At 36.0% G+C, this 72,089-nt stretch overlaps 3 protein-coding genes and 1 long non-coding RNA gene across 5 annotated transcripts in view; 1 reads left to right on the top strand and 3 right to left on the bottom strand.

Annotated features, from left to right (window-relative positions):
- Positions 1 to 3,298, top strand: part of LOC115929241 — a 6,384-nt gene extending 3,086 nt beyond the window's left edge. The window contains exons 2-5 of one of the 2 annotated variants that reach the window (XR_004066396.1): positions 596 to 688; positions 1,158 to 1,294; positions 2,115 to 2,231; positions 2,724 to 3,298. This is a non-coding gene — a long non-coding RNA (uncharacterized LOC115929241). Of the gene's footprint in view, positions 1 to 595; positions 689 to 1,157; positions 1,295 to 2,114; positions 2,232 to 2,701 lie in introns of both variants that reach the window. The other variant, XR_004066397.1, reaches the window with a different exon arrangement.
- A 12,724-nt stretch (positions 3,299 to 16,022) lies between these two features.
- Positions 16,023 to 52,280, bottom strand: LOC583267 (histone-lysine N-methyltransferase SMYD3-like). The gene is made up of 9 exons (XM_030997190.1): positions 52,247 to 52,280; positions 31,086 to 31,146; positions 26,937 to 27,316; positions 23,582 to 23,684; positions 21,623 to 21,733; positions 21,023 to 21,119; positions 20,456 to 20,624; positions 19,233 to 19,344; positions 16,023 to 16,636 (listed from the first exon to the last, which is right to left on the bottom strand). Exons 3-9 carry the CDS (start codon positions 27,254 to 27,256, stop codon positions 16,493 to 16,495), a joined length of 1,056 nt encoding a protein of 351 aa, XP_030853050.1. The 5' UTR covers positions 27,257 to 27,316; positions 31,086 to 31,146; positions 52,247 to 52,280; the 3' UTR covers positions 16,023 to 16,492.
- On the bottom strand, positions 42,280 to 46,406 carry LOC105440426 (histone-lysine N-methyltransferase SMYD3-like). The gene is made up of 4 exons (XM_030998154.1): positions 46,054 to 46,406; positions 44,301 to 44,403; positions 43,909 to 44,019; positions 42,280 to 42,411 (listed from the first exon to the last, which is right to left on the bottom strand). Exons 1-4 carry the CDS (start codon positions 46,131 to 46,133, stop codon positions 42,295 to 42,297), a joined length of 411 nt encoding a protein of 136 aa, XP_030854014.1. The 5' UTR covers positions 46,134 to 46,406; the 3' UTR covers positions 42,280 to 42,294.
- An 11,309-nt stretch (positions 52,281 to 63,589) lies between the features above and the next one.
- On the bottom strand, positions 63,590 to 68,784 carry LOC105440422 (histone-lysine N-methyltransferase SMYD3-like). Its single transcript, XM_030997189.1, has 7 exons — positions 68,519 to 68,784; positions 67,584 to 67,644; positions 66,655 to 67,037; positions 66,170 to 66,272; positions 64,836 to 64,949; positions 64,240 to 64,339; positions 63,590 to 63,759 (listed from the first exon to the last, which is right to left on the bottom strand). Exons 1-7 carry the CDS (start codon positions 68,698 to 68,700, stop codon positions 63,590 to 63,592), a joined length of 1,113 nt encoding a protein of 370 aa, XP_030853049.1. The 5' UTR covers positions 68,701 to 68,784.
- Between the last annotated feature and the right edge of the window lie 3,305 nt (positions 68,785 to 72,089).

The raw sequence follows: 72,089 nt of genomic DNA, 5'->3' as shown, positions 1-72,089 counted from the left end.
TTGGGTTCGAATCGCACCCAGGCGGATGACTGAAGCAAGCGTTGTGTGTTAACGTGCCCCTCCCCTTGTTGTTTCATAGACGCAGGCTATGTTACATGGAAAACAATCCGTCTCGGATAGGATGTTAAAAGGAGACCCCGTGTACAGGATAATCACTACCCTTGCACGTTAAGAACCCACGGCACTATTCGTATAAGAATAGGGGAAAAACCTGATGTAGTGGTCTACCTGCACACCCCACTCAGGCCGAATATATATATATATACATGAATAAACGGCATCTGCAAGAATCTTCAGTACCGGTATTGAAGGATAGGAGGCAGATTATCTTCAAGAAGGAGAAGAAGTATACTGCACTCTGCAGTGTAGTGTAGTCTAGTGCCTAGTCATGCTAGTGGTTTCTAAATTTACTCTAGAGTATTGATCTTTTTTTGGCGCAGTCTTGACTCTATGTCTCTTAGTTTACGTCAAGACTCTGTCTCTACTCTCAGTCTTTAGACTGCAAACATTGTAGCAGTGACTGTTGTTTTCAGTCACTGAGTCTGAATGTGAACCTAGCTATTTTAAGAATAAATTTTCCCCCTCTCTTTTACAGGAAATATACAGAGTGTATTACCATATGCTTGCTTCTTTGAGTATGTGCCTGAAACAAGAATGTCCTGGAGAAAACGGACCACAACAAGAAAAGGTAATTTTTTTTTATTTTTTTTTTTAACTTGGACTTTTTAAAACTTCACCTGTTTAGTTAGTCAAGTAAAAGGAAATTTTTAAATGGGTGAGGGCATTAAATAAGGCCAAGTTGGAGGGGTATGCAAAGGGCTGGTATGAGAAGTATCGATTCAGGGGTGGCTACATGGTATGTGTGCAACAAGATGTCTACTAACAAGTTGCTGTAGTGTTTATTTATAGTGTATTTTAACTTCCAATATATATATTTTTTATAATTAACATTTGAAGGCCTTGAAGAAGGGATGGGGGGGGGGGAGTCCTATACACGAAACAGAATGACAAGCAAAAAGAAAATAATTGACCTTCATATTTTGCTGAAAAAGAAAGTAAACATTGAAGACAATTGAAGAAAAAAAAATAATGCAATTTTTGTGTATTCTTACATATTTGGTTAATATTTATTAAATATTTTTATAATTCTGTTCCAGAGATGGAGAGGAAGGGCTTGCTGTTGAGAGATCATGGGGTGCCTTGAGGTTCCACTTCCAGTCTTGATGTTCTGCCCCTTACCTCTAAGCGATGGCCTCTTGTGCCTGGCAATATATGAGCGAAGCACAATGGACTGGTAATTCATAATGCATATTACAATGTTTTTTTAACAAATCAGGGAAAGAAACAGAGATAAATTCATAGCATATGAGTCTGTCATGGCATTTTTAGTAACTCAACATTTGCTCCTGCAACGACTACTCTAGGCTTTATTTTGTCAAAGGTGTAGGGTTAGACTGAGGGTTGGAATTGTGATTAAGGTGGTTTAGGTTTAGGGTTAGGCCTAGGGATGAAGTTTAATAGTGTAGAAAAATTATGTGAAGCAATTGTCTCAGGAGAAGGTGTTGTACAACTTGATTTTCCAGGTGCTGGTGGAGCTGCATGCATCTTTTACTCATCAATGGTAGTTTTAAAATCTTCCTCTGTATTGTGAAAGCAGAAACATGATGTAGAGGGGAAGAGAAAAAAGTATGTAACACAGTATCATTTAAAATAGATTTTATAAAGTAAAAACACACTGGCCTGCAGTTTGTGAAACATGTAGCACTGTATTACCAATTAAAAGAATTCAGCGATTTTTACAACGTGCTCTATTGGCATTTATGTACTGGTTATGTTGTAACACAAAATGAATTCTTAACTTTAATCCTGGATCCATTGCTAAACATAATGTCAACCCTAAATGTATTAAACATTGCCAGACCCAATTTCAAGCTACCCTAAATCCCTTTCTACATACCAGTATTGTTCAAAGTTTATATTTATTACACCCTTACTGCGAGTTCTAGAAATTCTGCAAGAACCCTACCCTGCTGTTCACTTTATAATTAGTACTTCACATTGCTTTCATGAACATGCCGTAAAAGTGAATTTATTTTATGTCTCTATACAAACAGGTGCCTGTACATGTAATGTATTTCATGCAAATGAAGGGTAGAATGAGAAGCTCACAATGATATGGTAGACAAGGACCTTGCTGTCTAAAGCTCGGAGGCCAGATGACAGTGTCTGAAGTAAGTCGCCCCATAGAAGAGCGAGAACTTTCTGTTGCAATTGTTAACATGCAACACATCCTTACCACATGCAACCCATCCCACTTTCACAATTTATTTTCTTAACAACAGTAACCCAAGTTCAACGTTTGGATTGGTGATTTTAAACATAAAAACAATGGTCTGAATGTTTAATTAGATCTTTTACGCAAACGTAGTATATTAGTAATGAAAGGCATGTTTGGTAATACAGTAATTTCATTTCAGACCATGAAGACCATGTATTATTATAATTATCTGGGATCTGTCGTTGGGCTGATAAGCATGGAAAATAAGGAATGTACTCCTGTCGAACGAACAATATGTTTTTATAAAACGAATAACTCTTTGAAGATTACTTACTAGAAGAAGTAGAACAAGAAGAAAAAGAAGAAGAAATACACTGATGATGTCAGCTTGACTTCCTAAAGTTGTATACTATTTGAAAATAGTTTATATTTTATTCATGAACAGCCGGCTTGTCGGAATTGCGTACAAGGATGCCATTGGACTTTTCTGTACTAGTAGCTGAAGGGGGGAGCAGTCACCAGAAGGAGCATGCAACTCCAAAACAATGTGGATACTTCTACCGAGTTCATCTCAAGAATCAAGATGTGACAGTGGATGTACATGTAGAGGGGTTTGTGACCCTCCTGACTGTGGACTACATGCAATACACATCAATGGATTGTAGAGGAGTAATGGTGGGTCCGGTGAGCTCAACTCTGGAGGTTAAGTTCGCAAAATTAATAAATTTCCTTTTAATATGGGTGTATATGGTTCCAGGGATTAATTTGACGCAATGCCTCGTAGTGACACGCCCTATTAAGGGGCAACACACGTGTCAGAAGGTATAAAATGGGAAGCAGTTCCTGAATTGGCACGAGCTTTTACTTTTCGGATGACTTCCTCATTTTGTTTCATACCTCATTTCCTTTGCCGCCATGAGGTGCTAAAGTTTTAGCAGAGTTGGGGGCTTCCAGCCCATAGATGTGACTTTTCATGATTATATGTAATAAATTGTAATAAAGTTACTATCCACTTCAACACTTGACTCTTGTCGAGAATTTTATTTCTTTGTGTGGACTTTGTTCTTCTCTGGAACGCGATTTGGGCAGTGTGATAGGCGGCCACCGGCCACTCAGTTGCCGGGGCTGTTTCATATATAAAGAATGTGTGAAGACAAGCGACTGCATTATAAGCTCAGCATGATCAGTAACATTGATTCCTTTTATGAAGAAATTTAAATTTTTGTTCCTCCCAACCATGAGTTGTACATATTCTTTGATTCGGGGAGAGGTTGGTGAAGAGGGATAGGTGCCCCATATTTTGTATTGTAACAGGTTTTGTTTTCTACATAAGGAGACAAGGATAATATAGTAATATATCACCTATATCAACACGATGAGCAAGACGGCGAATGAGGCGATAGAATGAGTTTAGAGAGGGTGGGGAAGGAGGATCGAGAGAATAGAAGGGGACGAGGTGAGAAGGAGAGTGAGTGTGGAAAACAGAATTGGAGGGGTAAAGGAGGGCGGGAGCAGGAGGTAGAAGAGAGAGGTATATAGAGTAGAATAAGGAAGAAGGGAGATGGATTGAGTGAGGAAAAAGAGGATGAAATGGGGAAGAAAATGGAGGAAGGGCTAGAAATGAGTGGGACAATAATAATGATATATGCCCGATATATGATGTTAGGCTGAAAGAGGAGGAAGGCCAAGAAATGGGAGGTGATATAATATACAATGAGGAGACTCTGTGAAAGCAGGGGAAAAAGAGGAATTAATTGGGGGGGGGGGGTTAAAGGGAGAACAGAAAGTAGAGGAAACAGAGAGGAATGGTGGAGCTGAGACAGCGAGGTGAGGAGGGGGGGGGGGCCGTCCCTTCAAAAATAAAACGTGTAAAAACACGTCGATTTAACCTTTTGGGGGAGATGCCCCGCCCCCCCCCCCCTTGAGCACCAAGGGGGGGGGGGGAATTAAGAGGGCCCCCCCCAAAAAAAAAAAATGTGCTCACTACCCCACTAAGGGGAGGTTAAAGGGGGAACAAAAAGTAGAGGAAAGCGAGAGGAACGGTGGAGCTGAGAGAGCGAGGTAAGAGAGGGGCAGTGGCGGATCTGGGTGGGGGGGGGGGGCCCCCTTCGAAAATAAAAATGTAAAAACACGTTAATTTTACCCCACCCCCCCCCCCCCACGCCCCCCCTGCCGCTCAAGGGGGGGGGGGGCAAAATTTAGAGGGCCCCCCCCAAAAAAAAATGTGCTCACTACCCCACTAAGGGGAGGTTAAAGGGGGAACAATAAGTAGAGGAAAGTGAGAGGAACGGTGGAGCTGAGAGAGCGAGGTAAGAGAGGGGCAGTGGCGGATCTGGGTGGGGGGGGGCCCCCTTCGAAAATAAAAATGTAAAAACACGTTAATTTTACCCTACCCCCCCCCCTGCCGCTCAAGGGGGGGGGGGGCAAAATTTAGAGGGCCCCCCCAAAAACAAAAATGTGCTCACTACCCCACTAAGGGGAGGTTAAAGGGGGAACAATAAGTAGAGGAAAGCGAGAGGAACGGTGGAGCTGAGAGAGCGAGGTAAGAGAGGGGCAGTGGCGGATCTGGGTGGGGGGGGGGGGGCCCCCTTCGAAAATAAAAATGTAAAAACACGTTAATTTTACCCTACCCACGCCCCCCCCCCCCTCCTGCCGCTCAATGGGGGGGGGGCAAAATTTAGAGGGCCCTCCCCCCCAAAAAAAATGTGCTCACTACCCCACTAAGGGGAGGTTAAAGGGGGAACAAAAAGTAGAGGAAACAGAGAGGAACGGTGGAGCTGAGAGAGCGATGTAAGAGAGGGGCAGTGGCGGATCGGGGGGGGGGCGTCCCCCCCCCCTTCAAAAATAAAACGTGTAAAAACACGTTAATTTTACCTTTTTGGGGAGATTCTCCCCCCCCCCCCCCTGGCGCTCAAGGGGGAGGGGGGGATGCAAATTTTAGAGGGCTTCCCCCCAAAAAAAATGTGCTCACTACTACCCGCCACCCCCCCCCAACCCCCCACTGAGCGCATTTTTGGCTGGCGCGATTTTCAAATTTCCGGGAGCAAAAAGAAAAAAAATTGGGCCCCCACCCCTAAGAAATCCTGGATCCGCGCCTTGAGAGGGGAAGCAGGGAGAAAGGGGGATCGAGAGAGGGACCAACATTAATAAGACGCGGAGAAAAGGGAGCGGAGGTGGGGAGAAGGCGAAAGGGGGCATTCTTTTGGATTTAAGAGGGCGGCCGGCCGGGTAAGGGAATAAGGGCGTATACTCCGTGGAGCGTTTAGGAAATGAGGGGAAATAAGAAGAGCTAGCGCAGGATAGTGAAGGGAAATAGAGAGGGAGAAAGAGCGCGTGCGGGGTGAAGGGAAGGAAGATTGAGGAGGGGGGGGGGTGGCGGAATAAGCAGGCCGACTGGAGAATGAGTTGATGAAGGTTTGGGAAAAGGGAGTGAAGGAACCTAGGGGAAAGGATTGGATAAACTGGGATTAACGGATAAGAGCGAATTAAAGGTAGAAGACGAAAGTTGGAGGAGAATGAGGAAGGAGAGAATGAAAGGGGAGAGAAGAAAGAAGGAGAGAGTGGTAAACAGAGAGCTAGAGAAGGGAAGCGGTAAGGCAAGGGGAGGAGGGGAGGGATGAGCAAGCAAACCGGCGGAAGAACGAGTTTAGAGAGGATGGGGGAAAGATGATTGGGTTTACGGCGAAGAGAGGGAAATGGCTGAAGGGGTGCATGGGGGGTGGGGGGGGGGGGGCAGGGGAAAATCAAAGGAGAATGGGGATGAGGGATCGAGAGAATAGAAGGGGACGAGGAAAGAAGGAGAGACACTATAATACTCAGGTGATAAAGAGGAACAGTGCGTTACTGTGGCTACCGTAATCTGGATAACATTTAAGTAAGAGGTAAAAGTCTACTCACAAGACGATTTTATGTTAATCGAGGGTCTATAAATAGGGGTAATATCAATGTATAGCTCTTTTAAAATGTTATACAATCGGCCTATGAACAAATGAAACTCCTAACTTCACTACAACCTTTGTTTTGGTGATCAATTGGTACTCTTTACCGCTAGGTTCTTTTAAAGCTATGATCTTGCTTAATTCGTTGTTTATGCATGCATGAAGCATTGCCCCTACCCCCCTAAAAATATTTTAAAAAGTGAATTAAAAAAAGTTATGTCAGTGCCAACAAAATCTAAATCAATAAGTGAACATTAAACAACATGAACAACTTACACAGAGGAGCATGCACGCGTTTTATTTTATATCATTTATATTTTCATTGCCCATGCGATTAAAAATAGGTAAAGTCTGGAGTAAAGAAAACTCATCAGACCAGTGTACTATCAGGGCGCACAAATTACTCAATCCTACAGTTCACTACTGTTCTATAAATCTAACCTAGGTGACAATAGTTCCAGTTCATTACCAGATCAACTTTGTCACCTGGGTTTCAGATTACATATTCTGCTCTGATATTACTGAGCAACTTTGGGTAATCTGCTTCGATACTTTACTGTAACTGTATTGGTATCGGGTGTTTAAGCGGTTTAGGAGGAAAATAGTTGATAAGTAAAGGAAACAGAATTCGCATTACAAATTACATCAAAGCAACATTAAGAATTTGCAAAATGAGAATAAAAACATGAACATAATTTTTAAACACTTACAACTTAAATACAAAAAGTTCATAAATAAATAGTATCCTACGTATAATCTACACAATATAAAAAGAAAAAAGTCAGAGGGCTATTCAGGAACAAGACTTTAAAAGATGTGTTTTTAGCATTGTTTAAAATGTATTTAAAGAACTAGCATTGCGAAGGGGGTGATTGTTCAAAAGTGTGTATAGCTGCATAAAGGAAAGAACGTTGACCGTATTGTTTGTAACAAATAGTGTGAGACCGGGAGGGATTGAGAAGCAGGTCGCAAAATCCGGATAGGAGCGTATCGAGGAAGGAGTTCAAAAAGAACCGAAGGAGCGAAACCATGATAAGTCTTGACAGTAAGGATGAGAATTGTGTAAGTGATGAGAGAAGTGATAGGAAGCCAGTAAAGTTTTTGAAGAACAGGGGTAATGCGAATTGAACTAGGAACACAAGAAACATCGCGAGCTGCTGTGTTTTGGATATGCCGGAGCTTTGAGGTTAATTTTGCAGGAATATCAAAGAGAAAAGAATAACAAAAATCTAGCCTAGATCAAAGGTACTATGTCCCATTTGCAGGCCAAAAATAAAAAGAAAGATCGGATTCCAATGGCATTTGAAAAATAACACTATATATAGAACTTCCTTCAAAGGGAAAGGGCTTGAAAATGTCTTTTTGTGAGAAAATAATGACCGTTAGTTGTCAAATCGACTTTAGTGATTGCAATCACTTTAGTCAATAGTCTGATTTTCAGACCCTTGTACCGAATGGTTGTATGTGTTGTGCTGCGCAAAGATTCAATCAGTTTAATTTTGGCCATTACAAGAAGTGGGTTATTGATGTAGACAAATGCTCATGTACCCTTTACAGCTCATGTTATGTACGGTATTACCAAAGAAAAAAAGAAGTCAGTCAGTCTCTCCAAAGTGTCTACCAGTGATGTCAAGAAAGTAAACGGGTTTCCTTGCATAATTTGAATACTAGGACACCGCTAATGTTTAAATTTCACAGATAGGACATACGTGACATATTCATAACTCATGCAACGTACTACGGAATTTGATGTTGGCTGCAAAAAAGGGATGCAGTACCTTAAACTATACTAAAAGTTTCAATTTTTAAACAATTCATGTAGACCTCTTTTGAGCATTGACGAAGTAATGCTTACTTTAATTTCAAAATTTAGCATAATAATGCTCAATTTAATCATTATTACCCTTATACAAATGTACTATAGTAAGCATGGTACAAACACGGTACATCCATGGTAAATATGGTACATATGGTACTCGTGGCTTTGATTCGTGTTACCATGTTAGTACCATGATAGTACTATGTTTGCGAGAGAAGAGGCTGAGCCTCGCGAAAATAGTTAATTCTGTTGAAAGGGAACTTCATGCCAGCTCCTTTCTTGTATGTGTCTACTTTGCAGAGAAGAATGCTCTTTCAAAGTTTTAAAAAACAAGGGCTGGTCTATTTTGTGAGGTAGTAGAATTTCAACTGATCAACAAATTGCAATCATGCAATTTAACCAATACAATTCTTTTTTAGCTACATGCAGAATGAAGGCGGCTGTGGTGCAGTACCATTGTAGCACAAGTACCTTGGTAACCAAGATACGGGAGAACCGTGGTAACCGTGGTACGGGAGAACCCTGCAACCGTGGTACAGGAAAGCCTTTATAACAGTGGTACGGGAGAACCACGATAACCGTGGTACCAAGAACCATGGTACTGAGAACCATGATAACCATGGTTCTTATGGTGGATGGTACTTCGGACGAAGAACCATGGTTACCATGGTTACCATACTTCAGTGTACCATGGATACCATGGTCTTTTGTCCAAATTACTATTCACCATAAGAACAGTTGTAACCACGGTTTCGAACCGTGGTACCATGGTAATTCCATGTAGTTGTTTTTATAAGGGTAAACTTATACTATACTATTATCATGATCATAATTACGATGTTTAATTTAATAGACATAGCATGCAATAAATATTATTTATTCTTATCATCATATTATCATTCAAGTTAAATGAATGATATTCTTCTCTCAAAGGAACATAATTCAGTAATTGGCCAAGAAAACAAAGATATATAAAAAGAAATCACATTGGTTTCAATATGTAGGACCCCTATATTAAGCCATAAAAGCCCATCACTTCTTAAAATCAATATCACATTTTAACAAACAATTAAAAATCAATACCATTTTTTGAGGCAAAAATCACAGAAGCACCCCCTTTTTTTGTTCTTCAATGTATATACATATGGCAATTCTTCAAGGATACATTGTCCCCTCGCAAAATTTGAAGTGAAGACCAAACCTCGCCCACAATTAGCCGATTTTACGACACGCACACATTGCATAGGCAAAGCAGACTCCGCCATCATATGTGTAAACTTATGAAATTGATCTTCTCAGCTCAAACAGGCACGGGGCTACACTTTCAATGAGAGGCGAATGATAACGTTTCATTAAGCTATGCAGTTGTTTGAGTTTTTTTATTTTTTATTATCCAGTGGGAATTTCCATTGACATTCATAACAGGAAGTATTATGTTAACCTTTCCACTACGGTGATCCTTCCGCTATAACCAAACCGTTCCGTTTACCCACGCGCATCTCAGCAATCACTCTCGTTATAACAAGTTATATGAGTATGTTATTAAATCGAGTGGGACCTTCAACTGACATTCATAACAGGAAGTATTATGTTTAACCTTAATTGTACATTGTGATCCGGGATTGTGATTCTTCCGCTGTCACTGAACTGTTCACCCACATCTCAGCAATCCATCTCGTTATAACAAGTTAAATGAGTATGATTTTTTCCGCCTAGGGGTGGGAATTCCTACTCATAAATAATTATTGGATAACATAACACTGATACTATCTGGTACTGGTACTGTTTGGTACGGTCATATGTAAATGTATTTGTATAATTCACTAATTATTCCATATACTCGAGTTATGTGTACCTAGCTAGTATGTGTTATTCATTGTGGGATCTGAACATTGACACTCAACTTGGTGAAATATCTAAGTAGATTGCAAGGAAGGTCATAATGCTGTATTACAGTGGCGTAATGAGCACAAACGTTTGGGAGGGCTGACAAAAAAATCCTCACCACTCCTCTGACATGCAGGCCCCGCTGAACGTTTTTCAAAGAAGGGTCTAGGGGGGAAATCCCTAGGCGGGGGTCAAGGGGCGGAGCCCCCGAAGCTCAAGGGGTATGGGCATCAGTGGTGGATCCTTGAATTTCTTATATACCGGGGAGACAAAATAGCATGGGGTGAAATATATGTAAAACGATGAAGCGATAGAGCGAGGCTTTAGCGGCGAGGGAGCGGAGAGACCAAGCGTGGTGGGTCTGGGAGGGGGTTCTGACCCCCTCCCAGAGTAGAAAGCATTTGCAAATGTAGAACCACATTAGGTACATTTTCAGGCACTTCCTGGAGTAATATGACGTAAAATTGCTTTCTCCTACCCCCTCCAAGATTAGGGATCTTTTTCAATTTGAGAACCACATTTGGCGCGTTAATGTCCACCGGCACTTCCTGGAGAAAAAAAAACGAGGCCTTCTGATTGGTTAGAAGTTAGAGAAAAGAGATCTGTCACGTCGTGAGACGTTGTATATGCTTCGTTTTATTTTTAAGATATGAATGTGTTAGCAAAGAAAATAATACTAAGCTGGAAGAATTGTTGAAAATGTTATTTTTCACTCAATCATTGAGTTATTAATGTTAATATGTATTACTATTATGGAAATAAAAACCTCGCTTGAGGATAAGAGAAGAAGAAAAAATTACTGAAGCTTAGTTTTAATTAAGACATAATACAGACTTTTACAGGAAACATTGTTGAGGTGTAATGTAGACACATATTATGGTAGATAATTAGTCAGAACTTACAATTCTTTGAGATGTATCCAGTGGGTAAAAACTTCACAAGTACAACAAAATATGATTTTCCGGGTCTACTTTATGTCAAATTATATTGAGTGATTGTTATGGAGCTGTTACAAGAACATGATGATTCTAGTTTATCCTCTTGAACTCTCTATCTGAAAGCACACCAGTACATGGATGAGATTCTTCAATCTGATACTTGTAACAACTCCACTAATTCCTGTCTGGAACAATGTGTTCATGTACTTGATAAGTTGAGGGGGGGGGGGTGTATTATCCTAATATTTGTAATGTTATTAGGTTTAATAGGAAAGAGACATGTTATGGATACTTGGTCATAAATAATAATAACAGTGCCTTATTGCTTCGCAGTTTAATTTGTCTTTTGAAATATAAAAACACTTTATGAATCCTTCATCACGGGGGATATACAATAGACCAAGATATTTAAAAATATATAAAATCTAGCTATTTAAAAAAAAATTACTCAATACTTGCTTGAAAGGTGTGATTAGAATAATGGCCAGCTTCAAGAAAAGATGTTAGTTTCTCACTGTTTTCTGTATTTTTCTAACCTATCATTGCTGCAGGATTGGAATGATTCCATCTGGATACTTCATTATCAATAAACCGAGCATCAGTCTAGAAGGTTGCTGAAATCTTAAAGCTCAGTTTTAGAGAGGCTGCTATATACTTGGTCGACCAGGAAACGGAAACCTCACCAAATTCCTTTGTTTTTAGATATCACATTGGAACATTGATAATAAGATTGGAAGTTGTCACTGCTGACGAATAGGGTGATCTGCAGGACGAAGAAATGATGGTCAGATGGCATCTCAAGAATGTTCAAAAGGCCTCTCAGCTCATATAGCTCAGCTCAGTGGTCACACTGAGAGGGGGTGGTTTTCTATTCCCGTCCAAGGGGAACTCGGATCACGGTGATTGGATGATGCATTTTTAGAAAATCTTACCACAAAAAAACGTACTAAAATATTTTGACGAACTCAAGGTAATCTGCTAGATCTGCTGCAGATGACCTTATTATATGAAAATTGGAAATTTAATATTTATATTTATAAAGAGAAAAAGACAAAATGATCAAGAATAAATTTCAGAAGTCTTTCAGTTTTGAATTTATATTCATTAATTGATTTCATTATAAGCTTGTGAATGTACTGAAAGTCTTGAAACTGGGGCAAAAGGATGAGATTAGAATGTAGCACAAATAGTGAGTGAAAGAAAGTGTCTTTTGATTGTACTGTCGGGGTAACACCCTCACATAGCATCAAGCTCCGGCTATCTTAGAGCCCTGGCGATTCTGTTTGAAATAAGTTTATATTTCCCCATGTACATTTATATCTATAGTACAATGATTTTATTATGTATTCAGAACTGAAGGAAATAAAAATGAAATGAAAGAAGAGTGATCAAAATCAGAAAAACAATATGAAGAGTGAAGAATAGTATTGGAAAAGTTAGACAAGTTGAGACAATGATGGCGAGAAATAGTAAACAATTAAGAGTGAATGAGAAAAGGTCAAAATCATTGAGAAAGAATAGCAGGGGAGGATAAACCAAATAAAGAAAATGAAAGTGAGAAAGGACTATTAAAAGTGAAAATAAAAGAACATGAGGAAAATGTTCAAAAAGGTAAGAAGTGATGTAAAAGAGAATTTCAATGATCAGAACATTTAAATTCATGAAAAGAAAATGGGATGAGAACTTGACAACCCTTGATGCAAGATTAGTGGGTTAAATTGGCACGATGGAATATATTGTAAGAAACTACATCTGCAGTCAGTTTGACTTGTTAGTGTGTCCATCAACTTTCATCTTCACTCTTGATCATTTTCCCTTTCACTGTACATGTATTAATGTGGTAAAATTGTCCTATCACACTTCTCTCATACTTGGATTCTTCTACTCTTCCTTCCCCAGTCTCCACTTCCTATAATTCTTCATCTCTACTTCCTTTCTTACAAGTATGACTAACATTGTATATTTCTCTGATACCAAACTTGCATCTGAATATCTCTTGCTCTCAATTCCTTATTAAATCTCTCTCCCCATCCCCCCATCTCTCTCTCTAAAATAAATTAAAAACCAACACGACAGTTCAAGTTGGCTGTTTATTTATTAAGGCATGAGAATACAGCGTGTTTGTGTACAAGTAAAATGTTCTTTACATAAAAGACACTAAGTCGAATCTTGATTATTGTGTATTATAACTAAGTGCTGTCTAATTTTTTTTCTCCATTTTGTATACGTTTCTAGCTCAAGTCGCATTAACATTTATTTTAAAATATTCCTGCAAAAAGGATACAAATACATGTACAATGTATTTCGAAGTCAGACTTTGGACCAATTATCTCTTCAGTTAGAGGAAAGCATGTAGGCCTACATGACACTACATGTAAGTGTATTTTCTTTTCGACTTCTCGACAAAATATTATACCATTTCTCAAACTTATTTATTTAAACATATTCATACATGATAACAATGTTTGACAAAGCTGTTTTCACATCGGTCACATACAACATATAAATGAAATGAGGCAAACATAACAATTTATTACAGGGATATTAAATAGACTTTGGACCAATTATCTCTTCAGTTAGAGGAAGGCATGTACATGTCACGACATGTAAATGTATTTTCTCTTCGATTTCCCGACATATATTATACCATTTCTCAACGTATTTGTTTAAAAATATTTATACAGGATGCAGGGACGGATCCAGGATTTTCTTCCTGGGGGGGGGGGGGCACACGGGGGAAAGAGAACATATATAAACGACTCAGCCAGCTGCTGTGGGAGGGGGAGGGGGGGAGGGACATTTTTGTTTTGGTCCCCAAAAATCGAAACGACTCAGCCAGCCGCTGAATAAGCGGGTGGGTGGGGGGGGGGGGGGGAGATAAGAGGACACTTTTTTTTGGGGGGGGGGGGGGGGTCACGAAATTTGTAAATTTGAAATTTTGCTCCGTTTGGGGGGGGGGAAGGGGTAAGGTCATCTTTTTAGGTCAGCCATTTGTATATATTTTTATTTTTTATTTTAATAACAAAAAAACAAAAAATTGGCCGGGGGCGAGGAAACGTGCCCCCTGTGCCCCCCCCCCCCTTTTGGATCCGTCCCTGAGATGACAATGTTGGCCAACGCCGTTTTTCACATTGGTCCTGTATATACATGGTAACATACGAAATATCAATAAAATGAGGCAAACACGACAATTTATTTCTCGGACATTAAATAGACTTTGGACCAATTATCTCTTCAGTTGCATGTACATGACACTACATGTAAATGTATTTCTCTCTTCGACTTCTCGACAAAATATTATACCATTTCCCAAATTTATTTGTTTAAAAATATGTATACAGGATGACATTGTTGGCCAAAGCTGTTTTTCACATTGGTCCTGTATATACATGGTAACATACAAAATATCAATGAAGTGAGGCAAACATAACAATATGTTACAGGGATATTAAATAGACTGGACCATTTATCTCTTCAGTTAGAGGAAGCATGTACATGACACTACATGTATTTGTATTTTCTCTTCGACTTCTCGACAAAATATTATACCATTTCTCAAACTTATTTATTTAAAAATATTTATACAGGATGACAACATATAACAGGGATATTAAATAAAATGATATGAAATAACCAGCGAATAGAGACATGGATATAAATTTTTAGATTTACAAAATGAGGTTATCCAACGATTTGAAGAATAGTATTAACAAAAATTTAAACTTCACCGGAAATGTAATTAATTATTTCACAATAGAATCAGAATCTTACCCAGCACACTCGTAGGAAACGAGACACAACACACCATTCCGGTGATGTAGTATTATTAGGTATAGCGCACCAAAAATAAGTACAACAAACACATGTTATTTGATGATTGCAAATGATCAAGCTTCATGAAAGCTTCAACGAACAAAAAACAGAATTGAAATCGGTCAATGCGTTGTGATTTTATACCATTTGTTGGATATCGCAAAATTACCGAAAAACCTGCCAGAAATAGTCAAATTGGCAAAAATGGCAAAATTCGACAAAGTTGACAACTTAATTCATCATTTTCTTGGACTTTTCTTAATAAATTAAATTATCAGACACTAAACTATCATCTTTGAGGTAAAAAATACAAAAAAGAAAATTCATATATCTCGTTTTGAAAACAGAAGCCAACAAAATAAGTCATTTTTGCCATTTTTGCGAATCTGCAGATATGAAAAAGTTGTGAATATAACTAAGTCCACCTAATTAATATGCGCATATGAAATCAAATCAAAACCGAAATTGATACATCAGTGAAACCTATGTAAATCAGACAGGTATGGAAATATATTTTTTTGAAGAAAAAAAAAATTATGAATATTCATCAAATATGCAAATTAGGTCATTTCAGCTAATTATATAATTTATATATATATATATATATATATATATATAGGAAAGTAAAACTGTTCATTTTGTTGGCATTTTTTAAAGCATATATGTATAGATCATATTTACACCAAATATTAACATTAAATTCCAAATATTTTTGCAATGCCAATAAAATATGGCGATGGAAATTACTTGGATCACCGTTACAGCTATTTCCTCATATGTTTCATAATTATTCAGAAAAACCGATCAATTGATACAAATTTGCAGACTTTCAGCTACATCAAAGTATATGTTTCTTTTAAAAAAAAAGTCAGATTTGAGGATTTATGACGATTTTCCGAGAAACAATTCAACAGGCCATAACATTCTACAGGGACTGAATTTTAGAGAAAAACTAAATTTAATGACCCCATGCAGTACAGTTGCGGCTACCTTGAGTGTAAACAACAAATTGATTTAATGAGTGAAACACATGCGAATATTACATTTTTGTAGGGGAGTTTTATACATTGAGGTGCATTTTCACCACGCAGAATAACAGTCAATGGACGATCAGCGGGCCATGTCACACATGGCTGAAAAGACAATATTCTAATTAATAATTTTACATATTTCCCACATGCCTATAACAATAAAACTACACAGAATTGTAGTCAAAGGTATGCTTGAAAGATATGTGAAAAATATTGTTCAGTTTTGTTTAAAATAAATTTACGAAAATTGCTATTTCTACCAACTGACTGCTGTTGTGTGTGTGTGTGTGTGTGTATTTGCGCGTGCGTGTGTGTGTGTGCATGGGGCAGACTGTGTGTACAGGTAGTGTGATCACCCTAGTATTATACTTAGGGCACACAAAAGTAAATTTTATTCAAATGGGTAGAAAATAAACACAACACATATACATCCATATGGCGTCACTGGTGATTTAGTACATTAATGAAAATGCAATTGTTTATAAAGGTGTTTAAATGAAAGAAATAGACGTTGAAATCTGCAAAGTACTAGGTAATGAGTTCCATATATCACCTCCTTTAATAGAAGTGGGCCCTGTTTTACCAAACTTGTTATCAATAACAACTGCCACATATGTATGGTAAATCTGCTCACAGTCAATCAAATGCAAGTATTTAAGAAGCTTAGTATCACAATGATCGTAACATGTTGATGAACAAAAAGTTTTATGAAACAGGGTGTTCAAATTTCTAGATTTACAAACTACGATGACTACATTTCGGATGGATTGTATGCCAGCTTCTCAAACTTATGTCTCTTGTTGTTTCATTTCGATCTTTCTCTCTGTTGCTCTGTCCTTATGTCTTAGTATTTCCAGGAACAAGAACAGTTCTTGCACTTCTAACATCAGTGAATGCTTTGGGCCATGCGTTACCTCCAAAACACTCTTTGTCTGAAAAAACAAAATAATTAATATTTATTTAAAAAAAAATAACAGACATATTTGGCACCATCCTAGATCAGAAGCAGAAAAATTCAGGAAAAGTTCAACGAGGGTTTAAAGAGTGAGAAAGAGAGAGAGAGATAGCGAGAGAACGAGCAGGAACGAGTCAATCAAAAATATGAGAGAAAAACAATTTTTCAATCAAATGGATGACATAAAGGGATACGTTTATTGGTTCGATGCGATGAAAAGAAAATACACCTGTATTGATCTACTTTATCATACATGCTCCTAGCATGCCAGCAAGGTCACTTCCTCTGTCTTTATGGATTAAAGTAGATCAAATTCATTCCTTATTGATTGATAAATTATTCATCTTTTGTCCTTGCTAAATTATATTAAAGGTAAAGACCAGTATTGGAAACGCCCCAATTTCAAAAAATGAAATGAAAGCTCTCATTACCAATCATGTAAAAGAATATGTTTTGACTAATACATGATGATAAAAAATTTGCCGGGAAACCGCCTACTAATTCATATATTTGGTAAATTTGTTTCTCTCATGGTCTGTGAGAGATATAGGGTAGTCCCATATACATCTTTCTGTGTATAGTGCTTGTAACTTTACGAAGAATGGGCCAAATTTGATGATTCCAGAACCTTGCAGATGCTAGATGCTAGATGATCAACCTTTTCTGATCGATTCCACAACGTTTCTTTCACAATGCAATCGCATGACCATAATCGGTCTTTACCTTTAAGGCGAATGACTCGGTCAGAATCTGAATACGAATGTCCAGTTAGCAACACACTTGCTTTTGATGTATATACTGGGGGTTATGATACTTTTTCAGCCCAAACAACTACATGTATAGGTATAACATATTGCTCCGATTGTCTCATTTTCGCTCGCTGGATCACTGCAGCACAAACATAGCTCATTCGACGTCACTACCAAACTAGCCAATCAGCTGTCAATGACGTCATATTGAATGCGGCGGCAAATATATTTTGTGAAATTATCGAGAAATGGACTATTTCTAATTGCAAACTAGTTTCATTTTTGGATGGAAACGCAGCCATTGTTATCTTGAAATTCATTGAAGTCATCAGAAAAGGCCAATTTACGTCTCAGATGATTCAAGAGGTCTATTTTGTAGATAAATTTTCAATTTCTTAGAATGTTCCACTGTGTTGCAGGGTACCGGGTGTATGCCATTGGGTGTGATGTGTTCGCGCGCAATGGTGCGAATTATAAATTATTCTTCTTCTTCGCTATAAGTACAGGCCACCGCGCCGTCGGGTGTGAACATTTCTTTCCTTCTCAATACAATAACTTTCACCTGCCTAAGTTATTCAAACCATACGGAATTGTGGCGTCTCGCCACTTCCATTACGTAATCATTAAAAGGATCTGCATATACAACATTTTCCTGCTATACGTTGTACCGCAGGAAAATACAAATCTCCCTCGTATACCTTACAGTCCAAACGATAAATATGTGCCTTAAACGAAGCAGGCGACAATCGGCGTAGCAGACGACACTTGATAGTAATTTTGTACGTGAGATTGCTTTGCTAAATATAAATTACTTTGTTAATAAATATCAACTAAAATTTCTTTTACATATCTTTAAACCATCATTGATATTTAATAATTAATGAGTGAGTAAAAGAAACATACCAAACTATATAATGATATGAAATACTTGGTGGCAATGAGGGGAGTTTGACGTGATGACTGATGGCACCCCTCTGTTAATAACCGAATAGTCCATGGTGTGTCATGAATATTCATGTTTTTGCTTACCTCGGCTAAATGTTTGCTTTTACTAAATGGAAAAATTACGGTGGGGGGGGGGGGGGGGTAGATGAAATGGAAATAATGAACAAAGCAGAAGTGATAATTGATAATTCATGCTTCTTATCCTTCGTGTGCTTGATATATAATCTTAAAATCGCTTGGCAGACTGAGTCCAAAGTTCGACTTGTTTCACGTGTGTATTATAGGCAATGGCGAGCTTGCAACCTATTTTGAAAAATTACGGTGGGTGAACTTTCAAAAGTCAATGAGACATGTGGGCTCCAATGAAAGAGCTAGTGATAACGTACGTCGGGGTGAATGTGCCTTTCGTTTAAACAAAAAATGGATTTTTAACGATTTAAAAAAAAAAAACGTCCATAGGCTAACATGTTAGGCTGCTGACTCTGACGATAGGGGGCGTTGTGAAATGAGACTAAACGGAGCAATATGAAGCTTTTTCACTAATGAAACAGAGTGGTCGAACGGGATTGGGTGAGGTTACGTACCTCAGATGATTCTGGATTTCACTGTGTATCGTATAGTCGCATTTAATTACCATCGTCTCCCCCCCCCCCCCCACCCCCAATCCATGCACCATCCTTGAAGATGGAATAATGCCCGCACTTATTAAAGGTAAACTTTAATAAGCGCACAATTCTACAGTTCTACTCAGATACTAATGTCAAATGTTGTCAAAAGAGCAGAATTAAAAATAAATTGATAAAAGTTCAGTAAATTTTTTTAAACACCCACTATTGTAGTCTATATAACGTCCCATCAATTCATAAAAAAGATAGTTACCTCTGTGAGATATTTTTTAGCATCTTCAAGTCTCCCCAGCTCAAGTAGTATTCTAGTCATTCTCAGGAGGTAAATCCCTAGAGAGGCACTGTACGGTCCTTTATAGAGATATCTAAATCAAATAACAGTCAAATTCAGGCATAAAACTACGGTTTTGCAAAATGTACAGTGGGTCCTATGACAATTAACCCCTGGACAATTACCCCTCAAGAACAACAACCCCCTTGCACATGCAATTATAAATTTATGCATGGCATCCACCCATATCTTAATCCTTAGTATTCTTGCAAGATTACCCCCCAAAACGCCAAGCGCCATGTGCTAACAAGCCATATTAGGGGGAAGATCTGCTGATAATATCACACTTCCTCAGCCTGATCAGTGTTTATAACGGCTTAATCAATATACCATTTAAGGTCTGTTCATTATCTTAAAGGTATTACAAAGTTTTGGTATGAAGTCATGAATTTGGTTCAAATGGACATATTGGAAGCATATATGCGATCTTACATTATTCAGCGATCGTTGTCGCGGTTGAAATCGAGTCTGAAGTTATGAAACTAACATAATAAACACTTTATATTGTAAAGCTCCCTCTCAAGGTCAAGATATTAATTAAGCTATAAAACAATTTTTCTCGACTAAAATCGACCGATTAGCTATTCCCGTTTGGAAATTATATACCACAACTACATATTATGAGATTTTCATGGTCGCAGCTACCATTTGTACGGCTGTAGGCGCTTTTTGATATTCATCAAAATTTACCGGGAGCACCGGTAAATTTTTATATTCAATTTATCTCGAAAGCAGAAGTATTTTAGGGGCTAAATTTTTTAGTGCTTATAATACATCCAAAGGGGCATCCAAATATATCAACATTGTATAGAATGACTATCCACCCAATTTTCACAAATTCCCAAAACTTTGTATTACCTTTAAAAAAAAAAAAAAGATAATTCATATATCTGAATGTCACTAATCACTAATTGTTCTATAAATGTGATGGTTATTTTACCTGACCGCTAAGAAAGCATAAATACTTGTAAGTGAGCAACCAGACGGCCGACGGTTTTAGGTCCCTCTCCGAGGGGACCTAGTAGTGAAAATTAATGGTTTCGAACGCGGATCACCGGATTACGAGACCACTGCTCTACCAACTGAGCTATCGCGCCCCCTGTTCTGTGTAATGTGTATAATGAGTATAATGAACATAGTCTTACCTGTTAGGCTCTATGTTCAGCTGTCCAGTCTCAACAGCTTTCTGCCATGCTTGTGAGTCGATGCATGCTAGAAATGCCGCATTTCTGACCTGGTACAGGAGATGATGATTGGCTGGAATATTGCTAGAGTAGTCCATCGGCTTCAAGTAGGGTGCACACAGCTGCAACACTTTCGCCCAATGTAAATATCACAATTAAGAAAGAATAAACCCATACAATGAACATTGATCGAGATGGGGACAAAAAGCTAAGAAACTGAGAGGACTAACATGGGGTCAGTGAGTTTGGAGCATAGAGGAAACTAAAGGGTAAATGAGAGAGAGAGAGAGATAGACAGAGATGAGTAGAAAAGGGGGAAAAGGAGAGCAAAAGAGAAAAATAGATTACAACGCAATGTATTTGTAGAATGTGAATTGTGCAAATAAAAAAGCGTCCTAATAACTCTATGATAACGACAAATGAACCAAACACAAAAGGTAAAAACAATTATTGACTTCATTCCTAGTATTTCAACTTATTGACAGGTAATTATAGTCATTGTATATTTTAAAAAAATTATATGTCAACAAAGGATATCTTGTGCCTTCTCTGCATCCTTTATTCGCTCCAAGGATTTCTTCAGACCTCTGAGCTCTTCACCTAAACCATCATCTGGCCCCAATGCCTGAAATATACAGAAAATATTTTATCAGAATGTAAACAAGATAAGCTTGATAATAAGAACATTTTTATTTTGCACTAAAATGCATATATTGCAAGTTTATATGTAAAACAATTTCTATATGGACTTTGAAAATCACTTATTATCTAGTGCATTACTGAGGATAGATCCATGCAGGTATCGACTGCCTTGGCTAATGCATGCATAAGTTACTTGAGAGTTATATCATTATTTCATATTTGAGTTTAAATAGAAAGTAAAGTAGCGCGTAGATCGTATTATTGTTCACTACTTTGAACATTGGAAGTTATAATGGTGCACAATCATTAATGAAACCGCAGACCTTATCTTGAGATCATCAATACAATTCAAGTTCAAAGATATCGAGTACATGTAGTTTAAAAGAAAACTACCTACCGGTATACAACTTGCATGTTATTTTCAGGCTATTTTGCAGCATTTGAGAAGAGTAAAACAAAGGATGAAACTGTAAAGTAAAGACTCACATTGATTTCTTCGATGCATTTCACACACTTGCAGGTGAAATGATAGCTCTCTTTCAGATCAGCCTGTCTCACTTTAGCTGGTTTCATGGCATCTACATAGCTGATTGTACACTAAAACCAAACGAAAACCGGTTGTAAGGATCTTAAATTATAAGCACATGTTATTCTTATAGTGCATGTACAAGTAAAGACCAATCATGTTTTCAAGGTCATAGATTTGCTTGATTCTTTTTCATATGACCAGACTTACCAGCAAATTGATGAATGTTGACCATTGTGATATCTTCCAGTTGTGACGAATATCTAAAGAATCTAAAGAATAAACATCAGTTCTTCATAACAGTTGAAGCGTCCTTCACTGCAAAATATAGAACTGATATACATACCCTAATGAACGGTTGGTAACAAAAGATACAAAAACCATCTAGAGGTATAAGACAGGGGTGTCCCATATCTGCAGTATTATTTATCCTTAGCATTGAAGCTCTTGCAAATGAGATTAGACAAACAACGATATATTAGGCTTGAGTGTTGGTTGTAATGAGAAAACATTAAAAATATTACAGTTAGCAGATGACATGACATTATTTGTTTGTACAGTTATGTCAGGTAATACAGCTATAAAGATTATTTAAAAAATTGAAAAGTATTCTAGAATCCAATTAAATGAAAACAAGACAAAAGCCCTCTGGTTGGGAACCAACAATCCATCAAATACTATCGGAAATATGTTATGGGAAGATGTTTATGTTAAGTCACTCGGTATTTATTTTTGTAAAAAATAAAGATATAGGCTTTAAAATGAACTGGTCTGAAGAGAGAATATTACAAATAAAACAACTGTTAAATCTTTGGAAACAGAGAAATCTCACGCTTAAAGGGAAAATAATGATATTAAAATAATTGATAATGTCGTAAATCATTTATACATCACAAGTCTTGTCTTGTCCTAAAGAGATAATTAAGGAGCTCGATAAGTTCATTTTTAATTTTTATTACAAAGGTTAAAAGGATAAATGTATTAAATAGTACTCAAGAAGGTGGTTTAGATATGTTGAATGTTCAAACAAAGGTTGCATCGTTAAATATAAATTGGTTTTGTAAATATCTAAGCGATGAATTAAATGCAGGTTGCAAATGTGTGTTTGACTATTGGTTTGAGCAAATTGGTGGTATAAAGGTTTTAATGAATTGTAAATATAATACAAAAAACGCAAGTTTTCTGGAAAACAAGATGCCTCATTTCTACTATAATTTAATTTTGATCCTTTTCTTGTATAAAAGCTGTTACTACCCAAAAAAGGTTCGATCATGTACTTTTGACAGCTATTGTAGAGAAATGATTCGGCTGAATAAAAATGTAACGTATAAAAGGAAAATGCTTTTTTATAGGAATTGGATACATTCTGACATTTTGTTTGTTTGGGATTTAATGGATGGGAAAGGTTTTCTACCAGTTAATTAAGTCAATATGTTTTAGCATGAAGTTGAAAGGAATATAAAGAAATATTTCATGTCTAATTTTAATGTCAAACCATGTCATCTATTGTTTGGTATTGATTTTAATTCAAAGAAGGAAAAAGATATTGATATTATTTTGAATAATCCACTTTCTACTGTTTAGCAAAGCTTTGTTGGAAAAGAATTTTAAAAGAAAACAACAAAAAAGATCCTTCTTCATATTTTTATTTACCTATTAAATTATCGTTTACAAATATAAGAAAATATTAGAAAACCATGTATATCTCTCCAGAAATGGAGGTAAATGCTAAAAATGTGAATATGTTTATATCATTATGAAAAAATAAAGAAGACCTGAATTGGTTATTTTACACAACATCAGAAAAACAGTCAATGACATTTCTTTAAAAATATTCAGGGTATTTCCTCTCATGTGCATATCCAGAACATAGAAAATTAAATAAATGAGGTATTTGAGAATAAAATATGTGGTCTCACCTCATCTCCTTCTTTGACATCTTTAACAGTCATGATTTGAAGTTTTCTCCCATCACACACCCATGCACAGTTAGGATCACAGGAATGGTTCAACATAGATGCTCTTAAAAACAGGAACAGTTAAAACAGAGAAATAATAATGACACATTTATTTACACACACAAAATAATTAATGTATGGGATTGGGAAGAGAAAATGTAATAGTTTATTATGCTAATGAAATCATGCTTAACTTACAAGTACAACATACAATCAAAACGATGAAAATTATGGTTGTTTAGAATTGGTTGACATTATCGATAGTGCTTTAAAGGTATTTGTCCTATTTGTAGGCCAACAAAGAAAACCAAAAAAGGTAAAATTCCAACGGCATGTGAAAGATAAAACTAATTTAGAACTTTCCTAATAAAAAATGGGGGCTTGAAAATGTCTTTAAGTTGGAAAATAACGACTACGACTTAGGTGCTACCAAGTCAAAAAGAAAGAGTCTGATTTTCAGACCATTGTACCGAATGGTCGTACGTTTTGAACTGCGCAAAGATTCAATCAGTTTAATTTTGGCCATTACAAATAGTGGGTTATTGATATAGACAAAGGATCATGTACCCTTTACAGCTCATTTTATGTATGTTATTACCAAAGAAGAAAAAAAGCCAGTCAGTCACTTCATAGTGTCTAACAATGAAGTCTAGCAAGTAAACGGGTTTCCTTTGCATACTTTGAATATTAGGACACCGCTAACGTTTAAATTTTACAGATAGGACATACATGGCATATTCATAATTCCTGCAAAGTTCGATATAATTCGATGTTGGCTGCAGAAGGGACATAGTATCTTTAACCAATAGACCAAAATATTTCTGATAGACTTTGCATGCAAAGACGGCCTTGGCATGGCCGCAATTACAACTTTCAATTGAAAATGTCGATCCCAACATCTGATTAAAAAACAAAAGCCACTGTTTCTATAGCTCATAGTCTCAGCTATAACATACCTAAATTTGGGAGAACATAGTGCCCAAATATGCTTGATAGTGCTCAAAGATTAATGTCATGTAGATTCATGATTTGAACGAAATTCACGTTCCCTGGGGCCTAACACGCAAATTAAGACCATTCTGTCATGATACCTTTTAAATAATCGCAATTTTCACTATGATGACGTCATCAAAATAAAAAATAACGTGTACTGATCTTGGAGAAGATTTTCCTAGCAATAACATATCAACATTAGGAAGAAAATTGTTCAATATTTACAGAGATACAATCAATTTTCCATAAATATGCTGACGTCATAATGAGCAAATTCGTATTTTGAGTTCCAAGGTCAATGTGATGAGGTCACGATTTACTTAACGGCCAAATGAGACATGAAATCATATCTCCGACTCATATTTTATCCAAATATAAGAACAAATTGAGGATTCCAGGGCATCCATAAGAGCTAAAATAGATTTTGTATAGCCATGTTTTTGCACATAATTTATATGTTATGTATTACAAGAGCTCGCGCGCACGGACATTTAACTTGAATGGACGCTCATTCCCTTAATAATGGTCATAAAGAGATAAACATGGTATCAAATTGTTTGGGAAAAATGAGAAATATCGTGTCAAAACAAATAAAGGAGGAATTATTTTGCTTTCGGCCGTGACGAACGAAAGCGCGCGCGCAAAAATAAAATGCCAATTCTTATAATGGCGTACGAGCGCGTTTTTTGACCTGGAATTGACCGGACGGATATTGAACTTGATTATGATAAATATGAATGAGAAAGGACTTTCCGTTTATGAAGATATGATCATGAGTTGATTTTCAGAAGAAGAAAAAAAATATCACAAAATGGCGCCTAGATGACGTCATCACTCATGGTCAAGGTTGAAAACCTTATTGTGCTTTGTCCATATGCCTATACATAATGTGTGCAAAATTTCAAGGCATTTGATTGAGCCATGTTCAAGTTATCCTGCTAACAAAAAATTGGTTAGAAATACGAAAAATAATCTAACTAAAACATTAGGTGTTCTGTATTATATACATCCCATCTTAAAATTACATTTAAAGCGCTTAATACAATGTTTTCAAGCGCTTAACAAAACAAGGTACAACGTAAAATAAACATACATCAATAATAATACATAATTATAATAATAACATAACAGATAATTAAAGACTTACTTTAAACAAAACTGCCCTATAAATTACTATTAAACAAAAAATACTTCAAACTTTCCCTAAAAGACTCTACAGATAGGGATTGGCGGATACTAAATGGTAAACTATTCCATAATTTAGGTACTGCAACAGCAAAAGTACGATCACCGTTACAGGTATTGGTTCGGGGACCAGGGGCGTATCGGGAATTAGCATGTGTAGTTGACCGTAATGAACGTGATGGAACAATAGGTTTGAGAAGGTTGTTTAAATATGATGGAGCATACCCATGTTTAATTTTGAATGCCAACAAAAGAATCTTAAACTGAAAACGAGTTAAAATAGGTAGCCAATGAACAGATCTAAGATTAGGAGTTATGTGTTCGTATTTTCTGGTTTGGGTAATGAGACGGGCTGTCATGTTCTGAATACGTTGCAGTGGAGAAATGGTGGAATTCGGTAAGCCAAAGTACAATCCGTTACAATAATCTAAATGAGAAGTCACAAAAGCGTGGATCAATCGTTGTGTAGACTGTCTGTCCAAATATTTTCGAAGTTTACTAATTCTGGAGATACCAAAAGCAGCCGTCCGACAAGTATTCCTGATATGTTGTTTCATGTTCAGTACATTATCAACAGTGACGCCGAGGTTACGAAGTTATCCCCAAGAAATGATTTCCCCATGTTTTTGCCCAGGTTATATAATTTGTATCATATATTGCATCCATGACATTTCACAATCCTTTACGAATTTCGAGACTATTTTCGGAATACTGTTTATTCATAATTATTAATTTTCATTATTCATAATTATTAATTTTCATATAAATAGTTTATTAAAATTCATATTTTTTACGATTAAACAGAATACAAACAATTACTCTAAATTAGTGCATCCACATAAAAACATACTAGGCCTACTATCAATATAACTTGGGTGCTGGTGTGAGTAAATAATATTTTTAGGGGGGAAATCGGAGATTTATATTATCAATATAAAGAAAACAATAGTGGATAGTGAGGCAATGACGTCACAGACTCATGAGTGAGTTGCCAATTTGTCTTGTGATTTTTAAAGTTTTTCATGTCATTAAAAATTCATAAACTTTTTAGTTTCTTATTACTATCGTTCCGATTTTGCTCAAACTTGTCTTAGAGTCAGGTAAAACAATTATCAATCATTATAGTAACAGAAATCACCTCAAGTATATCCCAACTGCAATGTCAATCAGATCATTATCACATATTGAGATGGAATTGCAGATAGTCGCCCCAAACATCTTCAACCAGCTGCTTAGCTCAGGTAAGATACCATCTTCGCAATCCTTCAACAAAGACAGCCATATCTCAAATGCATCCCTTCGTATCTGACCGCTCAGCTTCTCATGATGGGATTCCAACTGGTCTACGGTGGTTGGAAAACAATCCTCATCATCCTGAGTGCATGGAGGGGATCGTCTTTGCTTCTGGATAATATGAGATAGAAGCTGAACTGACTCAGCTAAGTCTGGAGGTATCATGGGATGTCTTCTCTTCAGTGTTTTGCAGTCTTGCTTGTGACATCTTGCCCAGTCTCCTCGCTGCACGGGGTACAAACATCAAAATAAGAATGTGTAGCGACTAATGTTACAGTGCCTTCATTTATATTTCACTGGTAATTGCATTTTCGATCCAAAATGGCTGCCTGAGAAGTCATACAGAGTTCGAGGATTTTGGTATTACGCCATGCCTTCGGAACTGGTTCCAACTGGATTTATTACTTAAAGATGTTATTCATAAGCATTTTGATCACATGATTAATTAACATAGATGTACGCGTATTTATTCATAAGTTTTTAGATCACGTGATTAATTTACATACATGTGCGCTTGTTTTTAACCAATCGCGCTGTGATTGGCGCTCTTCTGATTTTCCTGTGCGCATGCGGGAATCAGTGAGCTTTTTAATATCGGTATACACACATGCTGTTATTGTGTTGATTATTGTACTTGTCAAATTGTTATCCAACGAGGATGGAACTACTTCGTCCCCGGACCATTCCCGGTGGACGTGCTCACCTATTTACATCTTGTACTTTTTGCAAGATATATTTTGACTCTTTGTGTTCTGCATTGACGACACATTAATTCGCCGTGCAGTGAGAATAGAACATTTTTTATCTAACGTTTTTCTCACCTGCATTATTGTTTCACAACCTTTTATCATCGACTTCTTATGATATATATTGTCTTGACATTTTGATTATTTGACCTGCATCGCAAGTTGATCTATTGACCTCGACTGCATCTTTATTGTATTCGATTGACTGTCTCATCACCATCATCAACGAGACCGTCTTCACCAACGTCATCGTCTTCATCATCGCTGTTTTCATCATCGTTGTCTTCATCATCGTTATCTTCATCATCGTCTGCACCATCGTTGTCTTCATCACCGTAGTCATCGTCTTCATCATCGTTATCTTCATCATCGCTGTAGGCCTATATTCATCTAGCGTCGATCATCGTCTGCATTTTCAACGCGATCGACCACCAGCTCATCGACCACCGTTTTCGACGAGCTAGTTTCTACATCTAGAACTTGAATAAGGTCTACTCTAAATTCAACTCCCATGACTCACTTAACGTTAATTATATTGTGATTTATGCTTTGCATTGTTTATCATTGTGATGGTTATTTTGACTGACTGAGTGCCTGTTGTTGATTTTCGTAGACTCTACGCTTAACACATAGGGTCTAGATCTATTTACATGTTCTAGGTCTAGGCCTGGTCTACTGAACTAGATCTGCTATACTATAGGCCTAGTTTAGATCCACCGATATATTGTTGTATTCTCGTGTTGTGCATTCCGTACACATACACAAGTAGAGATTTATTTAGTGTTTTTTTTTTTAACCACAATATTTCGTGCCTATGTAAGTAAATCTAAACGCTGTCTAGCTTAGATTTGAGTAGTATTTTCTTGACTGTTATTATTCATCCAGTGAATGATATTTAAATGACTCTGTTTTAGTACTGTCTTAAGTTGTACTGCACAGGACTCCTGATAGTTTGAGACATGTATTGAGCGATAATCATTAACCATAGTCTAGTGACTAAGTTGAGTCTCCTTTACACTGTAAAAAAGAATTTGTTCATTGGTAATTTTTACGTATTTTTTCCATGTAGAATTTACTAAAAAACATTAGTTTTGCCACTTACGCACTAAATTTAATTCTTGCTAACTCAAACTTTCAATTTAGTAGAACATACGTGGAATATTTAAGTAAAATCAAATACATAAGAACTTTAAGTAATTTCAGCTTGTATTAATTTAGTAATTTTAACTCAAAATCAGAAATTATACGTATTACTCAAACAATTTATGTTGATTATTCTTATCTTTTTAAAGTAAGGACCGATGCAGTGCGTAATAGAAATATTTACATAATTTATGAATATTCATTAAGACCAAATTAAACTCTTTTTTAAATAAAACAATTTTTTTTGTGGTTGAATGAAAATTTAAGGACTTTAAAACATTTACTAATTCATTTAACATGACTAAGCAAAGACAAAACAATTTTTAATTGTTACCCAGTTCAAAACAAATAAAAACTTGATATTTCAGGAAATTGTCAACCAATTTTTCTTTTAAGATGCTACGATCAAGTATATATAAAATTTGGAGCCTTTCAATATGTGTCGAATTGAAGCGTATGTAATAGTTTGTGATGGTGGTAGATATATATTTATATATACGGTTAAATCTTAAATAATAATAATAATAAATTACATTTATAAAGCGCTTAATACAATGTTTCTGAACGCGCTTAACATAAAAGTAATTAGGTACAACGTAAAATAAACATACAGCAATAATAATACATAATTCTAATAATAACATTACAGATAATTAAACTGCCCTATAAATTACTATTACTGATCAACAAAAAATACTTCAAACTTGCCTTAAAAGACTCTACAGATGGGGATTGACGAATAATAATAGGTAAACTGTTCCATAATTTGGGGGCTGCAATGGCAAAAGTACGATCTCCGTAACGGGTATTTGTTCGGGGACCAGGGGCGTATTGGAAATTAGCATGTGTAGTTGACCGTAATGAACGTGATGAAACAATAGGTTTGAGAAGGTCGTTTAAATATGATGGAGCATAACCATGATTAATTTGAATACTAACAAAAGAAGCTTAAATTGAATGCGAGTTAAAATAGGTAGCCAATGAAGAGATCTGAGAATAGGAGTTATGTGTTCATATTTTCTGGTTTTGGTAATAAGACGGGCTGCCATGTTCTGAATACGTTGGAGTGGAGAAATGGTGGAATCTATAAAGCCAAAGTACAATCCGTTACAATAATCTAAATGGGAAGTCACAAAAGCGTGGATCAATCGTTCTGTAGACTGTCTGTCCAAATATTTTCGAAGTTTACTTATCCTGGATATACCAAAGGCAGCCGTCCGACAAGTATTCCTGATGTGTTGCTTCATATTCAATACATTATCAACAGTGACGCCGAGGTTACGAACTACTTTTGAAGGTACGATTTCAACGCCAGCAGCATCCAAGCACGGCAGACTGCAAGAACTTCTAAACTGCGAGGTGATATGTAGTACCTCAGTCTTAAATAGAAGTAGTGTTAGTGATATGTGATTAATCTTAAATAGAAGTAGTGAATGATTAGTGGATGTTACTTGTTAGATTAGATGGGTACCAAATCGTGCAATATGTAATCCTATCATAGCTTTTTTTTAATTATCTAAAATGATTACAATACTTAAATTATTTACGTTAATGTAACTCGATTTAACTGAGTAAAAATTTATTCAGCAAAATAAGTAAAATTCTACTTTAGATGCCGTAGGTGATATTTACTTAATAAAAATAAGGCAATTCTTTTCCTCAATTTTATTGAGTTATTTCGACTATTATTTTTTTTACAGTGTACATTAATGTGCTTTTGGAAGTTATCTATGTTTGATTATTGATAGTAACTACCAAGGGCCTAGTGATACTTTTAGTTTAGTTGTCTGTCACCAGATAGACAGAAGTTTTTTTTTGATAATTCTGTAATCATTGTTTCTTATGTGAAATTAAACCATTCTGTTTCTAATGGCCAACTATACTAAATATAACATAGCCCCAAACTCCGTAAACTTTATATTAATCAATGCTGAGCACCTTAACAAAAAAAAAATCTGAATATTTTCCCAGAAATGGACATATTTCACTGGGACACTGACTGCTTAGATTCTAATATTCCATAGACTTAATTCAGGAATCATTCATTTCTGATATAGGTAATGGGTTTATGTTGGAGGGAACCAAAACAAAAGATTTGTTTTTACCTGACATGATTTATTGCAGTAGCTTACATAATTGCAACTGGAACACTTCTTTAGAGTTGAACTGAAAGTAAGATGAATATTAGAGTTGACTTGAATCTAGCGCTTAGAGACTTCGGTGGTAATAATATCATTCTTGAAATATTCAAAACAGTTTCAAACCTAAACAAATGTCATTAGAATGTAACATAATGCAGTATTTTACTAGGTCCAAACAAATACATTAAATGAAAAAAACAAGAGTAGAATTTTTACTAAAAGTTACAAACTTTAATCGATTCATGTTTACCTCTTTTGAGTTTTGTGGATATTGATAAAGTAATGCTAACTTTTATTTTTTAAGTCAGCATAATGATGATTAATTTAATCATTATTAGACTTCTATATTAGATCTATATTATTATCATGATAATAATTACGATGTTTAATTCAATCATAGACATAGCATTTAATAAATATTATTTATTCTTAATATCATATTGTCATTAAAGTTAAATGAATGATATTCTACACTCAGTGGATTAACCCGTGCTAATTGGCCAAGAAAGAAAAAAAAGTATATGAAAAGAAAGCACATGGATTTCAATATTATATAGGACCCCTAAAATAAGCCTTAAAGACCCTATCACTTCTTATTATCACATTATAACAAAAAATTAAAAATCTATACCATTTTTGGAGGCAAAAATCACAGTAGTGTCCCCTTTTGTTGTCGAACAGTGTATATACATATGGCAATTCTTCAAGGATACATCGTCCCCTCGCAAAATTTGAAGTGAAGACCAAACCTCGCCCACAAGTAGCTGATGTTACGACACGCACACATTGCATAGGCACAGCAGACTCCGCCATTATAAGTGTAAACTTATGAAATTGCTCTTCTCAGCTCAAACAGGCACGAGGCTACACTTTCAATAAGAGGCGAATGATAACGTTTCATTAAGCTATGCAGTTGTTTGAGTTTTTTCATTTTTTTATTGTCCAGTGGGAATTTCCACTGACATTCATAACAGGAAGTATTATGTTTAACCTTTAATCACTACGGTGATCCTTCCGCTATAACCGAACCGGTCCGTTCACCCACGTGCATCTCAGCAATCACTCTCGTTATAACAAGTTGTATGAGTATGTTAAATCGAGTGGGACCTTCAACTGACATTCATAACAGGAAGTATTATGTTTAACCTTAATTGTACTTGTGATCTTTCCGCTGTCACTGAACCGTTCACCCACGCACATCTCAGCAATCCCTCTCGTTATAACAAATTAAATGAGTATGATTTTTTTTCCGCCTAGGGGTGGGAATTCCCACTCACAAATTATTCTTGGATAGCATAACATTTTAGGCATGGACATGCTGTTCTGACACAAGCCAAAGGTAAAAGAAGAGTATGTAGCTATATCGAAACATTATTACTGATGTATGCATATATACAGCCTTTAAATTACCCAGAGACCTTGCAACATTATGATGTGATGCTTTGCCCACTGATTACAACACCCCCTAATTCATACAATACCCCCTTCACATGACAAAGCTTTTGGTTTCTTCAGCCATTTTTATGTATCATCTTGTTGTACTCTGTGCCCTATTAACTAGTCATGAATGTGGCTTTTACTAGAAACAAATTTTAGTTATTCATCAAATCCTGGACCCCCCCCCTAAAACAGGTGCTCTTACCCCCCCCCCCCCCCCCCCCCCCCCGCTTATTCAACGGCTGGCTGAGTCGTTGGGAAATTTTCGGCGCGATTTTCGATTATAACCCCCCCCCCCTCGAAAAAAATCCTGCGTACGCCCCTGTGTGAATGTATGATGATGAAGAAGGAATGATTTAGTCATCAGGGCCCTTTATATCAATCAAGAATTAATCGAAACTGTGTACTAAAGAGATAGGAGTTGTAATTAAATTCAAGTTGCGATTGATTCAAACCAATCCCAACTTTTTATAAAATGGCCAAGATTATTTCAACTTTCATGTGTTTATCTTTTTTCTTCTTCAATGGCAGGAAACCCAGCAAGTTTGAGCTTTATAAGGAGCTAGTGGGCCTCGAGGAACTCTTATCAGACAAGGTATGGATATGTTCTTCTCTTTCCATATTCCTTACTGAAACCGAAAAAAATGAAATATCTTTTTATATACAAGTTTTTAACAAATTCAATGGAATTATAAGATTAAAATATTTGTTTTGTAATTTTCAAATTAGGATCAAGAGACTGATAGTAAAGTGGTGGTGTATTCCAATGGTGATTTCGATTCTGCCAAATGAAAGCCACAAGATGGTCTTTATGATACCAACAATCCCGTTTCGCGACTTAACTGAGAAATACCATTATCACTACATGATGTGATCATGTGAATGTATGATGATTAAGGAATGATGTAGTCATACGAGATACAAGATACGAGATATATTATTTGGTCTTTGCAAACAAGATACAAAGAACTTTGGTTTCCACTGGCGTTACAGTAATATTCAAGAAAATACATAATTAGGAGAAATAAGTACATCACGTTTATAGAAATAGATGAAATAAGGAATAAATACATACAAAAGAAAATGAAGCGGCAAAAATGGTCATTGGTACTTCAAATCATGAGGGCCCTGTATCATAAAGAGTTGCGATGGATTCATTTCAGCTTTAATTTTTTCTGTGTTTTTTAAAACTTTATTGCAGGTAACCATCAAGATTGAGCTTTGGGAGCTCATAGGTCTTTAGAAAATTTAATCAGACAAGGTGTGTACATGTTCTCCTTATTCCAATTCATTATTGAAGCAACATTTTAGTACATACTCTTACGGGAAACAATTTTGTGGTGTTATGTATTCTAGACACATGGTTTATGATTAATCATAACTATCATTCTTTGAGATGTATCCAGTGGGTAGAAACTTAACAAGTACAACAAAATATGATTTCTAGAGTCTACAATATGCAATAAGTGTATTGAGTAATTGTTATGGGGCTGTTATGAGAACATGATGATTCTAGTTTATCCTCTTGAACTCTCTATCTGAAAGCACACCAGTACATGGATGAGATTCTTCAATCTGATACTTGTAACAACTCCATTAATTTCTGTCTGGAACAAGAAGTTGAGGGGGCGATGTATTAACCTGATCTTTGGAATGTTATAAGGTTTGGAGAAAAACACTGTGTCATGAATACTTAACCATAAGTAATAATAGCAATGCCTTCCTGCCCTTCCGTTTTAATGTGCCTTTTGAAATTCTGATGTACTTTATCATGGTGGAGATGCATTAGACCAAGATATTTTGAGATCTATTAAATCAAGCTGTTTAAAAGAAAAATAACAATCGTAAAGCATGGTTGTAGTTAATGCAGTAAGTCTTATATCATGCTTGCTTGCAGTGGTCACATTGAGAAGAGGGTGGTTTTCTATTCCTGACCAAGGTTTATTAATAGTGAAAAATTGATGGTGATTTGATAGTGCGTTTTTGAGAAAATCTGAACACAAAAATCGTACAGAAAGAAAGAAGACAAATTCTAACGAAATCAAAAGGTGATCTGAGGATCAGCTGCAGACCACCTAATTATGTGAACATTGGAAATTGAGTATTTATATTTGTAACTTAAAGAACAAATTTCAGAGAGTGAAGTCTTTCATTTCGTCGTTCTCACCACGAACCGTCCTCTCTAGCAAAATTTGCTATTTTTTCTCCATTTTTCCTCATTTTGTGCATGTACTCATGGTTACCTACATCCTTAATTTCAGAGTGTGAATATGCTTGGTTACGTAATACCGTAATCATCACAAAGCGTCCGCTCAGCGATTATAGGATTTGTCTGCACCACGAACCGTCCTCTGTTGCGCGCAGTACCAGGGCCTTCCATTCAATTTGTACACTGTCAGGTTGCGCGCAAGTAGAGCGGACGGTTCGTGGTGAAATCGCGTATCGTGATTTTATTTTTCCACGAACCGTCCTCTCTGTTTACAAACCAATTGTAGCAAAAATCCTCCAACTCAAGAGAATATAAACACACTGTATACAACTTTAAGACCTAAGCTCTCAAGTAGTCCCATTGATTTTTAATATAATCTATTCTAAAGTCTAACAATTACCGTTTCAAAAAGTCCTATCTTTTAAACGCGTTTTCTTCAAAACTGACTTTCGCTAGGAAATGCGCAGAGAGGACGGGTCGTGATGCGAGCGACAATTTGTGAAGTAATGTTCATTTATTGATTTCATTATGGGCTTGTGGATATACTGAAGGTCATGAAAGTGGGCGAAAAGATTGAGATTAGAAAGTAGCATGAAAAGTGAGTAAAAGAAAGTGTCTTTTGATTGTATACTGTCGAGGTTCACAAGGCATCAAGTTTTGGTGATCTTGGAGCCCTGGCCAATCTGTTTAAAATAAGTTTATTTTTCTCCATGTATATCTAAAGGTATACTGATTTGATTGTGTATCAGAACTGGAAAAAAGGAAGTGAAAGAAGAGCGATCAAAATCATCATCACCATATATATATATATATACACTTGCACAACACACTCACCAACTCATACACAAAGATCGTTTGAACAATTTTTCATTTTAAGTTTTACCTTTAGATTTTTTTTTTGTTCTTGTTTTTTTTTAGGCCGCCATCCTTGTCAAGCTTTGTTATGATTGCGGTCTCCTGCACTTTTCCAAAAGAATAGTTCGGATAATACTTTAAATTTATGATAATATGTTATGGAAATAATAAGTTTCGTTATTATATGGTCATATATTATGTAAAAAAACATTTTGACATGAAGAAATTATTGTTTGTTTATGTTGTATTATACCTTACATGTATATTATGTTCTTTGTTATTCAGTTATATTTTATTTGGAAAAAATGCAGAAGTAAAATCAAATCAATCAAATCAATCAATCAGAAAACAATTGAATATGAAGAGTGAACAATATTAGAAAAAATTAGAAAAGCCGAGACAAGGAACGTGAGAAATAGTAAACAATTAAGAGTGAATGGGAAAGGGTCAAAAATAAGTGAGAAAGAATGACGGGGGAAGAGTCGCCAAAGATATGAAAGTGAGAAAGGAATAGCAAGTGACGATAAAAAAGCATAAGGAAAAGGTGAGAAATTATGCGAAAGGGAATTTCACTGATTGGGAAAAAAAATCTAAATTTATAAAAAGAAAATGGGATGAGCACATGACAACCCTTGATGCAAGATTGATCGAATGTATTGAAAGAAACTAAATATGCAGCCAGTTTGACTTGTTAGTGTGTCCATCAACGTTCATCTTCATTCATGTTCGTTTTCCCTTTCACTGTACCTGTATTAATGTGGTAACATTTTTCTTCTCTCATACTTGGATACTTCTACTCTTCCTTCTCCAGTCTCCACTTCCTATAGTTCTTCATCTCTACTTCCTTTTTTACAAGTATATTGACATTGTATATTTCTCTGATACCAAAATTGTATCTGAATATCTCTTGCTCTCAATTTCTGATTCAATTCCCCCCCCCCCCATCTCCCCCTCCCCCCATCTCTCTCTCAAAAGAAAATTAAAAATTAAAAACCAACACGACAGTTCAAGTTGGCTGTTTCTTTATTAAGGCATGCGAGCATGTCTGTGTACAAGTAAAATGTTCTTTACATAAAAGACACTAAGTGGAATTTTGATTATTGTGTATTATTACCCGTTTCAGACATCTGAGCTGGTCATTTACAAAACCGTATTGCCCTAGTTTTCACTAGCAGTGGGAACGGAGGGGTATATTCTTTGTATTTTCCTTGGTCTCCCTGCGCGTATTGACTTTGCGTGTAGAGAAGAGTGAAAATATACCTTGGTATTTTCCACGGTCTCGCATCCGGGCATCTTGTATTGACCGCGCCGTATTTTGTCATTTTCATTGCGCATCTATTATGCGTACGAGAACCTGTGCACTTTGCGCGCACTCTATTGTGACGTAATAATCACACCAAATGCACACTGTTTGCAGTGTAACGAAAATTGTGTCAAGCCGCGGGATGCACAGTGCTGGTTTGACAAAGTTTGTTCAGTTCTTGAGATTGTCATGGTGGATGTCTGTATTTGCTCTAGATGTCTGATTTGGATAACAATAAAAATATTGACTGGCTTAACTTTCGGGGGATATCAGAAATATTGACCGCGCTAAGACCATATTGCCCTCGTCTTTCGACTCGGGGCAATATGATCTGAGCTTGGTCAATATTTCTGATATACCCCTCAAGGCCAGTCAATATTATATAATTATTACCCGTATCAGACATCTGAGCTGGTCATTTACAAAACCGTATTGCCCTAGTTTTCACTAGCAGTGGGAACGGAGGGGTATATTCTTTGTATTTTCCTTGGTCTCCCTGCGCGTATTGACTTTGCGTGTAGAGACGAGTGAAAATATACCTTGGTATTTTCCACGGTCTCGCATTTTCATTGCGCATCTATTAATATTATGCGTACGGGAACCTGCGCACTTTGCGCGCACTCTATTGTGACGTAATAATCACACCAAATACACACTGTTTGTAGTGTATCGAAAATTTTGTCAAGCACTGGATGCACAGTGTTGGTTTGACAAAGTTTGTTCAGTTCTTGAGATTGTCATGGTGGATGTCTGTATTTGCTCTAGATGTCTGATTTGGATAACAATAAAAATATTGACTGGCTTTACTTTCGGGGGATATCAGAAATATTGACCGCGCTAAGACCATATTGCCCTCGTCTTTCGACTCGGGGCAATATGATCTGAGCTTGGTCAATATTTCTGATATACCCCTCAAGGCCAGTCAATATTATATAATTATAACTACTACTACTAATAATAATAATATGACAAATTTATATAGCGCTTGTGACAAAAGTTTCAAAGCGCTGTACATGTACACACATCAAAATTACTTCAAACAAAACATCAATGTTACTAATTAACATTACTCAAATTACCAAGAAAACAAAATATTTCTAACATAACTTAACGAATTAACATTACTTAAATTACCAAGAAGATCAAACATTACTAACATTACTAACGAAATTAACAAAACATGTAAATTCCTTGGAAATTAAGACATTATATCAGCAATAGCAATAATTTGAAAAGACATAATGAAGGCATGGTAATATTTATTCGAACTAAGTGCTGCCTAACGTTGGTTCCATTTAGTAAACGTTTCTAGCTCGAGTTGCATTACAATTTATTTTAAAATATACCTGCAAAAAGGATACAAATACATGTACGATGTATTCCGAAGTCAGACTTTGGACCAATTATCTCTTCAATTAGGGGAAAGCATGTACATGACACTACATGTAAATGTAATTTCTCTTCGACTTCTCGACAAAATATGATACCATTTCTGAAACTTATTTATTCAAAAATATTTATAGATGATGACAATGTTGGCCAAAGCTGTTTTTCACATTGGTCACATACAAAATATCAATGAAATGAGGCAACCATAACAGTTTATTACAGGGATATTAAATGGACTTTGGACCAATTATCTCTTCAGTTAGAGGAAAGCATGTACATGACACTACATGTTAATGTATTTTCTCTTCGACTTCTCGACAAAATATTATACCATTTCTCAAACTTATTTGTTTAAAAATATTTATACAGGATGACAATGTTGGTCAAAGCTGTTTTTCATATTGGTCCTGTATATACACGGTAACATACAAAATATCTATGAAATGAGGCAAACATGACAATATATTATTATTAAATAGAATTTGGACCAATTATCTCTTCAGTTAGAGAATAATAATAATTATATTTGCTCATATAGCGCCTAACACTTACTTTATCAGAAGTCTCTAAGCGCTCTACAATAATGCAGCATAATTACCCTGGCTTTAGCAGTGCAGCTGTTACGCGCGCTGCATTTCAAGGAATAAATTCCTACCAGGTACCCACTACATGTAATTGTATTTTCTCTTCGACTTCTCGACAAAATATTATATCATTTCTCAAACTTATTTGTTTAAAAATATTTATACAGGATGACAATGTTGGCCAAAGCTGTTTTTCACATTGGTCCTGTATATACATGGTAACATACAAAATATCAATGAAATGAGGCAAACATGACAATATATTACTATTAAATAGACTTTGGACCAATTATCTCTCCAGTTAGAGGAAGCATGTACATGACACTACATGTAATTGTATTTTCTCTTCGACCTCTCGACAAAATATTATACCATTTTTCATACTTATTTCTTTAAAAATATTTCTACAGGATAACAACATATTACAGGGATATTAAATAACATATGAAATAACCAGCGAATAGAGACATGGATATAAATGTATACATTTACAAAATGAGGTTATCCAACGATTTGAAAAATAGTATTAACAAAATTTAACTTCACCGGAAATGTAATTAATTATTTCACCATTAGAATCAGAATCTCCCCCCAGCACACTCGTAGGAAACAAGACACGACATACCATTCCGGTGACGTATTATACTTAGGGCACACAAAAGTAATTTTTTATTTAAATTGGTGGAAATTAAACACAACACATATGCATCCATGGTGTCACTGGTTATTTAGTACATTAATGAAAATGCAATTGTTTAAAAAGGTGTTTAAATGAAAGAAAGAGACGTTTAATTCTGCTAAATACTAGGTAATGAGTTCCATATAACACCTCTTTAATAGAAGTGGGCCCTGTTTTATCAAACTTGTTATCAATAACAACTGCAACATATGTATGGTAAATCTGCTCACAGTCAATCAATTTCAAGGATTTCAGTAGCTTATCACAATGATCGGAACATGTTAATGAACAAAAAGTGTTATGAAACAGGCCGCCCTTGTGTTCAAATTTCTAGATTTACAAACTACGATGACTACATTTCGAATTGATTGTTTGCCAGGTTCTCAAACTTGTTAAGTCTCTTGTTGTTTCATTTCGATCTCACTCTCACTGACACTCTGTCCTTCCATCTTCAGTATTTCCAGTATCATCTATAAGCCTTTACTAGTACTACAGAGAAATTCTTGTATTCATGTTGACATCAGTGACTGCATGTTGCTGGACATGTATTATCTGCAGGTAAAGACAGAAGGGGTGGCCTTCGGGGATGCATTATCAATTAGCAATGCATTATCTAAATCTACAGAACAGTTTTTGCACTAACGGTGTCATCATCAGTGAATGATGTGGGCCATGCGTTACCTCCAAAACACTCTTTGCCTGAAAAAAACAAAATAATGAATTAAGAATAAACAAATAAATACCTCCTCCTAGATCAGAAGCAGAACTAGATGGATGTTCGATTGCGCAAAGTCGAAAATGATACCTCCGCCATAGAGCGATTTACCAAAACAGAAGCAATTTTTAAAATTCAAGTTTGATTGTAATCCATTAACAGGTTCTCAGAATATCTTGATTACAATGCATCGGATATATTGAGTGCAAAGTTTACTGGCACGATCGTGCGTGCCAGTAAACTTCGCACAGGAGACCATTTGGCCGGCTTTTGTCTCTAAAGAGAGGAACCGACCCTACACAAATAAGGCGCTAACAAACGAAAGAGAAAGACATGTTTGGTCTAGGATTAAAGTAGGTCAAATTCCTTTCTTTTTGATTGAGAACTTGTTCATCTACTGTCCTAGCTAATTGATATCAAGGCTTCGACCTGACTCGGTTCAGAATCCAAGTCAGAATGTCGGTACAAAACGAACTTGCTAATTATGAATTGTATTGGGATTTTATGTGCCTTTTTTCAGACAAAACTACCTGTATAAAGATTGTTCACGGAATCAGATGTACAGGGTGGAAAAATGGGGTTCGGGAACCTGAAATTATTCTGGATTTCACTGTGTATCCTATGGAGCACCACCATCTACCCCTAACCCCCCCCCCCCCCCCCACCACACACACACACACACACACACACACACCATCCCAAAGAGGAAGCAATTACTGTAATTGCACGATTCTACTCTTCTACTCCACTATTCAAATAAAAGTCGAAAGTTGTCAAAACAACTGAATGAAAAACTCCAAAAGAAAAGTTCATTACCAATGAAAACATCCACCATAATCATAATATTGTAGTCTACATTTAAATTCAGTCCAATCAATTAGGAAATATAGTTAGTTACCTCTGTGATATATCTTCTAGCCACTTGAAATCTCTCCAGGTCGAGCAGTAGTTTACCCATTACCAGGAGGTGCATCCCCCAATTGTGACTGTACGGTCCATAGTGATATCTAAATCAAATAACATACACATTCAGCCATAACAATATGGTTTTGTTAACTGTACGGTGGGTTCTAGGACAATCACCCCCCCCCCCCAAGAAAATTACCCCCTTGCACAATTACAAGTGCATGGCATCCACCCGTATCTTATTCCTTAGTATTCTTGCAAGTGTTTACCCACAAAACGCCAAGCGCCATATGTTATCAAGCCATATTAGGGTGAAGATCTGCTGCCACTTCCTCAGTCTGGTCGGTATTTATAAAAGCTTTATAAAAGATACCATTTATGGTCTGTTCGTTATTTTTTTTTAACGAAAAAAAAAAGATCATGTATCTAAATAGCACTTATTGTTCTGTGTAATGTGTATAATGAGACTAGGTTCATTATACTCGAGTATAATGAACCTAGTCTTACCTGTAATGCTCTGTGATCAGCTGTCCAATCTCAGCAGCTTTCTCCCATTCTTGTAAGTTCATGTATGCAATAAGTGCTCTATGTCTGACCCTCACCAGGAGATAATGATTGAGTGGAATACTGCTAGAGGTGTCCATCGGCTTCAGGTAGGGTACACAGAGCTGTAACACTTTGGCACAATCTAAATATCACTATTAAGAAAGATTAAACCCATTCAATGAAAACTATTCGAGATTGGGACAAAGAACTTGGAAGAATGTATATATAGAGAAAATGAGAAGACTAACATGGGGTCAGTGAGTTGGGAGCATAGAGCAAAGGATTAAGGAGAGAGAGAGACAGAAACACACAGACAAGGAGAAAAAAGGGAAAAGGAGAGCACTGAAGAGAGAAAAAATAGATTACAATGAAAGGTATTTGTAGAATGTAAATTGTGCAAATAAAAAAGCGACCTAATAACTCTATGATAACGACAACAAACACATAATGAGAAAACAGTCATTGACTAGATTCCTTCAGGTATTTCAACTTATTGACATTGACAGGTTATATGGTAACACAGTGTAAATAGTCATTTTCTAGATAAACTTTAAATGGCAAAAAAAAGGATATCTTGTGACTTCGCTGCATCCTGTATTTGCTCTGAGGATTTCATCAGACTTTGGAGCTCTAATTCACCTAAACCATCATCTACTGGACCCGAAGCCTGAAATATACAGAAAACATTTAATCATAATGTAAACAAAAATTAGCTTCACAATATAATATTTAAGGTGTACTTAATTTCGATATTGGCGTTGCATTTGCTTGTGCCTCTCTTCTCTTTTTTTTAAAAATTTATTGTTTACCCTTGATTTGTTACTCTCTCAGTGCATCAGGTTGACCTCATTGTATAAACCTGACGAAGGAATTTTCAAAATGCTATTATGTTATTGTGTTTGTGAATTTTCTAATATGTTATAATATATGTGTACTTAATTTCCATTTTGGCGTTAATTTGCTCGTTCCTCTCCTTTCTTTATTTTCTTATTGTTTATCCTTGATTTGTTACTCTCTTTATTTGTCCTTATGCTATATTTTTACCAGTCTTCTGAGTGCATCAGTTGGTTGGGCGGAGGGACCATTACGGGCAGTGATTAAGTTTGCTCTCTTCTTGCCTGTCCGCCATCTTTTGCGCTCAGAAGATTGCTACAAAAATGTGTATTCGTATGACCTTTGTCTTTCTAATTCTGTAATCACCTATGATTATATTGCATTGTTGTTATATTTCTTGAAAGTGTCGAATAAATAATAAATAAATATTTTGTTTTTTATTATTTTGTACTGAAATGCATATATTGCAAGTTATGTGCAACAATATCTATATGGACTTTCGAAATCACTTATTATCTACTGGTAGTGCATTACTGGGAATAGATCCATGGAGGTATCAACTGTCTTGGCTAATGTATGCACGAGCATAGGGTACTTGAATGTGATATCATTATTTCAAATTTGAGTGATAGTAGAAAGTAAAGCAGTACGTGGATCTTATTGTTGCCCAATACATTGTTTCACTACTTTGAAAATTGGAAGTTATAATCAGGAAGGTGAAAGAAAGGAGCTGAAACTCATGTAATTTACTCAAACGCATTAATGAGTTCTAAAGCGTAACGATGGGATGTGTAACATTCCACTTGGCTTTGAAGTTCCATGCTCTGAGCCGCTCTCCCACTGAGGGGAACTTCAGAGGCCAGGCACCAGTTTCACGTTTATTACAAAATATTAAATTACCAGCAAAATTTCAGTGTAAACTATAAACTTGTAAGTGTGTGTTCACTTGTTCTACTCATTACACATTGAACAATTGATGAGAAATCATTGAAAGGGACAGCGAACAGTTGCTGGGATACCATGTTCTGATGTAGGAATTCTAAATACTGATATTTCATGTGCTTTTTTCGGCGGCTTGGAACATGGGATCAAAGTAAAGAGGCTTGATTCCACTCCTTCTCTTTCACTTCCCTGGTTATAATGGTGCACACTCATTTATGCAACCCCAGATATTATCCCGAGCCATTAATACAGTTCAAGTTAAAAGATGTTAGTTTAAAAAAAACTATCTATACCACCAACCGTACACAACTGGAATTTTATTTTCAGGATCTTTTGCAACATTTGAGAATAGTTAAACAAAGAACGAAACTATAAAGTTTAGACTCACATTGATTTCTTCAACGCATTTCACACACTTGCAGGTGAAGTGATATTCCTCTTCCAGCTTAGCCTGTCTCTCTTTAGCTGGGTTGATGACATCTACATAGCTGATTGTACACTAAACCAACGAAAACAAGATGTTAGGATCTTAAATTATACATGTAATTAAAGCACATATTATTTTTATAGTACATGTACAATTAAAAATCATCATGTTTTTCAAGGTCATAGATTTACTCGATTCATTTTCATATGACTAGACTTACCAGCACATTTATGGATGCCGACTATTTTGATCTTCCAAATTTGTGACAAATATCTAAAGAGGAATTACAGCAGTTCTTCATAAATGTTGGAGTTTCCAGTGGTATAATTTCAGAATAAAATATGTGGTCTTGCCTCTTCTCCGTCTTTGACATCTTTAATGGTCCTGAGTTGAAGTTTCCTCTCATCAAACACCACTATACAGTTATAATCACAGGAATGGTTCGCCATGGATGCTCTTAAAAACAGGAACAGTTAAAATAGAGACATAATCAATGACACATTTATTTAATAACAATAATAATAATGATATTCAGTTTGTATATAGTGCTTATTACAATCACTAAGCGCTTCCAAACTTGGAGATTATTACCCCGGCTTTAGCTGTGCTGCCATTACGGCGCTCTAGCATTTCAAAGAATTAATTCCTGCCAGGTACCCATTTACATCACCATGGTTGAGTGTGGCAAATGTAAATCAATGTCTTGCGAAAGGACATTAGTGCCATAGCGGGTCTCAAACTGCGGACCTTGTGATCGACAGTCCGGCGACTTAACCACTCGACCATGGCACCTCTACATAAACAAGAAAATAAATATATGGGAATGGGAGAGAAAAGGTACTAGTATATTATGCTAATTTAATCATGCTTAACATACAAGTACAACATACAATCATTTATTTAAACAACATTTGTATTCCTATACAGTTCTAAATTTTAATGAAAGAGCTTGCTGAAAAGTGGAACTTTTATCACATTTTTGTTTCCCTTTTGGAATTCTAAAATGGACACATCACTTTTTTCAGATAAATCCTATCAGGAAGTGCTCCTGATTACTTGTCATACACCAAGAAATAGATCAAAAGAGGTGCACCGGCTCAGTGGTGGAGCAGTGGTCTGGTAACCGAGAGGTCCCAAGTTCGAAACCAGGTCAATGTGCTTGTGCCTCTTGGTAAGGTATTAAAGGCTTAGTCCACTCCAAAAATAACTTGCTTTCAAGAGATGCAGAAAAACAGTAGAGACAGAGCAACAAAAGTTTAAGGAAAATTGGATTACTAATAAGGAAGTTATGAATTCTTTAAAAAGTATGAAAAACCATGGAAAAAATGTAAATAACTAGACAAATTGCCAAATTGGTTATGCACTTTGTGACGTCATTGCCTCACTAATTATCAGTTACTTGATATATTTTTATCCCATTAATTTCTTCTTATTTTTATCCCCAAGGACTGATTTCCCCACGCCTTTGCCCAGGTTATATGAATTGTATCATATTGCATGCATGACATTTCACAATCTTTTACGAATTTTGAAATATTGATACTATTTCGGAATACTGTATATTCATAATTATCAGTTTCGTATAAATGGTATTAAAATTCACATTTTTTACGATTTAACAGAATAAGAAAAATTACTCTATATTATTGCATCCACATGAAAACATATCAGGCATAGGGTATCAATATAACTTGGATGCTTGTGTGAGGAAACAGATTTTTAGGGGGAAAATTGGAAATTTATATTATCAATATAAAGAAAACAACTTGGGGATAAAGTGAGGTAATGACGTCACAGACTCATGAGTGAGTTGCCAATGTGTCCTGTGATTTTCAAAGTTTTTCATGTCATTACAAATTCAAAACTTTTTAGTTTCTTATTTGTTATCAGATTTTGCTAAAACTTTTTTTGATTGGTTTGTCTGATTTTTCTGCTTCTATTGAAAGTACGTTATTATTGGAGTGGACTTAATTGCCCTTTAATCCTCATTACCAAATCTCTTCGAGAGGACTTAAAGCTGTCGGTCCCCTGCTTATTTACTTACAAGCATATACATTCGTTCTTAGAGTCAATAAAACAATTATCAATCATAGTAACATAAATCACCTCAAGTATATCGCAAATGCAATGCCATTCAGATCATTATCCATTATTGAGAATTCATTGCATTGGATCGCCCCATACATCTTCAACAAGCTGCTTGGCTCAGGTAAGACATCCTCTCCGCAAAACTTCAACAAAAGCAACAAGCTCTTAAATTCATCCCTTTTTGTATCACTCAGCTTTTCATGATGGGATTCCAACTGGTCTACGGTGGTTGGGAAACAATCCTCATCATCCTGAGTACATGGAGCTGACTTTCTTTGCTTCCGGATGATTTGAGACAGAAGCTGAAGTGAGTATGAGTGTGGCAAGGGATATATTCTCTTCAGTGTTTTGCAGTCTTGCTTGTGACATCTTGCCCAGTCTCCTTGCTGCACGGAGTACAAACATAAAAATTAAAATGTAAGCCGTACCCAACGACAATCTAATTGAGTCTACCAACAGCCATTAATGGGACGTGGTAACATTGTTCAGATGAGAGAAAATGGTGCTAATGTAGTGACTTTAATGCTAGATGTACAATTAAAGATACTCTGAAAGTTTGAGTGTTGCTTGACCGCAATTAAATTGGGAAAAACTGATCTATATCATTATTTTGAATAAATTTTAGGTGAATGTAAATCGTCACAAACAAATGAATAGGCTTTATATACCATTCATTTAAGTGTTGACATATTTTTAAGAGTCTGATTTTTGTCTTATTTTCATGGAAAACATTTGGAAAAATTCAAAATACAAAAAAATACGCATTTTGTTTATCAACATTCAACAATGTTAGCGGTTCACTTTAAAAATACTCGACATCTTAAATACTTTTTAAATCATAATTACGTGTAAAAATCACTTCATTTAACTTTTAGTAGAAGTATAGACATATCAGGATTGATGGATTATTTCTGATGATTATTTTTGCATAGTTCCTGCAATGACCATTAATTTCAATCAACCATGACCTTGAGCTTTGTTGGTCAACAGAACCTGTACAGTACTTAGGGTATTTTATATCTGCAGATTTATATCATGCTACAAAATTGAGTTGAGAAAATAAATTGACCAAACTACAGAAACTCCTGGATAACTGGAGAAGCATAAACCTTACAATATTTGGAAGAATCGTTGTTATTAAATCACTGGCTTTAAGTATATCAGTTCATTTAATGATGGTAGACACGATTCCACCAAAGTGTCTGAAAAAATTGAATAAATTAGTTTTCAATTTTATTTGGAAATCCAAAATTGACAAGGTAAAAAGATCCATCCTTACTCAAGATTATAGCCAAGGGGGATTACGTCTGGTTAATACTGAGAAACAGATACTGAGTTTTCGTTTAAGATGGCTTGGTAGATGATTGGATGACAGTAAAGGTCCATGGAACGATATGTGTAATTATTGATTTGATTTGCTCGGTGGTGTAAATATTCTGTTAAACTGTAACTATGACCATAAATTATTCGATGTCCAGAAATTGCAACTCCCTGATTTCTATCTGGAAATATTACAAGCCTGGAATTATGTGAAAGGTTTTACTTGTAGTGAAAATTATTCCGTACAAGATACTTTTTTTCATAGGCAAATAGTATGGCATAACAAGGATATTGTTTTCAATACGAAGTCTTTGTTTTATGCAGATTGGTTTGGTTGTGGAATAATTTATCTAAAGGACCTCTTTAAAGAAAGACATTTTTTGTCTATTAAAGATCTGTCAGTACGCCTTGAGACAAAAAAGCAAGAAAAATCTCTTATTCGATTATACTAAATTGAAGAAAGCTATTCCAAAGATATGGTTCAGTGGTCTTACCAAGGAAGAAACTAAACCAGTCTATTATAATCACCCTCTTGAAATTCCTTAGTTTAAATTTGGAAGAGTGTCTTTACCTATCAGTGACGTGAGCAGCAAACGTTTCTACAACCTGATATCTTTTAAACATACATTCAACAACAACAGGTGCTGTCTCTTTCGGGAAAATATACTACAAAGAAATATTGACTGGTGTTCCGTGTTCAAAAGGAATTTAACATATACAAGGGAACATCGCTTAAGGGAGTTACAACATACTACCTGTTAAAAACAATCTTTACAAATGGAGATTAACAGACGACAGATACTGTCACAAGTGCCATGTCATAGAGGACATAGTGCATGTGTTTATCGAATGTGAACAGAATAAGAATTTCTTTGATTATATCAAACATGTTGTAAAGTACACTTTTAATATTGATTTTGTCATGGATATCTCCTGTTTACTTAAGATTAATATTGATAGCGAGATAGACGTTGTAACAACGATCAAATTCTGGTGTATATACAAAATGTTAGTCAACCGAAATAAGTATGGATTTAATGAAAACCGTTTCAAACTAAGATACCTATTTGAAAGAGAAATAAAAAACAGAATTGTTGTAAATCAGGAGCTTAAAAAGCCAGACCAAAGATTGCCAAAGAAACTGTTACAAGCACTTTAGAAGAAAATATTATATAGTTGAGAAAAACAATATGTGATTTTATTGATAACATTGTGCGTCAATTGTATTTTTTCTCACAACTTTATTTTGATGTTTGAATGTAAATAAACACCTCTTTAGAGGCACACAAAAAAATAATAGTAATGTCGCTACATTGAATGGCCAGGAAGTGTGCATTAAGAATAATCTATAATGTCCACTTTCGTTCCCACACTAACCACTTATTTTTAAAGTAGCTGAGCGAAGGTTTCAAAAGGCTTTTAACCTTAATAATGTTGGTATCATTGCAAAGTTAGTGTTACAACCTTTTTAATGGTTCATATTTAGTTATCAAAAATTGTTACAGAATTAACTTATCTGCTATTAAAAGTGAAATTACTACCCGATTTTTCAACCCTTGATTGGCCCGCTATTATGACGTACGATTTGTGACGTATGAGGTTGGGCAAATGAGCGCGAGAGTGCTCCCAAAAGCTCTCACACAACTCTCGCCTGCATGTATTATAGTATACAAATGCCACTCGAACGCTAAATATCTGATCAAAATGTCCGAGCTCGAAGAAGAGGTTTTACTCGATTTAGAATTCGAAGTTGATGAGCACAGCTCCACAACTAGTGACACTGGTACTGGTATTGATAGTGACGACGATGATGATGGGGGTGTAGGAAGGATGGAAAAAAGAGAACGATTCGGAGAAGACTGCGTCGATGCTGGTGCAGGTCAAATGATAGCATATCAGCACGAGGTGGCTGAGCTGCCAGCCGCCGCTCAGCTCCCCCGGCCCCGCTCAACTGGCGATCGATCTGTCATGCACCTTGTCACTGGGGTGACAAGGTGAGACATTTTCTAATTTTTCGGGATGTTTAGGGCTTTTTAGCAAATTTCACGTATAACAAAACAAAGACGATTAGATGTGAGATTATATTTGGCGAAAATCAATTACAAATATGCACCATTCATAAATAGAACTGCAGCTGCAGGACATAAAAATGCAAAGGGACGCTCATCATTATGGTCTCTGTATATAATCTACAGCAACACTATCACTATCAGTATCACGGCAAGGCATGATGACCGAACAAATGCAAAACATCTCAGCAAATTACACAGGGTATTTGGACAAATCGAATTGCACGATTCACCCCTTGTATTATATAACATAAATTTCCTTAATATTATATGTAATTACATAATTTCTAGAGATTGTTACTGCACTTTCTGGTCAGGATATGAAGCATGCAAAGTCTGGATAATGTATACGTATAGGCCTATGCAAAATACCGCACGCGAGCTGTGCGAGAGGCGAGCTTGAGGCCTAGAATTGCGATCGTGCCCAACCAGTGACGTCATAATCGGCCTACTGCGCGAACAAAGTGTTCAAGCCACGAATAGAAGTTTTAGAAGGTTCTTGTAAAAAGCTTCTTACCGCGTTTCATTTATATTTACAAGACTTTAGAGCAGAATGTGTGTTCAAATTGGTCTACGCTATCCGGACATGTATAATTTGCCCATTTTTAGTGATTATGTGAAATTTCTTCGCCAAGCTTCTTTAAAAGACAAAATTCTTAAAATTAATGATTCGTATTCTTGGTACCTCGGTTTCTTTATGTTCCAACTAATGAGTTACCTTTTCCCGATTTCCTCCATTTCTCAAAAAAGTAACAAAATATATTCATACCTTACTAGACAGCGAACCACTTCCACACTCCTCGAATGAGAACAGCTTTCGCACACAAAACAATTATTTACACCGGTCCAGTATTTTGGAATAATATAGATCCATCTCTTAAACAAAGTACCAATCTATACACATTTAAAAAAAGAAAAGATTTAACTTTTAAACAAATATCCATGAATAACGGTTTGTTTGACTCTCGACTCGATTTCTATTTCCATAGACTTAATTCAGGAATCATTCATTTTTGTCTCGCCTGAGTAGCAAAAAGCGAAACATAGGCGCCGCTTTTCCGGTGACGGCGTCAACATTTGAAATGTTAGTATAATTTTGAAAGTATAAGTCCTTATTCAATTAAACTTAAACCAAAGGTTTATCAAGCATCCCCAATCATGTGAGTAGAATTTCAGGTCACAACATTAAGATCAAAGGTCATTTCAGGTCAACAGACTTGGATTTTGTTTTGGCATCATCATCGAAAACTTAACCTCAGGTTAAGTTTTTGAATTTGTAATATTATTTTGGAAGTATAAGTTCTTATTCGATGAAACTTAGAAAAAATGGTTATAAAGTATCTCCAATCACGTGTATAGAATATGAGGTCACTAAGTTAAGGTCAAAGGTCATTTCAGGTCAACAAACTTAGACTACGTTGTGCCATCAACATCAAAACTCAACAAAAGGTTACGATTTTAAATATTTATCATAATTTTGAAAGTATACATTCATATCTCAAATTTAGAATTTTAAATTAGAACATAGAGGTTATTAAGTATCATCAATCATGTAATTAGTCTTTTAGGTGGCAAAGTCAAGGTCAAATGTAATTTATGGTCTGCAAACTTAGACTCTCTTCTGGTATCAACATCAAGATTTTGACTTTTTAACATGATTTCAAAAGCGTTTGTTCAAATTCCATGAAACTTGTACACGAGGGTAATCAAATATCACAAATCAGATGACGCAAATTCTAGGTCACAAAGTCCAGGTCACATGTCAATTATGGTCAGTAGACTTGGATTAGGTTTTCACTACTCAATATGAGAATTAATAAATACATTTTTAATATTTGTTCATATTCCATTAAAGTTATAAATCTTGATACAGATTTTAGTAAATAATTCTTTTGATGATTCTTAGCCAATATACACTTTAAAATGCTGATTATATTCAGAGGATTTCATTGTTTTGTGAGGGGGAGGGGGCCTGCTAATGGGCCACCCTGTCTTACGTCCCAACCTCAATTTTTCATCATATCAAATTGCGTAGTGCAGGCAAGACCGCCGAGAGCGTTTTCCTTGTTCAATATAGGCAATGGGTTTATATAGGAGCGAACCAAAACAAAAGATTTGTTTTTACCTGACATGATTTATTGCAGTAGCTTACACAACTGCATCTGGTACACCTCTTTAGAGTTGAACTGAAAGTAAGATGAGATTTAGAGTTGACTTGATTCTAGCGCTTAGAGACTTCGGTGGTAAGCGCCTTATAAGCAACGTTTTTATTATCATTATTATTATTATCATTATCATTCTTGAAATAATCAAAACAGTGTCAAACCTGAACGAATGTCATTAAAATGTATCATAATGCAGTAGTGTACTAGATCCAAACAAATTAATGAAAATACAAGAGGAGGAACTTAATTACTAAAAGTAACAAACTTTAAACAATTCATATTTACCACTTTTGACTTTTGAGCAAATCGATAAAGTAATGCTTACTTTTATCTCAAAAGTTAGCATAATAACGATAACTTTAATCATTATAAGATTCCTATATTAGATTTATACTATTATCATGATAACAATTACGATGTGTAATGCAATTATAGACATAGCATTTGATAAATTTTATTAATTCTCTTTACTAATTCTATCATTCAAGTGAAATTAATGTATTCTACACTCAGTGAAATTAACCAAATTGGCCCCAAAAATATATATATATAAGAAGAATGCACATGGATTTCAATCTGTAGAGGACCCCTAAATTATGTCATAAAGGCCCTATCCCGTTTTACTTTCACATTTTAATAAAAATTAAAAATCAATACCATTGTTTGAGGCAAAAATCACAGTTAAGTCCCCTTTTGTCGTCGTACACAGTATATACATATGGCAATTCTTCAAGGATACATTGTCCAGGCGCAAATCCTGAAGTGGAGACCAACTTTCGTCCACAAGTAGCTGATTTTACAACACGGACAGATTGCATAGGTACAGCAGAAACCGCCATTATTAGTGTACACTTTAGAAATTGCTTCTCTCAGCTCAAACAGGCACGGGCGACCATCCTGCTGAATATGAGGTGTATGATAATAATTTATTCAGCTATGCAGTTGTATATATTACCTTTCTTTTATGTCGAGTGGGAATTCCCACTGACGTTCATAACAAAAGGATAGTACTATTATGTTTAACGGAACAGGTGCACCCACGCCCAACAATCCCTCTCGTTATAACAGGTTAAATGAGTATGATTTTTTTCTCCCATAGGGGTGGGAATTCCCACTCGTAAATATGTCTTGGTTCCCATAACACTGTCATAATTACGTATTTGTATAATTCACCGTATTCACGTATGGTTTATGCCATACTCGTATATATATGCGTACCTAATATCTGTAATTTATTGTGGCCAGGATATGATGTGCACATTGGAACTCAATTTGGTGAAATATCTAAGTACATTGTGAGGAAGTTCATAATGGTGTATTACGAATAATAACTTGCTTCCTTCATCTTATCCTTTTTTGTAACATGTAAAGCCCCTGTAAATCATTCTCTTTCATCTTCCAAATTCATATCATGCGGGGTCCCACAAGGGTCACTTTTAGGGCCCCTCTTATTTAATATATACGTTAACGATCTTGCCAAATATATCAAATTAAGCAGTCTAAAGTTATATGCAGACGACACAGTAATATATTCCTCCGATACCTCAGTACGCCAAATTTAGTCAACTCTGAACAGTGACCTACTTCTTCTCCACCAGTGGATGAAGGAAAATAGATTAAGTGTAAATTTTGAATACACAGTTTGTATGCTAATTGGTAGTCGATATACATGCTGTCAAAAGAAAAAACTTAAAAGTCACACTCTGTAAGACCAAAATTCAACAAGTGGAAAATGTCAAGTACTTAGGTGTCATTTGTGATGAGAAAATTAAATGGAACATTCACACTGATAAGATGGTGACAAAATAGGACAAATGGTAAGCTTTCTTGGTAGATTAAGAAGCACCTTGAATGAATCTATATTAAAAACTAGTATATAATGCAGTTGTTCTTCCCCACTTCGACTACGGAGATGTTGTATATGGTTCGGTCTGTAAATATTTAACTGAAATATTACAAAAGCTCCAAAATCGTGCTGGGCGTTTGATTTTACATATCAATAGTGACTCTCATATACCCAATTCAGAAATTCACAATGCCCTTAACTGGGAATCGTTACACGACAGGAGAAATCAGCATTTGCTAACTTATATGTTTAAATCATGAGATGACCCCTGTTTACATTTCAGACCTTTTTAGTATCTATGTGCACGAATACCACTTACGCTTTGGCGGAAGACTGTATACCTAAGCCTAATACTGATTTTTTTAAAAGACATTTTAAGTATAGACGAGCTATTGCTTATGATAACCTCCCTGTAATTGTAAGAAATACCTCCACTCTGAATAATTTAAAGCGCGAATTAACGTTGTTCCACTCAAATGCTCAAACACCCAGACCTTGAAAATAAATTGACCTTTTCAAGACTCGGAATATTGTATGCTCTGTATCGGGAGGGGGGGGGGGGGGGGGGAGGAGGGGGACTTTCGCAGTCCTTTCACACAACTACCTTTTTGTAGAGTTAAAGCATCTATAATTGTGTATTGTACCTTCTTTATATCCTTTAATTTAGTAAATAATCACATGTCATGTTTTATATTTATTTATGTATATGAATTCTGGACCCCATGGAAGACCAGCTGTGTCGTGCCTGACACAGCTGAATATGGGCTATCCAGCCGTTTTATTGACGTTATGTATATACTTGTATTAAATGTTTGTTTTTAAAACGGAAAATAAATACTATACTATACTATTTCCTTTCCTCCATCTATTTTTCTTCCATTCTGATCTCACACATCCTAATCTTTCTCTTGTACGTACACGCTTGTTTCTCCTCTATAGGTATACCACCTCTCCCTCCATCTCTTTTTCTTCTATTCTGATCTCACACATCCTAATCTTTCTCTTGTACGTACATGCTTGTTTCTCCTCTATAGGTATACCACCTCTCCCTCCATCTCTTTTTCTTCTATTCTGATCTCACACATCATAATCTTTCTCTTGTACGTACACGCTTGTTTCTCATCTATAGGTATACCACCTCTCCCTCCATCTCTTTTTCTTCCATTATAATCTCTCACATCCTAATCTTTCTCTTGTACGTACACGCTTGTTTCTCATCTCTAGCTATACCACCTCTCCCTCCATCTCTTTTTCTTCCATTCTGATCTCTCACATCCTAATCTTTCTCTTGTACGTACATGCTTGTTTCTCCTCTCTAGCTATACCACCTCTCCCTCCATCTCTTTTTCTTCCATTCTGATCTCTCACATCCTAATCTTTCTCTTGTACGTACACGCTTGTTTCTCATCTCTAGCTATACCACCTCTCCCTCCATCTCTTTTTCTGCCATTCTGATCTCTCACATCTTAATCTTTCTCTTGTACGTACACGCTTGTTTCTCATCTCTAGCTATACCACCTCTCCCTCCATCTCTTTTTCTTCCATTCTGATCTCTCACATCCTAATCTTTCTCTTGTACGTACATGCTTGTTTCTCCTCTCTAGCTATACCACCTCTCCCTCCATCTCTTTTTCTTCCATTCTGATCTCTCACATCCTAATCTTTCTCTTGTACGTACACGCTTGTTTCTCATCTCTAGCTATACCACCTCTCCCTCCATCTCTTTTTCTTCCATTCTGATCTCACACATCCTAATCTTTCTCTTGTACGTACATGCTTGTTTCTCCTCTATAGGTATACCACCTCTCCCTCCATCTCTTTTTCTTCCATTATAATCTCTCACATCCTAATCTTTCTCTTGTACGTACACGCTTGTTTCTCATCTCTAGCTATACCACCTCTCCCTCCATCTCTTTTTCTTCCATTCTGATCTCTCACATCCTAATCTTTCTCTTGTACGTACATGCTTGTTTCTCCTCTCTAGCTATACCACCTCTCCCTCCATCTCTTTTTCTTCCATTCTGATCTCTCACATCCTAATCTTTCTCTTGTACGTACACGCTTGTTTCTCATCTCTAGCTATACCACCTCTCCCTCCATCTCTTTTTCTTCCATTCTGATCTCTCACATCTTAATCTTTCTCTTGTACGTACACGCTTGTTTCTCCTTTCTAGCTATACCACCTCTCCGTCCATCTCTTTTTCTTCCATTCTGATCTCTCACATCCTAATCTTTCTCTTGTACGTACATGCTTGTTTCTCCTCTCTAGCTATACCACCTCTCCGTCCATCTCTTTTTCTTCCATTCTGATCTCTCACATCCTAATCTTTCTCTTGTACGTACACGCTTGTTTCTCCTCTCTAGCTATACCACCTCTCCCTCCATCTCTTTTTCTTCCATTATAATCTCTCACATCCTAATCTTTCTCTTGTACGTACATGCTTGTTTCTCCTCTCTAGCTATACTACCTCTCCGTCCATCTCTTTTTCTTCCATTCTGATCTCTCACATCCTAATCTTTCTCTTGTACGTACACGCTTGTTTCTCCTCTCTAGCTATACCACCTCTCCCTCCATCTCTTTTTCTTCCATTATAATCTCTCACATCCTAATCTTTCTCTTGTACGTACACGCTTGTTTCTCATCTCTAGCTATACCACCTCTCCCTCCATCTCTTTTTCTTCCATTCTGATCTCACACATCCTAATCTTTCTCTTGTACGGACATGCTTGTTTCTCCTTTCTAGCTATACCACCTCTCCCTCCATCTCTTTTTCTTCCATTCTGATCTCACACATCCTAATCTTTCTCTTGTACGTACATGCTTGTTTCTCCTCTCTAGCTATACCACCTCTCCCTCCATCTCGTTTTCTTCCATTATGATCTCTCACATCTTAATCTTTCTCTTGTACGTACATGCGTGTTTCTTCTCTCTAGCTATACCACCTCTCCCTCCATCTTCTTTTCTTTCATTCTGATCTCACACATCCTAATCTTTCTCTTGTACGTACATGCTTGTTTCTCATCTCTAGCTATACCACCTCTCCCTCCATCTCTTTTTCTTCCATTCTGATCTCTCACATCCTAATCTTTCTCTTGTACGTACATGCTTGTTTCTCATCTCTAGCTATACCACCTCTCCCTCCATCTCTTTTTCTTCCATTCTGATCTCTCACATCCTAATCTTCCTCTTGTACGTATACGCTTGTTTCTCCTCTCTAGCTATACCACCTCTCCCTCCATCTCTTTTTCTTCCATTCTGATCTCTCACATCCTAATCTTCCTCTTGTACGTATACGCTTGTTTCTCCTCTCTAGCTATACCACCTCTCCCTACATCTCGTTTTCTTCCATTACGATCTCTCACATCTTAATCTTTCTCTTGTACGTACATGCTTGTTTCTTCTCTCTAGCTATACCACCTCTCCCTACATCTCTTTTTCTTCCATTCTGACCTCACAAATCATAATCTTTCTCTTGTACGTATACGCTTGTTTCTCCTTTCTAGCTATACCACCTCTCCCTCCATCTCCTTTTCTTCCATTCTGATCTCTCACATCCTAATCTTTCTCTTGTACGTACATGCTTGTTTCTCCTCTCTAGCTATACCACCTCTCCGTCCATCTCTTTTTCTTCCATTCTGATCTCTCACATCCTAATCTTTCTCTTGTACGTACATGCTTGTTTCTCCTCTCTAGCTATACCACCTCTCCGTCCATCTCTTTTTCTCCCATTCTGATCTCTCACATCCTAATCCTTCTCTTGTACGTACACGTACACGCTTGTTTCTCCTCTCTAGGCCTACCACCTCTTGTACTACATGCTTATTACTCCTCTCTACCACCTCTCACTATAAAGCTCCCTCATGTTTCAACCTTGACTTCAGTCTCTGTTCAATTCTTGCTCCATTCGACTTTCTCTCATTCCCATTACAATTAATTACAATTAATCTCCGCTCCTATTACCTTTGCTTCTCTCTATTTCTAACTATCTGCTGTTTTCTGGTTTCCCTGTCCATGTAATGTATTTTACTATTGCGCCTTGTTGTCTCTAAAATAAGTGGTGTGTTTTCCATTTCCTGTTTACTTTGTCATGCATAATTGTATATGTATTGCTATCTTTAATCATTCGTATTTTTATGCATGTATGTATTTGTAAGTTGTCATTCAATTTTGTGATTCCATGTTAATATATGCTAATATGAAACTTGATATTTTGATGGAAACAGGCAGAGAATGGTTATTGTATGCCAATTGTACTTATGTATTGTGCACGCATGACCAATTAATAAAAACTGAAATTGAAAATAACAATCGAGGAATGTGAATGCATTGTGTTAGCGTTTGCTTAGATAACTTCTTCTCTCTGTTACTGTGTGCAACCAACAGTCTGACATTATCGACGGTACCTCCCATCCCCTTCCATAAACGTTCCGGAAAGTTATTTTGAGATTTGTGGAGCTAATGGGTCTTGAGGAACTCTAATCAGACAAGGTACATGTTAACCTTTGCCTTTGTTCATTAGTAAAGTAAAATGTGTGCGTATAATAAAAACTTGTGCTGGAGACAATTTTTAGGTGTTATGTAGTCGAGACACGTGCAGTGGCTGATTATTTAGTATAGAATATATATTTAGTATAGATGTATTTAATATAGATAGGCTACTTAATAAGTCCATGCACAAAAATGTGATTTTCAGGGTCTACATTATGTTTGATGACTAATCATAATTTTATCTTCAATAAAAACAACTCTTTTGACATGTATTTAGCGGATAGATAAGTATACAACAAAATACGATTGAGTGATTGTTATAGAGCTGTTTCGATTACATGATGATTCTAGTTTATCCTCTTGAACTCTCTTATCTGAAAGCACACCGGTGCATGGATGAGATTTTTTCAATCTGATACTTATAACAACTCCATTAATTCCTGCCTGGAACATTGTCTTCAGGTTCTTGAGAAGTATCGGGGTGATGTATTATCGTGATCTTTAGAATGTTATTAGGTTTGGAAAGAGACATGACTTGTTATGGATACTTTACCATAAGTAATATTAATAGTGCCTTATTGCTCTGCAGTTTAATGTGCCTTTTGGAATTCAGATATACTTAACGACTCCTTCATCATGGTGGTGATGCATTAGACCAAAGATATTTTGAGATGTATTACAGGCAGGCTTTATTCTTCAGCTAGAAGGGATTAGACCACCCAGCGAGCCAGCGAGGTCACTGTGACAGGTGTGACTCATTAACTTAGCTCTCATTTAACATAAGAAAAAAGGATCATGGGGGACCAACAGGCACCGATTGGGGAAGTTTTCTATATAGAGGGAGCAAGAAGCTACAAGTAGGACAGTGTGCCTTTAAATCAAGCTTGTTAAAAGAAAAATAACAACCGTAAAACATGGTTGTAGCTGATGCAGTAGGGTATTGAACCATGCTTGCAAGCTGTGATAAGAATATTGGAATGTCCAGTTTCTAGAAAAGGTGTTATTTTCTCACCGTTTTCTGTATTTTTCTAATCTATCATTGCTGCAGGATTGGAAAGATTCATGTGGATACTTCATCATCAATATCATCGATTCTGTTTGAAATAAGTTTATATTTCCCCATGTACATTTATATCTAAATATACACCGATTTTGTTATGTATTCAGAACTGAAGGAAATAAAAATGAAATGAAAGAAGAGTGATCAAAATCAGAAAAACAATATGAAGAGTGAACAATAGTATTGGGAAAGTTAGAAAAGTTGGGACGATGAAGGCGAGAAATAGTAAACAATTAAAGAGTGAATGAGAAAAGGTCAAAATCAGTGAGAAAGAATAACAGGGGAGGATAAACCCAAGAAAGAAAATGAAAGTGAGAAAGGAATATTAAAAGTGACAATAAAAGAGCATGAGGAAAATGTTCAAAAAGGTAAGTAGTGATGTAAAAGGAAATTTCAATGATCAGAACATTTAAATTCATGAAAGAAAATGGGATGAGAACTTGACAACCATTGATGCAAGATTGATGGGTTAAATTGGCATGATGGAAAAATTGAAAGGAACTACATCTGCAGTCTGTTTGACTTGTTAGTGTGTCCATCAACTTTTATCTTCACTGTACATGTATGTATGTGGTTAAATTGTCCTATCCATCTTCTCTCATACTTGGATCCTTCTACTCTTCCTTCTCCAGTCTCCACTTCCTATTATTCTTCATCTCTACTTCCTTTCTAACAAGTATGACTTACATTGTATATTTCTCTGATACCAAAATTGCATCTGAATATCTCTTGCTCTCAATTCCTGATTCAATTCTCTTCCCCCACCCCTATCTCTCTCTAAAAACAAAAACAAATTAAAAAAAACAACACGACATTTTAATTTGGCTGTTTCTTTATTAAGGCTTAAAAATACAGCATGTCTGTGTACAAGTAAAATGTTCTTTACATGAAATACATTAAGTGGAATCTTGATTATTATGTATTATAACTACGTGCTGTCTAATTATGTTTCCATTTCGTATACGTTTCTAGCTCGAGTCGCATTACAATTTATTGAAAAATATACCTGCAACAAGGATACTAATACATGTACGATGCATTTCGAATTCCTTTGAATGACGTCAGACATTGGACCAATTATCTCTTCAGTTAGAGGAAGCATGTACATATGTCACTACATGTAATTGTATTTTCTCTTCGACTTCTCGACAAAATATTATACCATTTCTCAAACTTATTTATTTAAAAATATTTTTACAGGATGACAATGTTGGCCAAAGCTGTTTTTCACATTGGTCCTGTATACACCGATTCGGTTTGGGGGTTTTATGTACCTGCCCGCCGGTGGCGGCGCTATAACTGGGGGGCTTCTCCGATCCAGCTGACAGTACAGAGAGCTCGAGAGCGGTTACTAGCTAGCGGAGCAGCGACCCTGGCCGGCCTGGGCGAGGTTCGGTATAGGTATAGCATACCCGTTGAGCAATGTAAGCTAGTTAGCTGCAGTCAGACGCCCCCCAGTTATGGCGTCACCTTATGAGGGCGCACTTCCACCAGAAGTCGCCCGAATCGGTGTATATACATGGTAACATACAAAATATCAATGAAATGTGGGTAACATAACAATATATTACAGGGATATCAAATAGACTTTGGACCAATTATCTCTTCAGTTAATAGTGGAAAACATGTACATGACACTACATGTAAATGTATTTTCTCTTCGACTTCTCGACAAAATAATTATTATACCATTTCTCAAACTTATTTATTTAAAAATATTTATACAGGATGACAACATATTATAGGGATATTAAATAACATTATATGTAATAACCAGCGAATAAAAACATGGATATAAATTGATAGACTTACAAAATGAGGTTATCCAACGATTTGAAAAATAGTATTAACAAAAATTAAACTACACCGGAAATGTAATTAATTATTTCACCATTAGAATCAGAATCTCACCCAGTACACTCGTAAGAAACAAGACACAACACACCATTCCGGTGATGTAGTATTATACTTAGGGCACACAAAAGTAAATTTGTATTGAATTGGGTAGAAAATACACACAAGACATATACATCTATGGCGTCACTGGTTATTTAGTACATTAATGAAAATCCAATTGTTTAAAAAGGTGTTTAAATGAAGAAATAGACAATGAATTCTGCAAAGTACTATATTAATTAGTTCCACAAATAACACCCCATAGGCAAGTGAAAAGTATGCCGCAGACCTGCCGCAGACCTGCCGCAGATCTGCGGCAGACTTTTAGTCTGCGGCAAAGAGTATGCCAAAGTAAAGAAATTTTGCTGCAGACTTGCCGCATACCAGTATGCCACAGGAAGAGTCTGCGGCAGATCTGCGGCAGGATGAAACTTTACTCCAGACTTGCCGCATACTAGTATGCCACAGGAACAGTCTGCGGCAGATCTGCGGCAGGACCCAAGACGAAAATCCAATTGAAACCAATTAAACACCAATTGAAATTTCAATTTCAATTTCAATACTGAAAGAGTATGCTTCAAGTCTGCAGCAAGTCTGCGGCAGACCTGCCGCAGACTCTTCATCATACTGAAAGAGTATGCGGCAAGTCTGCGGCAATTCTGCGGCAAAACTAATTTGCATGTGAAAAGATGACTGTCTGCGGCAAGTCTGCCGCAGGAGTTTGCGGCAGGCTCATATCTTTCCTATGGGACCTCCTTAAATAGAACTGGGCCCTGTTTTTATCAAACTTGTTATCAATAACAACTGCCACATATATATGATAAATCTGCTCACAGCCAATCAAATGCAAGGATTTCAGTAGCTTATCACAATGATCGTAACACGTTATTGAAAATAAGTTTCATGAAACGGGGCCCTGGTGTTCAAATTTCTAGATGTACAAACTACAATGACTACATTTCGAATTGATTGTATGCCAGCTTCTCAAACTAATTGTTATTGTTATGTCCCGTTTCCTTTCGATCTCACTCTCGCTGTCAATCTGTCCTTCAATCTTTAGTATTTCCAGTGTCATCTACTAGTACAGAAAAGGTCCTGTATTGATGTTGACATCAGTGACGGTTGCTCGACATGTCTTATCTGCAGTTAAAGACAGAAGGGGTGACCTTCGGGAAAGTCGTTAGCCATGTATTACCTAAATCTACAGAGCAGTTTTTGCACTGACGTTGACTTCATCAGTGAATGCTGTGGCCCATGCGTTACCTCCAAAACACTCTTTGCCTGAAAAACAAAATAATGAATTAAAACAAATACAAATAAATAACAGAGACACTTTAGGCACCAAATTAACTTCCTCCTCAATCAGACGCGGAAAAGTAGGGACAAATTTAAAGGAATAGTCGAGAATTGATATAGAGGGCGCTACACAAAATAATTATTATGTGAGATAGTGATACATTTGAAAGAGCGTACAATTTGTTTGACAAAATCATCTTTGTTTGATCAAAATATCCGATAACGTTTTATTCCAGCCAATGTTGGATTTGTTTGGCTTTTTCGTGCTGTTTATAATAAACACAACTAGCCGGCCTGTGTATTTTTTATCACTAATTAATCAATCAATTAACGGTCACCATACTTTTTTTGAAACTGGAGCTGAATTGGTATGATCGGATTTAATATACATTTGACATGAAGTTAACTGTCCCTTTAAAGAGAGAACGATAAAGCAAAGGGAGGTATTATTTTATTGCAAGGATTATAGTAGATCAAATCCCTTCCTTATTTATTAAACACTTTTTCATCTATTGTCCTAGCTAATTTATATCATGGCTACTGACACAGTTTAGATTCTCAATAAGAATATCTAGAGAGCAACGAACTTGGTTATGATGTACTGTGATTTATGTGCCCTTTTCAGACAAAACTACTACCGATATGAAGCTTGTTCATGGAATCAGACGAAAAGGATGGAAAAATGGGGTTCGGGTACCTGAAATTATTCTGGATTAAATCATTGTGTATCCTATATAACACCATCATTTATCCCCCAACCCCCACCCACCATCCTAAAGATGAACCTATTCCTGTAATTGCTTCATAGCAAACACTAATAAAAATGCATGAATCTACTTCTCTACTCCACTACAAATAAAAGTTGTCAAAACAGCTGGATGAAAAGCCCCAATAGAAATACAATACAAATGAAAACAAAAAACACCATCGTAGTCTTCAGACAGTCCCACCAATCTATAGGAAGAATAGTTAGTTACCTCTGTGAGATACTTTCTGGCCTCCTGAAATCTCTTCAGGTTTAGCAGTGCTTGGCCCATCCTCAGGAGGTGAATCCCCAGACTTGGATGGTATGGTCCATAGTGGTCTCTATAAAAATCAATACAGGTATCATAAAAATACATAGACACAAACAAATAAGGTTTCGATAAATTTACAAAATAATGTGAAGCCTTTACAGCAAGTTTATTGTTCATAATTATATATAGCAGTTCAATTAACGAAATGGATAATTTTTCTGCTCTGAGGGGAAGACCTGCATACAATATCGATCATTCTCAGTCTGATGAGTGTTTAGAAAAGTTCAACTAATGCACTATTGCTCCTGTTTAAGAACAGATATTTAGTCAGTTAATCCGTTGTGAATTTAAAGTGTCTTGTTTTTCGATCACACGAATGATCGATATGATTGTACTCTCACCTATTTGGTTTTGTGATCAGTTGTCCCATCTGAGCAGCTTTTCCCCATGATTCTATCGTACAGCATATTCCAAATGCTAGATCTCTGACCTCCACCAGAAGATAATGATGGGCTGGAAGACAGCTTCTCAGGTAGGTCTCGAATTTCTGTAACACTTTGGTCCAATGTAAAAATTACATCATTAAGGAATATAACTTCTGAAAATTAACAAAATTATGATTAGGATTGTTCTGACAAATTCACAGTGTGAAGGCAAAGAAAAATGAGAAAGAAAAATAGCAATGTCACGAGAGAAAATGGAATGACTGAAATGAAGTCAGTAAGTTGATAATATAGAGGAGTGTGCAAAATAGAGGGCGACAGAGAGACAGACAGACAGGCACACAAAAACAGACTTAGGCCAGCAGAAAGAAAGAAGAGCGAGAAAAAGACAAAATGAAAGAGAGAAATTAGAATTTAATGAAACAGATATTAGTAGCACGTTTACTGTGCAAATACCGAAATTGACTATTAATTCAAGTGTTACGAAATTAAAAACAAAATTAAAAAGGTACTAAAAAAGGGGAATCATTTAATTCATAAATGGGATCGCATAGTTATGGTAATTGTGCTTCCTAGATGTACTCCTATTGGGAACAAAGGATATCTTTTGTTATCAATGCAAACTGTATTTGCATCTCGATTTCCTCCTTGGATTTCTCTAGACCTAGGATCTCTTCAGTTAAACCAGCATCCGGTTCCAATGCCTGAAGTGAAAAGAAAACGTTTTAATAATCGGAATGTAAAACAAAAATTGCTTCACCATAAGAAAATTTAGATTTTGCACAGAAATGCATAGTTCAAGACTTATGTTACACTTTCTTTATGGACTTTGCAAATCACTTATTACCTAGTGCATTTACTAAGAAAAACTCCATGCAGGTATCAACTGCCTTGGTTTATGTATGCATGAGCATATAGGGTACGTGAGAGTGATATAATTCAAACTGAATAATAATACAAAGTAAAGCAGTGCGTGGATCTTATTATTGGCCAATATAGTGTTTTCCTACCTTGAACATTGGAAGTCACGGTGCACACTCATTGATGAAACCACAGCCCTTATCCCTAGACCACCAATACAATTCAAGTTCACAGATTGATAGTAATTCAGAATGAATCTACCTATGCAGCTGTAATCTTTTTAATTAAATATTTGACTAGCGTGAAACAAAGAATGAAACTTTAAGAAGTAAAACTCACATTGATTTCTTCGATGCATTTCACACACTTGCAGGTGAAGTAATGTACGTGGTCTAGAAAAGCCTGTCTTTCTTTAGTTGGGTAATTGACGGCAGTAAAATAGCTGATTGTACACTAAAATAAAACAAAAATAGTTTGGAAGGATCTTAAATTTCAAACACATGTAATTTCTATAGTAAACTGTCATGTTTTTCAAGGTCATAAAGTTGCTAAATTCTTTTTCATATGACCATACTTATCAACAATTTTGTCAACACTGACCATTGTGATCTTCAAATATTATGACGATGACAAACTTGCTCTTTTTCTTCGATTCACCAATATAAAGATAATTTAGATTTGTTGACTTACATGATATGATGAAATTTCCGTATATATTTACAAATTTGTCAACGCCCAAGATATATAATTACTAAATGGTTTTGAAACAAAATCAAAGTCACATAAGCGTTTTGTCTATGGACTTTAAATCGAATATTACCCACTTCAAAAAGGTTTGTTTTATGGTTATGTTGGATTCCTAAATGTACACTGAACCATGTAGGTGTGCTGATTAAAATCTTATAAGCACCGGTATAGTATAATCCTGATTTGTTTTTGGTGAAGTTTAAGGTGGTGATAACCCCGATAGAGGCGATATACAGTGCGTCCCCAAAAAACGAAACCGTGCATTATCGATGTTTTACCATAACTTAATCACAATTATAATTAACAAATGACATTATTTGGAAAGCTTAGATCCTCCTCTTTCATTTGATGCAACTCGTATGATTCATATTTTAGGCATGAGTGATTAAAAGCAATTTGAAGAGAGGAAACCAAAAAGTCATTTGGCGGGCGGTATCTGAATTCCAAGGAGAAAATCACATTTCTAGAAAGTTCAATGTCTGCTCTTTCATATGACACCTCAATCAGGAAAAATGAGCCAGAAATAATAAAGTTATGTTTGTTTAAAGTAATGCTTGCATTTCCATAATTTGATCACAAAACGAGCTCGTTCTCGCCGGCTACCTGCCGTAGCAACAAACAGAGTTGACAAAAGACTTAACTCCGTTTCGTTGAAGATCAGCCATGCATCAGGTCTTTCGTCTTCTGTGTGCACAGATATGAATCGTACGAGTTGCATCAAATGAAAGAGGAGGATCTAAGCTTTCCAAATATGTGTAATTTGTTAGCTATAATTGTGATTAAGTTATGATAAAACATCGATACTGCTCGGTTTCGTTTTTCTGGGACGCACTGTATAGCAACAGTCAGTGAACTTTCTTTTAAATCTTCGGGCATTTTTTTTTATCTTGTGTGCAAATCCGGAAAAAATAATCATGCGGTCTTACCTCTTCTCCTTCTTTGACATCTTTAACAGTCCTGACTTGAAGTTTCCTCCCATCAAACACCAGTGCACAGTTAGGATCACAAGAATGGTTCACCATAGATGCTCTAAAAACAGGTACATAATACAAGAGTTAAAATAGACACGATTGACACATTTATTTATACAAACAAAACAAATAAAGGAAATTCAATCTTTATGGGATTGGGGAGAGAAAAGGTACTAGTATATTATGCTAAATGGAATCATGCTTAACATACAAGTACAACATACAATCAGTAAGTGGTAGAGCAGTGGCCTCGTACCCGGAAGTCCCAGGTTCAAAACCAAGTCAATGTGCTGGTGCCCTTTGGTGAGGCGTTAATCCTCATTACCAAGTCTCTTGGAGAGGACTTAAAGCAATCGGTCCCCTTGTTGTTTACTTACCAGCATATACATTCTTTCTTAGAGTCAGGTAAAACAAACATCAATCATAGTAACTGAAATCACCTCAAGTATACCCCATTTGCAATGTCAATCAGACCATAAAGTCCATAATCCATTATTGAAAAGCCGTTACAGAGAGTCGCTCCATACATCTTCAACCAGCTGCTTGGCTCAGCTAAGACGTCCTCTTCAAGGAACTGCTTCAATACACACAACAAGCTCTCAAAATGATTCCTTTTCGTATCACTCAGCTTTTCATGATTTGATTCCAACTGGTCTACGGTGGTTGGGAAACAATCCTCATCTTCCTGAGTGCATGGAGCAGACTTGCTTTGCTTCCGGATGAGTTGAGACAGAAGCTGAGCTACGTGTAAGTCTGGAGGCCTGGGATGTATTTTCTTGAGTGTTTTGCACTCTTGCTTGTGACATCTTGCCCAGTCTCCTATCTGCACGGGACACAAACATCAAAATAAGAATGTAAGCAATACCAAAGGACATAATTATTCTAAAAGAGTCTACCAATTACAGCCATTAAAGACACTCGATATCCTTAACACTTTTAAAATCAAAATTATGTATACATATCTTTTCATTTAAATGTTCATAGAAGTTTAGGCACATTGGGGTTGATTATTTCTGCATAGTTCATGCAATGACCACTAATTTCAAACAACCATTCTGTCACTAATAAAGTAATGGCCAATTATACTTAATATAACATAGCCCCTTACTCCATAAAATGTCATATTGCTCACAACAAATGTCTTTATATTTACCTAGAGATGGAGCTATTTTACTAAAATATGTCAATCTCAGGGAAATTATTAAGAAATTGTTGATGTTTTAAAAGTTATTTTAACTCACTGAGACACTGACTGCTCGAATTTTCTTATTTCCATAGAGTCAGACTTAATTCAGGAATCATTCATCTCGAATATATATAGGCAATGGGTTTATATTGGAGGAAACCAAAACAAAAGATTTGTTTTTACCTGACATGATTTATTGCAGTAGCTTACATAATTGCATCTGGAACACTTCTTAAGAGTTGAACTGAAAGTAAGATGAAAATTGGAGATGAAAACACCGTTTTTATTATTATTATTATTATTATTATTATTATTATTATTATTATTATTATTATTATTATTATTATTATTATTAAATCATTATATTATTATTATTATAATTATTCTTGAATATTCAAAACAGTTTCAAACCTAAACGAATGTCTTTAAAATGTAACTTAATGCAATACTGTACTAGATCCAAACAAATACAAAATACAAGAGTAGAAACTTTACTAAAAGTTACAAACTTATGTTGACCTCTTTTGAGTTTTGTTCATTTTGATGAAAAAGTGCTTGCTTTTATTTCATAATAATGATTAATTTAATCATTAAAAAACATAAAAACATACAAACATGGCATACAGATAAAAGATCGATTACAAGAAAAATACAAAGGGAAGGAGCAAACAAAATTTATGGGAATGTGGGGTTAACAAAAAGGGCAATTAGCCTTACGAACGACAACCCCTTAACAAGTATACATTGTATTGTTGAGAAAAGAAAAAAGGAAAAGGAAAACCTAGATAATCTAAACACCAATACAAAAGAAGAAAACAAAAAAAGATAGAAGGGAAGGGGAGGGGGAATACATTAAAAAGTGCATTAACTAAAACGTAACGTCATTAATTTGAGACTTCTATATATTAGATTAATTATTATCATGATCATAAAATACGATGTTTAATTCAGTCATACACATAGTATTTAATAAATAAAAATTATTCTCATTATCATATTGTCATTCAAGTGAAATGAATGATATTTTTTGCTCAGTGGAAGTGATGTGGAAAAGAAAATATAGTTAGACTAAAGCACATTTTACTATCACATTAAAACAAAAAAATAAAAATCAATACCATTTTTTGAGGCAAAAATCACAGAAGCTCCCCCTTCTGTCGTTCTTCACTGTATATGCACATGGCAATTCTTCAAGGATACATTGTCCAGGCGCAAACTTTGAAGTGAAGACCAAACTTCGCCCACAAGTAGCTGATTTTACAACACGCACATATTCCATAGGTATAGCAGACACCGCCATTATATTAGTGTAAACTTATGAAATTGCTCCTCTCAGCTCGAACAGGCACGACCGGGCTACAATCGCTTTGATTACAACATTTCATTCAGCTATGCAGTTGTATGAGTATGTATTATCTTTTTATCGAGTGGGAATTCCACCGGGGAATTCCCAGTGACATTCATAACAGGAAGTATTATGTTTGACCTTTGCACTTGTGATCCTTCCGCTTAACCGATCACCCAAGTCACGCACATCTCAGCAATCCCTCTCGTTATAACAAGGTGAATGAGTATGATTTTTGTTCCCCTTAGGGGTGGGAATTCCCACTCATAAATATTTCTTGGATAATATAAAACTGTTATTATCTGGTACTGGTGCTGTTTGGTACGGTTATTTTTGTATAATTCGCTTGTCATATACTCGGGTTATGCATACCTAATATATGTTATTCATTGTGGGATGTGCACATTGAAAATCAACTTGGTGAAATATCTAAGTAGATTGCAAGGAAGGTCATAATGCTGTATTATGCATATATCTTGCTACTTTTATTTCATCCTTTTTCCCCCTTTCCTCCATCTCTTTTTCTTCCATTCTGATCTCTCACGTCCTAATCTCTTGTGCGTACATGCTCCCCCTCTCTCTACCACCTCTCCCTATAGCTCCCTCGATCATGTTTTAACCTTTGCCTCTACTCTGGTCAATTCTTGCTTCGTTCGACTTTCTCTCATTCTTACTACAATTATTTACTTTGTTCTGTTTTCTCCTATCCCCGCTCCTATTACCTTTGCTTCTCTCTTTCTAACTATTTGATGTTTTCTGCTTTCCCTGTACATGTAATATATTCTACTACTGGGCTTTGTTGTCTCTAACTGCGGCGTGTTTTCTATTTCCTGTTTACCTTGTGATGCATACGTATTGCTATGTTAAATCATTCATGTTTATGTCTTATAAATATATGTATTTGTAATTTGTTATTCTATTTTCTGATTCCATGTTAATATATGCTAATATGGAACTCGATATTTTTATGGAAACAGCCAGTGAATGATTTGTATGCCAATTGTGCTTTTTTTTTTCATTGTGCACGCATGGCCAATAAATCAAACTGAAATTAAAAATGACAATCGGGGAATGTGAATGCATTGTGTTGAGGGTTTGTTCAGATAACTCCTTCTCTCTGTTACTGTTAGCTCTGTGTGCACCCAACAGTCTGACATTATCGACGGTACCTCCCCCATACATAAACGTTCCAGAAAGTTATTTTGAGGATTCTGGAGCTCATGGGTCTTGAAGAACTTTAATCAGACAAGGTACGGACATGTTATCCTTTGCCCGTATTCATTACTGAAGTAAATTTTGTGTGTATAATAAAATTTTGGAACAATTTTGAGGTGTAATGTAGTCGAGACACGTGGCCCATGATTAATCATAAGTTTATCTCAAATGAAAACAACTCTTTGAGATGTAATTAGGGGGTAGATAGGCTACTTAATAAGTCCATGTACAACAAAATATTGTTTTTAGGGTCAACATTATGTTTTATGATTGTGTGTGTGCGTGAGTATGATATTATTTTTGAATTCTGTTACTTTGGTATTTAAAAAAAACTTGTATTTATGTTTCGTTTCTATCCTGCTTTTAGTCGCTTTTATGTTAATATTGTAGTGTAAGGACCCCAAGGGAGAATAATAAGTGTTCTATAAACACTGCTGAATTTGGCTTTCCACCGATTTTTGTCTATGTACATGTATAAATATTTCATTTCATATTTTACTATGTATAATATTTGTATCTGATTTCTGAAAGAAAAAAAAAACAAACAAACAAAACAACAACAGACCAAGATTTTTTGAGATCTATTAAATCAAGTTTTTTTAAAGAAAAATAACAATAGTAAAGCATGATTGTAGTAAATGCAATAGGGCTTGTATCGTGCTTTCTTGCAAGTGGTGATTAGATACTGGGGATGGCCAGCTTCAAGAAAATGTGTTAGTTTCTCACTGTTTTCTGTATTTTTCTAATATTTCCATTGCTGCAGGTTTGGAATGATTCATCTGGATACTTCATTATCAATCAGCCGAACATCTTCAGAAGACTGCTGAAATATTAAAGCTCAGTTTTAGAGCGGCTGCTGTACACTCCTTAGACTAGAAAGCGGGAACGTCAGACATTTCCAATTTTATAAAGATAATTCATTGAGACACAGATAACTAGATTTGGTGATCTGATCTGATCTGAATGACGAAGAAATGATCGCTAGATGGTACTTTACAAACAATCACAACTGTTTACTGATCTATTTGACCACTCGGCTCATACAGCTCGGCCCTGTGATCAAGGGGAAATAGTGGTTAAAATTGACGGTGATTGGATGGTGCCTTTTTAGAAAATCTGCCACAAAAAAACGTAAAGAAAGAGAAAAATTCTGACAAAATCAAGAGGTGATCTGCTGCAGATCACCTAATTAATATATGAAAATAGGCAATTGAATATTTATATTTGTTACAACAAAATGATCAAAAATAAATTTCAGAAAGTGAAGTCTTTCAGTTGTGAATCTATGTTCATTTATTGATTTCATTATAAGCTCGTGGATGTACTGAAAGCCTTGAAAGTGGGGAAAAAAGACGAGATTAAAAAGTAGCTCACAGAGTGAGTGAAAGAAAGTGTAGTTTCGGTTAACTTGGAACCCCGGCTAATTCTGTTTTAAATAAGTTTATATTTCCCCGTGTACATGTATATCTACAGGTGTACTAATTTTATTATGTATTCAGAACTGAAGGGAAAAAATGAAACGAAAAAGGAAGTGAAAGAAGAGTTAAAAATCAAAACACAATATGAAGAGTGAACAATAATATTGGAAAAGTTAGAAAAATTGAGACAAGGAACGGAAGGTGAGAAATAGTAAACAAAATTAAGAGTGAATGGGAAAGGGTCAAAATAAGTGAGAAAGAATGACTGATGAGGAGTCACCAAGGAGAAGAAAATGAAAGTGAGAAAGAATGACTGATGAGGAGTCACCAAGGAGAAGAAAATGAAAGTGAGAAAGGAATATTGAAAGTGACAAGAAAAGAGCATGAGGAAAATGGTCAAAAGGTGAAAAATTATGCGAATGATAATTTCAATGATTGGAAAAAAGTTCACGTTATAAAAGATAATAGGATGAGCACATGACAACCCTTGATGCAAGATTGATGAGTTATATTGGTATGATGGAATTTATTGAAAGGAACTAAATCTGCAGTCTGTTTGACTTGTTAGTGTGTCCATCAACTTTCATTTTCACTCTTGTTTCTTTCACTGTACATGTGTGTAGTTATGTGGTAAACTTGTCCTTGTACAAGACTTCTATATATCCATCTCCTCTGATTCTCATACTTTGAATGAGTTTTGTTTACTCTTCC

The sequence above is a fragment of the Strongylocentrotus purpuratus genome, unplaced genomic scaffold, assembly GCF_000002235.5.
Source record: "Strongylocentrotus purpuratus isolate Spur 01 unplaced genomic scaffold, Spur_5.0 spur5_scaffold_4, whole genome shotgun sequence".
In the NCBI taxonomy this organism is placed as follows: Eukaryota; Metazoa; Echinodermata; class Echinoidea; order Camarodonta; family Strongylocentrotidae; genus Strongylocentrotus; species Strongylocentrotus purpuratus.
The sequence above is the reverse complement of the archived record's forward strand: the minus strand, read 5'-3'. Positions and strand labels throughout refer to the sequence as shown.

Excerpts from the sequence above, each read along its gene's own strand:
- LOC583267 (XM_030997190.1), bottom strand. The coding sequence starts at position 27,256 with ATGATACCTCCAGACTTAGCTGAGTCAGTTCAGCTTCTATCTCATATT. Across the intron at positions 21,120-21,622 it reads AATGCATCGAAGAAATCAAT|GCATTGGGGCCAGATGATGG; the intron begins GTGAGTCTTTAC and ends TGTATATTTCAG. Across the intron at positions 16,637-19,232 it reads CTAAAAAATATCTCACAGAG|ACAAAGAGTGTTTTGGAGGT; the intron begins GTAACTATCTTT and ends TTGTTTTTTCAG.
- LOC105440426 (XM_030998154.1), bottom strand. The coding sequence starts at position 46,133 with ATGTATGGGGCGATCCAATGCAATGAATTCTCAATAATGGATAATGAT. Across the intron at positions 44,404-46,053 it reads GCATTTGCGATATACTTGAG|AGCATCCATGGCGAACCATT; the intron begins GTGATTTATGTT and ends CCTGTTTTTAAG. Across the intron at positions 44,020-44,300 it reads ATGTCAAAGACGGAGAAGAG|TGTACAATCAGCTATGTAGA; the intron begins GCAAGACCACAT and ends TCGTTGGTTTAG.
- LOC105440422 (XM_030997189.1), bottom strand. The coding sequence starts at position 68,700 with ATGGCGGTGTCTGCTATACCTATGGAATATGTGCGTGTTGTAAAATCA. Across the intron at positions 64,950-66,169 it reads ATGTCAAAGAAGGAGAAGAG|TGTACAATCAGCTATTTTAC; the intron begins GTAAGACCGCAT and ends GTTTTATTTTAG. Across the intron at positions 63,760-64,239 it reads GTTTGCATTGATAACAAAAG|ATTGGACCAAAGTGTTACAG; the intron begins ATATCCTTTGTT and ends TGTAATTTTTAC.